The sequence below is a fragment of the Tasmannia lanceolata genome, unplaced genomic scaffold (assembly GCF_043159265.1).
Source record: "Tasmannia lanceolata isolate RefF3 unplaced genomic scaffold, GAP_Taslan_0.1 ptg000018l, whole genome shotgun sequence".
NCBI classification, from domain to species: domain Eukaryota; kingdom Viridiplantae; phylum Streptophyta; class Magnoliopsida; order Canellales; family Winteraceae; genus Tasmannia; species Tasmannia lanceolata.
The window spans coordinates 3,545,854-3,616,588 of record NW_027518695.1 but is presented as its reverse complement, the minus strand read 5'-3'; the positions used below and the strand labels follow the sequence as shown (position 1 = coordinate 3,616,588).

Here is a 70,735-nt window from a genome sequence, read left to right as displayed (position 1 = left end):
ATACAAAAGAAAAGATCAAGGATCTCAAAGCAAACATTAAGCCAAAAGGAAATGAGTCCTAAAACAATTGACATTCTCTGAATCCTTTCTCTTGCAAGAATATCTGTCTCTGAATTTGAATCCCTATGAATATGGCTATTGGAGCATTGAAGATGATCACAAAGATCTAAAATCTACTTGATTGATTTAGTTATGCTCCATTGATAGTCTTGACCCTCACTGACCCAACGGGTTATGTTGACATCTCATGACCGTCATCAGAGCACGCATACATTGCAAAGAGAGGTTCTTGAAATTCTAAATAGGCGCAACTACATTTTGATGATATTTTTATTCATATATAAATTATACATTGATTTTATTCATTATTACATTGGTAGATAATTTTGATGATGCTAAAGAGAGGTTCTTGAAATTCTTAATAGTCGCAACTACATCCCGATGATATTTTTATTCATATATAAATTATACATAGACTTTATTCATTATTACATTACTACATAATTTTAACGATGCTAACCATTTCGACATTGCGGTTATTATTGGGTCTAGGATTTTATCATTTATCAACGAGGGTCGGATTGGCAGGACATGTACACTTAGATCATATGTATTGCATCGCATTATGGCATTCTCTCGTATTTCATTAAGGGCAACACGAGGGTTTTCTCTTGGGCTCTTGGAAGGCTTTTTTGTGATGAAGCAAAAAAAAAAAAAAGTCGGAGAGATTGTTGGGGTTCCATGCAAAAGCAAATAGTCCCAGATCGGATAAATGAAATGGATGAAGATGGGCTACAAGGGAATGGGCAACCTCCCCGTAAAGGCTAGATTTTAGGGATGAGTTCTACCCGGTTAAATTCCCTGCAAATGGAATCAGAGCTCAGGGCGTGGTAACCCCGGTTTGCCTCCAAGGGCGGAAATGTCCCTCGGGGAAGATCTCGGAAACCCTGTGTAGTTATCTCGTGGTTTCCACGTTGCTGCCACGTGGAGGGGCGAGATTGTCCACGTTGCTTCTGCGTGGAGAGGGAGATTGTTGGGGTTCCATGCAAAAGCAAATAGTCCCACATCAGATAAATGAAATGGATGGGGATGGGTTAGAAGGGAATGGGCACCCTCCCTCTAAAGGCTAGCTTTTAGGGGTGCGTTCTACCTGGTTAAATTCCCTGCATTAAAAAGTTTCACAGTTCGCATCACATTGCTTAATAAAAAAGAATGCAAATACAATCTAAAACATTGTGTGTTGTTGTGCCCATGCCTTGTATTCTGCTGGCGATTGATCATCAGGTTTGACTGTATACTTTGTAGAAGTTGCGCGGGTTCAGCTCCTTGCTAAGATGGTTGGAAGTTGTAGATGGGCAGCACAGTCTCTTCGCACGGCTTCCGTTATCTCTTTGTGGCCTTTTGTGCCTTTGTTTCGACTGGTGCTATTTTTCTGTGGGCTAAAGGCTCTCCTTTATATTCCAAAAAAGGGCTCTCCTTTATGAGCTGCTGTGTCTTGTGAGGATTGTTGTTCCTTTCTTTGGCCTGCTGATTTTGTTTGTGGACTTCTATGTTGTCATGTACGGACTATTCTCATCTTGTGTGTCGTGTACGCACTATTCTCATCTTCTTCTTTTTTTTCTCATTTTTTGTTACATTTATTTTTGGGAAATGATAAATGTGCCCCTTTTCATCACTTGGGACACCCAGCTACAGTATCTGTGACTGCAAAGGTGCTGATGTACTTCACATTTGAAGGAATGAAGTGACCTGATTGCCAAGTACATCAGCACCTTTGCAGTCACAGATACACTGTAGCTGGGTGTCCCAAGTGATGAAAAGGGGCGCATTTATCATTTCCCTTATATTTCGGTGTGATAGAAGCATAGAAACCATGATTTTAGTGAACTGGTGCATAGAAAGACTGGAAAGTATGGAAATGTGTTTTATTTGATTCTTAGATTTCATCCGTGCAATTGGTCTGATAACACTATATGGCCATACCATTAGTTCATTGTCTAGCCTAAGATCCATGCACCCTGTAACATATGGACTGCTGGAGGTTATTTATTTATTTATTTTTTTGGTAGTCCTACTTCTAGAAGAAAATTAAGTTGCTTGTTGTAACCAAGTATCCCACAAATATCAATTTGTATGGTCAATTCAAGATGATATATTATGCCTTTGTCAGAAGTACTTAACCCTGTTTAGCAGGGGAAATTACTAGTAAGGCTCATGATTACTTGGGTCTAATTGTGGGCAATGGAACAGGCGTCTCTCCAGGTGAAGGCACGGGTGCAACCATGTCAGATGACGACGATGACCAAGCAGATAGTGACACGAATTTATACGACGGAAGTTTGGATGGGCCAGACAGCATGGGCTTTGGTCCTCTTATTCCAACTGAGAGTGAACGATCCTTGATGGAACGTGTGAGGCAAGAGCTGAAGCACGAGCTCAAACAGGTAGCAGGGAATATTTCATATTTTTGCACAAAACTGACATTGTTGTGATAAGTTACTGGTGTTTCTGATACCTCTGCAAATGGCAAAAAATTTCCCTGAAAATGCACTTCTAGGATACGTATCAAAACCACCAATAAGCGTTATCCAGGAAATGTGATAACTGTGAAAGTATTTTGAACATGACCAATCAGTTCTCCCATCTTGTAGGGCTACAAGGAAAAGATTGTGGACATAAGGGAGGAGATTCTGCGCAAGCGAAGGGCAGGTAAGCTTCCAGGGGACACCACATCTCTGTTAAAGGCATGGTGGCAGTCGCATTCGAAGTGGCCATACCCAACAGTAAGTGTTGCTATCTACTCTTCCTTTTGCTGTGATTCAACTTATAATATGTTGCATGTCTAACTTTTGCTTCTGTGCCTTTGTGTGTCTTTTAATTATAACTTGTGTCCCAATCAGCATTTTTCTTTTGCTATTTTTCGTCTGTGTTTTGTTTTGTTCTTTCTATGCTTTTGACATTATTTTTTTTTTGCATTCCGTGCATCACACTGTCTCCTGACCTTTTCCAGGAGGATGACAAGGCAAGGTTAGTGCAGGAGACAGGACTGCAATTGAAGCAGATTAATAACTGGTTCATCAATCAGCGTAAAAGGAACTGGCATAGTAACCCTTCATCTGCTACTGTTCTGAAGAGCAAGCGCAAGAGGTACGGTAACTTGAGCGAGTATTTTTTGTTTTGTTTTTGTTTTGGGTGAAGTTTGAGGCTTTTAAAGTGCTTCTTGCCAATTTAAATTTGAAAAAAAAGTTACGCAGGTGATAACAGTGCGGAACACTTCATGTAGATCATGAGTTTTGGATTGAAGCCCAAACCCACAAACGAAGCCTTGTTGTTATTCAGTGGGTTATTCGATACAAACTAATGCGAACAAACTCTCACAACGAGCTTCGTGGCAATTTAGTGGGGTCCTCATCTAGGCCTTTCTGTTGCCTTCACAGAAAGTTAATGTAGTGTGGGGTGAAGGGGGGCAACAGTTCTTTTAAACCATGATGCAGCTAGACAGGTACACGGACACCAATACATACTGTGGAAGTAGCATCAAGAGTTTCAAAGTATATCAATATAATGCTGAAAATAAACTCTACTTTTTCTTTCTTTCTCTGGTTGGCAGATTAATGCCTTATTTCGCCCTTTAAATATCTGTGAATAAGAACTCTTACAGATTGTGGGTGTACAGTGTAATAATTTCTTGCATCTTGATACTGATAACAGTGTGTTGTTCAGCACTGTATGTTAAGAGCTAGCTAGAAGTACAGAGATACAAATAGATGGGTCTTTATAATCTGGCTGTCAAAGCTCTTTGGGGTGCTCCACTACACTACTATTGGCTTCCCCAGTTTTGCATTGTTGTGAAGCATGGAGTGTGCTTTCATATGTGCCTATTGGTTTCATCTTCACCCTTTTCGACCGTCTGAACCTATGTTACATGGATTTTTCTTAATCGGTGAAGTACCCTGGTTGGATTCCAATACTTTAGGATTTGCCACGACACTTCTAGATCTGTTAATTTTTTTTTTTCAAAGTAGTGAAACATACTTGCAATTATCACATGTTTTGAATTTTATCCAGCTTAATAGTACATTTTTTGTATGAAAATAAAATATTTTCGGGATTTGCTAGGTACCATCGCAGAAGGCATTTTGTGGACCGGCTACCACATGTGAACATGGTTTAAAATTTCGACCGAAATCTGAAATTTTGGACCGAAATTTTGGATACCGGTGGGGGACTGAAACCGAAAATTTCCGAAATTCAATTTTTCGCCATTTACCAAATTTCGGTCCGAAATTTCGGTTTTTTGTGGGGTCTGAAACGGTTACCGAAACCGAAATTTTAAACCTTGCATGTGAGAGCAGCCCATAGGCTTAGATTCTGTCTAATTCATTTAGTTCATTTGAGGTGTCTGCTCTCTCATGCACCAGCCAGCCCTCAAAATGCCTCTAGCTAGGGACCAGCGCAAATCCCAATATTTTATTTACCTAGCCTACCAAAATTCACAATATATGACAATATTATTGTGAAAAAAATTAAAATTAGCTGAACCTACGAATCATGTTTTTTTTGAGGTAGCCTAATCTGGCACCCAATATCTTGGATTCTGGCACTCGAATCCGTACCAATGCAGCATAGATGTGAACTCAAACTGTCTCATTCTACCTTATACAAGTGCATAATTAGATGCAGCAGATGATCTGCTCGTGTAAACGTCAATTTTATGTGATTGGATTTTGCGTAGGCTAACATTAAGGATTGAATCCATGACTTCCATTTGAGCCCAGAACAGTTACAGAAGGTTTTCCATGTGTGTTAGATTAGCTAACTGGTTCTACTATAAGCCCTTGCACTAAACCCTATACCCTAGACCTCGAGCATCAACTTGGCTCTCTCATTCTCTGTTTTGGATTGCAAGTAGAGGAGTTTAACATCCCCTCTCCCTTATTCAGTTCATTTTTGAACCAAATGCTGGAATTGGGTGGAATCAAAAGAGGATGCAGATTACAAATCCCTGATTCCGTCAATCCATAGTGGGTGCAGCTGAACTGGGCTGACCCACTGTCATTTGTGACTGCAATCACATGGACAAAACCTGCTTGTTTGATAGTCACACTCACACCACTGTGGTTGATTTTGAATATAAAAGTATTTTTGAAAGTGGTTTTTGAAAATCAAAAGGCTTTATTTAGGGAAAATGGGCATTTGGAAAGAGAGAATAAAAAGGCTTATGGGAAAGTTAGAAGTTTAGTCTCACATTGGAAACTGATAAAAGTGGAGAGGAATTCGTAAGTATCCCTATGCTTCTTGAGCTGCATTTCTCTTCTAGTGTTCGACTAGATCGACTGTACTATCAGGGTGAATCCCAACAATCAAAATCTGGGTCCAAGGGGACATTCAAAATGGGACATGAGTGTAAGATTACGCGTCAATCGAGGTTCGAGACCCATCTAACCTATTTAAGCAACGATTCATTAAGATCCAATGGCTTCTATAAGCCTTCTTTGCAGGACATTTTACAAGCGACACCTCTGGCAATTAGTATCTGTCCTTATCTTGTCATTCGTGAACATGCATCAATCACCAACGTTAGCTTACATTGCCAACAATTTTCGGTAGGGTGCACCAATTGGTAGATTTTAATTATATTGTTTATAAGGGAACATTTAGGGTTTATAAGGGAAATTTTAGGGGAGTGATAAATCGACTCCCCCGATTTAAGATATTTGGGAGTCGATTTATCACTGCCCAAAATTTAGGGAAGTGATATTTACGCCCCTTTTCATCACCATGGACACCTGGTGCCAGTATACCAATGACTAAAGGGGGCCTAATGTACTTGATGTCAGAAGAATCTAGTGGCCTTGATTGCCACGTACGCTGGCGCTGGGTCCCTGGTGATGAAAAGGAGCGTAAATATCATCACTTCCCAAAATTTAATGTAATAAAAGGTATGGTAATTTTCATGTTAAAATATGTGAGATCTCTCCATTGGATTGGGTCAATATCTCACTATTGGATCGTCTGGGTGAAAGATTAGGCAAGTAGGTTAGATGGATTAGGTTAGTACCATTTCATAATTATCTTGATTTCATTCTATATTTATCATGTTAGTGCTATGTATAATCCATGACCGATTTCCTGTATGGTATTCAAGGTAATGGAGACTAGCGGAAATATTCTTCTTTTTATGAATGAATCTTTAATCAAATCATGACCTTTGATCTTATTGATCATCTTGAGTCATCTCGAGGGGACTCACGTATCGGTCATCATGAAGTGACCCACATAGTCCTATTCGCAGGATTAAGGATCATAAAAAATGGGAGATGATTTTTACGCTCCCACTTGTAGGATAATACACCCCCTGTTAACATGATTTGACGTCAAAAAGCGTTAAAAGTCTGCCCACAATTCATGTTAGCAGGGGAGTGTATTATCCTACGGGGGCGAAAAAATCATCTCCCTAAAATATTACTGGTTTAGTTTTTCTCGGCATAACTTTTAAATGATGCTTAATGGATGAAGGACTAGGATCATCCCACTAAGGATGGGTCAATGGCAATGGCATGGACTTATGGTTGCAGGGTCCAATTGAGCCCACAGATCTAATCATGTTCACATAATGGGCTCAAAAAGTGGCTGTCACGAAAGAGCATAACATCGTTGCACGACTTTTGGAATTTGTGCTGTGCATATTGGACCATATAGTGGTCCCACCTCCGCAAATTACCATGGGCTCACATCGGATTCATCCAAACTATTACACTTGGTAGACTTCGTCTTGGCCCCATCAAAAGAGAGAGAGACTACCATATAGTGATCCCACCTCACAATTGATATCAGCACCCTTGCTACCCATGCCCTTTCCCTTGTAACCAGACAGCCTCTCTACGTACAGCTCACTTCACTAGCATTCATTCTAGCGATGCGTTGGATCGGGTGGAGGCCAATCCTAAGTCCTAACCCTAGCCGAGCCTCTGGTTGAGACGGTCAACCCTAATCTAACAGCATCTAAATCTCTCAACCCTAATTCAACCCATCTAATCTGAAACCGGGTCGGGTTGAGTCGGATTCACCTCTGGCCAAACAGAAAAATGCAATAACCGAAAGGAAATCAGATAAAATTAGAGGACGGAGGCCGGGTTGGGGTAACACAACCAAAAATTAATCCGGTTGGCTTTTCCCAACCATAGCCAACCCAACCTAAGCCGACCCAAAACCGACTCAAGTTGCACCCATAATTCATTAATTATCTTACTTCTTTTGGCTGGCATCATTGAGAAAAGGAACCGAAGAAAGAGAGACGTGTGAAACCGATAAAAAAAGAAAAAAGACAAAAAGAGAGACGTGTGTGAAAACTCAAAAGAAGAAAGAAAGGAAAGTGAGAAGGAAAGAGGGAGAGAGGAGACCAAAAAGTCAAATATGAGGGAATACGTGATTGGATTTTGTAAAGAATGGTCAACACAATAAGATGGTAATTTAAAAAGATACCAAAAAATAATAAAATACTGAAACCATTTCAAGGAAAAAACCTGGATAGCAGATTCCAGGTCTACATTGATCCGAGCCATCGGTCTGTTGTCCCCACCGTTTATACATACAAACTCAGATAATCAGAACAATCGCAACCATTCAATCTATACTCTTAAAGCATTTTCACGTTTAATGATCAAAAGTAGACATTCGAATCGAAGTACAAAATGGAAAATATGACATAAAAGAATAATCAATGAATAGAAATAATTTTACAGAGATCCTTATCAAGACCGGTTCAATACAAAAGGGGCCGAGTCAGAGAAATCGTTGTATAACTCGTTTCCTTCCTGATTGGCCCCGCCATCAAAGTTGAGAGCATAGCTGTAGGAATCGTAATGGAAATCGGATTTCCGGTTCTTCTTTTGGTTCTTAAACTTTCTTATGAAATTCTTCCACTTGGGCCCTGCTACAATTTCCGAAACTTGCTTCACACTCCTAATCTTTTTCATCCACCATGTTTCTCTCGACTCCTCATGAATAAGGAATCGATGGTCTCCATTGTCGGAGTTACGTTGGAAGCAGAAGAGGCGGAAACAGAAGCAACCAGTGGCCGTGGGGTTTTCTTCGTAATCTTCTTGAAATTGTTCCTCTGAAGGGTTGTTTTTGTTTATGAAGGTGGGTTTCTCTTGAACTGTGGCCATCAGAGAGACAAGAAGATGAAGAAGAAGAAGAATAATAATAATAGGGACTTAAACAAAGAAGAGATGATTGATGGGTTTTTAAAGGGGAGAAGGAAAGTGAGGAGAGAGAGAGAGAGAGAGAGAGAGAGAGAGAGGACACGGCTTGCCGGCTGCCTTGCTACTAGTACACGCTTTTATAATTTTAAGAACGGATATTAGAAAGGGTTGAATGGGTGTTTTGAGATTCATATTTCTGTGGAGAGAGAGAGAGAGAGAGGCGTGTTTCCTTCTCTTTCTTGCAGTCTTCGTGACCCCGCGTTTGGCTTTTCAATGCTTGTAGGAAAAGAAAAGGCTCCTTATAACTCTTTCATGAAAATCTTACTTATTGGGCCCCACTTCTCAGAAGACAATATGATCCGTTGATGAGACGATGATCAGATGAGCTTAGACCCTTGATCCTAAGTGTGTCAACGGATCCACTTCTCAGAAAGTTGCCAAATAATCAGCATGTAAAATAGGGATTTTGCTAGGGTCCATAAGGCATTTGGTGGAGTAGCTGTTGCATGAGAGAGCAGCCGCATTAGGCTCCTATTTTGTGAGCCTAATGCGGCTGCTCTCTCATGCAACAGCCACTCCGCGAAATGACTTCTGCCATGGTCCTAGCAAATCCCTATAAAATAAAGAAAAAAATCCCTATAAAATAAAGAAAAAGAGCTTAGACCCTCAATCCTATTGTTAGGGATTTGCTAAGGACTCTAGAATTGCATTTCAGGGCTGGCTGTTGCATGAGAGAGCAGTTGTCTCGGAAGAATTAAATGAATAAGACAACATCTGCTGAAAAGTGATTCCGCGTGTCTGTTCTCTTATTCAACAACCATCAGAGAAATGGCTTCCTAAGAAAGTTCCTAGCAAAACCCTTATTTTTAGGGAAAGTTACTAAAAAAAATGCAAACTTTTGCTGAAATTATGAATTAAGCGTACGCTTTTTGAAATCATGAAAGAGGGGCTGTCAGGTACTTTTATAGTGGTTTTAGGACAAGAATACCCTTATTGCTTTTCCCTCCACCTTTTAGGCTCTATTCCCAATGCTTTTCACCTACCCATTTTCACATTTTACCTTCTTCTTCCCAAGCCTTCCAAATGGTAAAAACTCCATTTTCATTTTCATAGCCATTAGAAGAAGAAAAAACTCCATTGCCATTGCTATTTGAAAAAAACTCCATTGGTTCTCTTTAGTTTGCTTTGGGTGATAAACATATGCTCTGATAGGTTCATTGTTCTCAATTTGCTTAGGTTTTATATGTTGTTTGCATGTTTTTTCTGTTTACAATGATATTGTTTATTTTCATCCTCTTTACATTGGTCTCTATGTTTGCTTACATGTTTGTTTTGACTTCTCTCTCTCAATGATTCTAAATGGCTCAATGGTTCTAAATGTTAAGAAAGATCAGATACTCTATTTAAACACTCAGAATAGGTATGTATACATTTGGAACCATTATGTAGACCTCAGAACCACAATTTACTGATTTCGATTGATTAAATAGTGGAACCAAGAGTGTAAGTTATGGTTCAAAGAGTATAAATAGTGGTTGATAAACTGTAATAGTATTTCATTGGTTGTAAAAGTGATCACGAGTGTATTAATAGTGGTTTAAGTATTCATAATCAGTATGTATACAATTGAAAAAATTATGTAGACCTCGGAACCACAATTTAGTGGTTTTGGTTGATTAAATAGTGGTTCTAAGAGTGTAAATTATGGTTCTAAGAGTGTAAATAGTGGTTTATACATTGTAATAGTATTTGATTGGTTGTAAAAGTGATCATGAGTGTATTAATAGTGGTTTATGTACTCATAATCAGTATGTATACAATTGGAATCATTATATAGACATCGGAACCACAATTTAGTGGTTTCAATTGATTAAATAGTGGTTCCAAGAGTGTAAATTATAGTTCCAAGAGTGTAAATAGTGGTTCATGCATTGTAATAGTATTTCATTGGTTGTAAAAGTGATCATGAGCGTATTAATAGGGGTTGAACATCATAAACGGCGAGATCTTCAAAAATAATTTTTCTTCCTCGGAGTATGCCTTCGGCTTCTATACGACAGAGGGAGGATGTCGCTGTGACGGAGCCGAAATACCAACTATAAATAAAATCCTTTGAACTACAAATACAACAGTTGAAACCACATATTAGAAAGTTGGAACCAGTATTACTGAATAGAGGATCCAGGGACCCACAAATTAAACAGTTGGAACCACTATCTTGGAAATGAAACCACTATTTCTGACTTAGGAACCACTCTTTTCATACTGGACCACTCTTTTGATATTGAAACTACTCTTTTCATAATGAAAAAGCCACTCTTTTCATACTAGAACCAATCTTTTGATATTTGAACCACTCTTTTCATAATGGAACCACTCTTTTGATATTGGAACCACTCTTTTCAACATGGAACCACTCTTTTCATACTGGAGCCATTTCATTCGGGAGTCCGAATGACCTTTTAGACTTCCGATAGGAATCCAGTAGTTAGTGATGGAAGTGGTACCCAATTAGGAGTCCGACTCGGACTTTCGATTATTTGTGTCGGACTCCTGATTGGGTACCATTTGCATCACAAACTATTGGGTTCCTATCGGAAGTCTAAAAGGTCATTCGGATTCCCGAATTAAGTGGTTCCAGTCTGAAAAGAGTGACTCTAATATGAAAAGAGTGGTTCCATGATGAAAAGAGTGGTTTCACGATAAAAGAGTGGTTCCAATATCAAAAGAGTGGTTCCATTATGAAAAGAGTGGTTCTAGTATAAAAAGAGTGGCTTCAATATCAAAAGAGTGGTTTCAATATTAAAAGAGTGGTTCCTAAGTCAGAAATAGCAGTTCCGTTTCCAATATAGTGGTTCCAAGATTTAAAAAGGTGCTGCCAAAATGGTTCCAAGATTTAAAAAGGTGCTGTCAAAATCAAAATTGTGGTTCTAAAAGAAGAATTATAGTGGTTCCATGGTCTAAAATACTGATACCACCACAAAAATATATTATAATCGTCCAACACATGTACACCACCGGCCAAATATGAAAAGAGTGGTTCCATTATTATCCAAAGCAAAATGAAGGACAATGGACATACCAGAGCATAGGTTTAAGGAAATTTTACCAGCACTACCGTATTTTGATGAGGGCACTCCTCACTTTATTAAAAGTACGGTATGGACCACACCATAGGATGATCCAAACCGTCCATTAGATGGACCACAGTTTAAATAGGTTGTGCCCCAAAAATCATTTTCATAGGTTGATCTTAACCCTCCGATCTAAATGTTAGAGGGTTAATCCTAACCCTCAATAGATCGGTGGGTTAGGATCAACCTATGGAAATGGTTTTTGGGGCACAACCTATTTAGGTTGTGGCCCATCTAATGGACGGTTTGGATCATCCCATGGTGCGGGCCATACTATACTTTTAATAAAGTGAGGAGTGCCCTCATCAAAATACAGTAGTGCTGATAATATTTCCCTAGGTTTATTGTCCAAAGCAAAATAAAGAGAACCAAGGGAGTTTTTTTCCTAATGGCAATGGCAATGGGTATGGACTTTTACCATTTGGAAGGCTCAGGGAAAAAGAAGATAAGCAGTGAAAAGGGTAGGTGAAATGGCATTGTGATCCATGCCTCAAGGTAGAGGGAAAAACAAGAGGGGTATTCTTATCCTAAAACCACTTTAAAAGTACCTGACAATCCATCTTTCATGATTTTAAAAAGTGTACTCTTGATTCATAATTTCAGCAAAACTTTGCATTTTTTTTTAATAATTTTCCCTATTTTTTATGATCGTCAACATTTATTACCATAATGATTTTTTGTTTTGTTTTGGCTCTTTCCTTCAAGTGAGAAGTCGAAGGTTCAATCCTAGCTTGCCTGCCAAATTTTAATTTTTTTTAATTTTTAGGATAAACACCCATTAATGATTTATGTTAGGCTTGGACCATATTTTGATAATAAGGAGAACTAACTTGTCCCACATTGTTTAACCAGCTAGCAAAGGCTATTACGATTCCCATAAAGCTCTCAAAAGCCAATTAAGAAGTGTAAAACATGGTGAGTTCAAAGGTTTTAAGCTTCACTTCTAACAAAGTTTTTGCGAGCATCCCACACCCGATCACGTGCAAAAACTGTTTCTTTCCGTTTTTTAGTATTTACATTTGTTATGTACACCCCTAAATTTATCGGAAGTTATCGCATTACATATCCCACTAACTACTCTTATCCGCGTGGAAACAGACTCTCCAGAACCAGAATAGAAAAGAAAACCGGAACATGACTTAAAAATCATCCGAGGATAAGCATCGTATTTCCCATCTAGAAGGGTTACTTTAGTAATTTCCCATTACAAAAAATGAAGATTCGCTAGGACTTCATGGCTGATGCACATTGTCATGTATGAGCATATACAACAGCCATCAGAAATCGGACAATCCTAACCATATGATTAGATAGACCTGGCAAACGGGTGGGTTGGGCTGGGTCAACCCTCGGGTGATGCGGGTGCAGGTCACACGGGTCGGATCAGGAAATGACCCGCATTTTTGCGGGTAAGAATTTAGGTGACCTGCGCGGCCCGTGGGTGGGCCGGGTCAACCCGCGGGTCACCCGCAAATTCAAACAGTTGTTTATTTTGAGAAATGTTGTCACTGGATTTTGATGAGGGCGGTATGGTCGGCACCGTGGGATGATCCAAACCGTCCATTAGATGGCCCACATGCTAAATAGGTGTTGCCTCAAAAATCATTTCAATAGGTTGATCCTAACCCTCTGATCTATAGAGGGTTAGGATCAAGTGATCAACCCTCTAACATTCAAATCGGAGGGTTGGGATCAACCTATGGTGCTAGCCATAACCCATTCAGGCATCAAACCCTTAAAAAATAGATTAGCATGACAAAATCATCATCTTTGCATTAGAAAAAAAAAGCCATCTAACTAGATTAGCATAACAAAATTACCACCCTTAAAAAAAAGCCAAGTAACCCGCGGGTGTCCGCGGGTTGACCCGACCCGACCGGTGTTTTTGCGGGTTGGGTCACCCGCTGGTTAGTTTTGACGGGTCACTAAAACTCAGACCCATGCCCGCAAATTTGCGGACCCGACGGGCACAGGTCGCGTTTGCCAGGTCTATGATTAGATGACCCCACTTATTGGATGATCCCAGATCCCAATAAAATCAAAGCCGTTGATTTTTATAGTTCCCTATTTATTGATGTGTTGTTTTTTAAGCACTGACTCAATCCATGTTGGTCTCCTCATATAGTCTACAAAATCAACGGTCTGGATTACACCGATACAGATCCCCAAGAGGGACTAAAGAATTGATGGGACTTGTATGTAAATATTCAGATTCCTTCAATTTATCAAATCACAAATGCGAGAATATGGGACGAAAAAGATGAAGAGAAATCGCCGACATATTGATATTCCCCCTCAGGAAAGACAAAATGGGAAATAAAAATACTAAAATAACCAACAATAGAAAATGACAAAACTACCCCTGACATTCTTCTATGCTTTCCGAAACCGTTCCGCCCGCTTCCTGTGTGTAAAAACTAAATAGCCGCCAAATCCGCGTACTTATCCGTCTTTTCCACCCTAAAACTGTATAAAACCCTTCCATTTGTCCTCTCTCTCCTCGACAAATCTTACAAAGTAGCAAAAGGAAAAGACAAAAGCTGATTAAAACAAAAAACAAAACAAAACCTCCGATTCTAGTCTTCTTTTCCTTTTTTCTCTAAGGCTCTGTTCACTTCTTTTCCCCGCATGTTCCTTTCCTTTCCAGGTGACGTGGCAGAAGGAAACGGAATCCAGGGAAACTGTCGAGGCTCTGTTCACTTGCGTTCCCTGGAAAGCAAATCCCTGGAAAACAGCTTATTTTTTCCTTGACAAGACCTTGATAAAACAGAATTCTGGTGTCCACTTGCTTTCCAGTGAAAATAGAATTACACATGTGGAATATTTGCAAAAAAACAAAAAATGACATGGAAAAGTCCATTTTCCCACCCTTTAGGGATTTCATTTCTGACTAAAAACACACCGATTCCATTTCCCTGAAAAACTGGTGCAAAAAGAAGGGCAAGCAGTTTTCCTGGAAACCTTTTTCAGCACAAATGAACAGTTTAGGAAAACTTTTTCCTACACAGATTCCTTGGATTTCTTTTCTTAATGCCACATCAGATTCCCGGGAAACATTTTATTTTTCTTTCCCGAGAAAGCAAGTGAACAGAGGGTCAAGGAAAATGTTTCGTTTTCCTTGGAAAGCCTATTTCCGATATATTTAATCGGAAACCAAATCTCAAGTAACAGGGAAAAAGTAAATTTCCACGACATTTTCAGCTTTTAAATAAGAAATTCCACATCTGATAATATTTTTCAACGGAAAAGAAGTGAACACAAAAATTCTGTCTTGTCAGGGAAAAAAATGTGGTTTTGGGAAAACAGCACCAGAGAAAAGAAGTGAACAGAGCCTGGAAAACAATCGTCACCGTGATTTCTTTCTAAAGCAAAAACCCCGATCCTCGTTTTGTCTTTACTGCTGCTTCCGGAAAGAATCCGTAGTAAAGCCGAAATTGATTCGGAGCTCCACGTCTTGGATCCGACACAAGGGCACGAAATTCCCGATCTGAGGGACAAGTATCGTAACATGATTTCTCGGATGGGGGAAGAGTAAAAGGCATTACGGTGATTTCAAATATGATCCTCTGAGTTATGCTCTGAATTTTGACGAGGGATCGGATGAGTCACAGGTGGATGATTTCCGGTACCGGAATTTCTCATCAAGGTTGACCGCCTCGCCGGAGTCCTGGTGAGATTGCATGTAGTTAGTCAGGGTTTCGATCTTTTGTCTTTCTCTCTCTCTTTCTTGTGTACATTATTTGTGATGAAAGTACTATAAATTTGAGATTCAAGATCCAGATAGCATTCAGTTTCTATGTTACGATTTTTCATCTTCTAGTTACAGTTTTGCTAACATGCTCATGTAGCTCTTTAGAATTTCAACGATTCATTCAATAATGTCATTTGCCATGTTCGAACGTGCACATTACCATTACGCGGGATATGCTAACATGAGCAGATGCCATGCTTAGGGATCAATGGGCACTGTGGCGCGTTTGCTCTAGAATTTTCTGACATGCGCATCAACTTCTGTGGCGCATGTTAGCTCTTCTAGATTTCAACAGGAAAAAGATGAGGCATTGTTATCGTCACTCGCGTCCTTAATAGAAGACTGACTTTAGGCTCTCGTTTCTGTCTCGGTTGGAAAAAGCCTGCTTATAATGGTTTTTTTTTTTTGTGTGCATTTGATTGTAAAAATGGAGTTTATGGTACTGTTTGGTTGCACCGCTCCCCCATGGATTATGGGTGGAAAGTGGTATGATTTCTCACTGGGACGAAAATGGCCCCAATCCCAACCAATTTTATGACATTTCCTGCATAAACATCATGGCACTGTCCAATCCCAAGCCATTGGGGTCACTATCTCCAGCAACAATCTCTACATTTACATACCGTCCTGGCTTGGGAACCTCATTTCCCGTGATTTCTCCCGGCGACTTAATTGCCGCGACAATAGGTTCAATGTGCTATGATCTTTAAGTGGTCTGATGGCTTAGCTTAACTCGTTCCCCTTGTGGCTTTTGATGTATTGGTTAGGTAACTAACATTTAGTATCAGAGCCTAACATCATTTCTTGTGTTGAGCAAAGGAATGAGAGACCTATTGAAAGGGCTACTTAGAGCAACCTGAGTAAAAACCGTCATAACGTAAAAGTCCACGGAATATTTTTTTTCATAGAAAATACATAGGGATTGGCTAGCGTCCATCGCAAAAGGCATTTCACAAATGCTCTGTCATATATATGTTAGAGCAGCAACATAGGCTCACTTTTCAGCAGATTTTGTCATATTTCACGATGTGGCTGCTCTGACAAGAGATAGAGCATCTGCGAAATGCCTTTTGCAATGGACGCTAGCAATTCCCGTTAATATATTATTCGTTTGGAATTAGTTTTTTTTTTTTTTTTACAGGTGGGAGATGACAATGTTAAATTGTCATGTGATTACATCAATTCAAGGGGTCATGGTATCTCACGGCTCTTTCATAAATATATTCCAGCAAGGGGGTACTGGCATTTCATAAGTCTTTCATAGATATATTCAAACAAAGACCCACATACAAAAGTTCTCAATTAGTAGTCTCTCACATATTTATCGAAGCTTTTAAGGAAACAAATGTTAGGATGGTTGTGTAAACAGATCACTTCCAAGCCCATAGGGCATTGATTAATTATTTAAAAGAACTAATAATTTCACCTTTTTTTTTTTGGTAAGTAAGTTGGGGTTAGGCGGACCCCTACCAGCTAAAATTAATGAGAAAGAGAATTACAACAGGCCAACAGGCGGGGAACATGCTCCCAGCAAACATAAAGAACAAAAGAGACAAGAAAAAACATAAGAGATACAGAGCTATGTCCTTGTGTAGGGGACTCCAGCTGAATCAGTTGCAATAATATCTTTGAGAGAGATTGGAATGGACGACGGAGGGATGTCATCACCCTTGCAAGGGCAGTCCTCTTTTGAAAGGAAATCAGCAGCTGAGTTTGCTTCTCTCCAAACATGAGTGACTTTCCAGTCAACAAAGGCAGCCTGACGAAGGCAGATTCTGTCCAACAAGGTGAGGGTCTTCCATGGGTAGGGGGCTTGAGAGTTGATAACATTGACTGCATTGAGGGAGTCAGATTCAACCCAGATTCTGTTGAGGGCTTTTTCCTAAGCCAAAGATAACCCATAGTCAATAGCTTTCAGTTCCAAGATTGCGATGTCGTCACTAGAAGCAGGAATAGAGAAGAGAGCGAGGACAGAGTTGGGGTCCCTAATGAAACCTCCCAAGGAGGCACCATTAATAGAAAGGGATGCATCAGTGTTAATTTTGGCAACACCGACAGGGGGCTTGATCCAGGAGCAGGTTTAGATAAGATCAGGTTTCAGATGAATAGGGATATTGAAATGGAGAGCAACTTGGAGACTTCTGGGGGAATGATTATCATGGAGGTGGAGGAATCTAATTCTAGATTGAATCTTGTCAATAATCAGATGAAGAATATCTCTTTTGTGGGTTGGGGTGCCTCCGTGGAGTCTTGAATTTCTTTCCTGCCATACACAGTATATGACTGCCCCAAAAGAGACTTTCATGGCAATGGTAGATTGGTTTGAGCTCCTGAATTGATTTCTAACCCATTCTTCTTCATCACACAGAGTTTTGCAAATTTTCCTTTTGTATTTAAATCTCCAGAGCAGAAAGTTCCAAATCCATTTGGAGAAGGCGCGATGAAAGAAAATGTGGTTTACTGATTCAAGCCCTGAGTTACATAGAAGGCAAGCTTGATCAGTTGTAATACCCATGGAACACAGACGGTCTCTTGTTGGGAGTTTGTTGCTGATGGCTTGCCATGCTGTGAGAACATGCCGGGGTATGTTTCCTGAAAACCAAATGGTTGTGCACCAGGGGACTTTCTGCACTTTGATTCTGAGAGCACTAGGGTTTACTGATTCCTGAACACCAGCATGCCGGAGAGCATGCCAGTTGTAATTTCACCCTTTTTTTGGTGGATACACGCCCTCTATTTTAAATTTGGGGTTTTCACCTACTAAACCCTAACTTGCAAAGTATATCCCAATTACTCAGTCGAAAATAATTAAAAAATGGATAAAAAGTTCGAACTTTTCGAAAAAAATGTTGTCACCAGTTTGAAAAAAATGCCCTTTAGCATTTATGAAATCATGATTGGTTGACTTAAAATTTTCTACCCTTAGGTTCAGTTTCTTTGGACGTGGAATGGGGGTAAAATAAATTTTACGCCTATTCTTAAGTGGAAAAATGAGGGCAAAATTTGTTTTACGCCCATTTTATGTCAAGATAAGGGGAGCCTTTGTTTCTTATATTAAGTACGATTGAAATTTTCATAAGATCATCAATGATCATTTAGTTAATTAAAGGATATGTTTTGTCAATTTATTGTTGGGAAATGATAAATGCGGCCCTTTCCATTACTTGGCACACCCAGCTGCACTGAAAGTGGCTGATGTACATCACATCGGAAGGAATACAGGGACTTGATTGGCATCATACACTAGAGCTGGGTGTCCCAAGTAATGAAAAGGGGCACATTTATCATTTCCCTTTATTGTTTTATGTCATGTTAAGAATTTTTGGGCCAAATACTGGACAAGGAGGTGGAAATGCTGGAGTAGTAGGTTGAAATATCAATTTCCTATTGAATATATTTTCCAAATTAAGAATTCATAGCTAAAAAAACTTTTAAAAAATAAGATGTATTATCCATAAAAACAAAAGAGGGCTTTGTTTTCATGCGTTATTCCCCAGCTAAGAGCGTTGGAAGATTGTAACTTGTAAGGAAGGTGGTGAGAAACTCCCTTCGTGTATTATTGAAGTATTGCCACGCCCAAAAAGCTGCAAAATAAATAAATAAATAAATAAATAGAAGCATGAGAGAGAATTTTGAAAACGATTTGTGAAAAAATCAGTTTTTTCTTCATTCAATGGCAGGGCCCTCTTTGGTCGGCCATGATTAACTTTATCTTGTACGATGTTTCAAATGTTACTGTATTTTGAGATCATGCATTTTGGGTTGTGATTTGTTTGCTAGAAAAACGGTTGTTGGGTGTTCTTCTCGTGTGATATCCAAATGGGTTTCCAGAGAAAGCAAAAGATTGGTTTTCCACTGTCAACAAGAGAAACATAGGATCAGCTTGGATCATCCTGAAACCCCTTATACCAATAGTGCCTTATCTAGAAATAAATTCTCAGTCATTGGCTCTGATATCCCCGAGACATCTACAAAGCAGACCAAGCCTCCGGACCTTTCTCTCTCTTTATCGTCCCCATCGTCTGAAGGTCCTTGGAATTTAGTTCAGAGCAAGAAGAATAAAAAGGGAAAGTCAGCTGCTTCCCTCCTTAAGCCGCCATCTATCTCCCCGATCCCCTCTACTGGAATAAGGTCCCCATTTCGTGGGCTCATTCCGGGAGGCTGAGAATTGGGGTCTGCTTTTGGTGCTGGTGTTTTTGGTTCTGCTGTTAGCTCTGGTGCTGTTTGTTTTTGTGGTAGCTGTTCGAATTCTGGCAGTGTTGTGGCTGTTGTTTTCATTTTGCTGAAGCGGTTAGGTTTTTGTCTTTGCCGTTTTGTTGGGTGGCCTTTGGCTCCCTTTTGATAGTTTGTTTGCCCTTCTTCTGATGTGCGAGGGGCTTGCTTTTCTGTTTTCTTGTAGTATCTTTATTGATCTTTTTAATATATCTGGTCGGGGTCCGCCTAACCCTAGCTTACCTATTTCAAAAAAAAACAAGAGAAACATAGGCAGAGACAGAGAAAAAGAAGGGATATAGATACATTGGAGTTTTTCTTTTCTTTTTGGGTCTTTTATGTTTTGTAGATATCCATAGCTGGAATGCTCCCTGGGGTGGAATGTGCTCGAAGGAGACGATTCTACCAAGGCGGCTCCACGGATTCGCATAACAGCGCCGCTAAAAAAGGAACAAGGCACTCCTCTTTCTGTCTATATACCAGTAAACATGAGAGCAATCTCAATAGCAAGTCTATGGTATTCACTTAAAACCATAAACCCATATATATTTTTATTGTATTTGAAATTATTTGTCCTTGTTTTTCTTAAATCTTCTAATTATAGCTTTTTTCAAGTACTGATTTATGTTCTATATACTGATAAAACCCAGCAAAGGAGTGCAACAAGCCAAAGCTTCCACACTGAGAAACTTGGAGATATTGCCAGAGAAGCCAAGGAGCGATTGGATGGGAGGTTGAGGACCCTAAGAAAGTCAGAAATCAAGAGGTAAATGTAGAGTTTCTCTTCAGGCGCATGTTAGCAAACCCCATAGGGTCCCCACTAAAATGTACCAGATGATGGGTATAGCATAATAACATGTACCATTGGCTGTTTTGCATTAATTTTCCCTTTCTGATTCTAATTACAGGCATAACAGCATGGATAACATGAAATCTGAGGATTTTCATGGTCAGAACTTTGGATCTGTTCTTCTGGGCGGTCTGCGAAAAGAGGTTTGTGCTTCGAGGAAGTTTAGTTGGGCCAAATTAGGGTGGAAGGCATTGGAGTCCGATGAGTGCTCGGTTTGCTTAGAAAGGTTCAAGGTGGGTGACCTTTTGGTGCACCTACGTTGTGCCCATCGGTTCCATTCGAGGTGCCTCCTCCCTTGGATCAAAGCCAATGCCCATTGCCCCTATTGTAGGACTCAAATCTTATCTTAATGCATAGACATAATCAGATTACGTAAGGAAAATTGCCATCTTCTAGTAATACTATGTTGTTTTGCATATTTATTGTACATATATCAGAAGGTATTGTTCAGATGTTAAATTGAATCATCTACTAGTAAATGTATAAAATTTTGTGTCATTCTAGCATAATTTGAGCATTGTTTCTTTGAACTTTGACTGTTTTTAGCATCAGAGAAATTATTTCAGACCCTACATGGATGACTGCGTTTGTGTACCAAACATGGGATCATTTTTTCTTATCCGAACTAATTAGCTTATCTTTGTGTAATTTTTTTTATAAGAATGAAAACTTTTAGTTCTAAAAGCGAAGTAGACGAAAACTTTAGTGTTCATTTTAAAAGGAGGTGCTTAAGGATGATTTCTTCTCTAATCCCCTCAAGATTAAGACAAATACAGAGATATTTTTCTATATGTTCACTGGTAGAAAATACACCTTTGTGTGCATGAGAGAGAGAGAGAGAGAGAGAGAGAGAGAGAGAGAGAGAGAGAGATTTATGTACTATTTTAAGCTGTCCTGATTTTAATACAATGTTTGATGGGGCAACAAAACAAAGCATTGGATTAGGAGGGAATGGATAGAATCAAAGAAGCACTAATAAAATGAGAGGTGCACAAGTAACTGTCATTGTCCTTAAGAAGCTAGTCAAGAGTGGGCAATGTAATCATCATTGTATCAACATAAATGTGAAGACATTTTTCTCACCCAAAAGGACATACTATTAATTTTATTTGAAATGTTTTAAGAAGCTTAACGTGGCGATAAATGATATTAGAGCTGCAATTCTACCATAAACAAATTGGGTTGAAATTTGATTTCAAAAGTAAACTTATTTTAATTAGGGATGATAAATGTGCCCATTTTCATCAAATGGGACACCCAACTGCAGTGTACATGGCAATCAAATCCGTTGAATCCTTCTGACTAAAGTACATCAGCCCCTTTGCGGTCATTGATACACTGATGCTGGGTGTCCCAAAATTCAAAAAATAAGATGAAAAAATTCAAAAAATGAGACAAAAAAAAAAGGGAAATGATAAATGCGCTCCTTCTCATCGTTTGGGACACCCAGCTGCATTGTATGTGACAATCAAGTCACTTCATTCTTTCAAATGTGAAGTACATCAGCACCTTTGCAGTCATAGATACACAGTAGCCGGGTGTCCCAAGTAATGAAAGGGGGCACATTTATTAATAGGCAATCTGTTCATGGGCTAATAAGAATTTCAGGGGTACATTATGTATATTGTATTTTTTTCGGCTGTGTTTAACTGCTTATTTGCATTTATAACGTGATTTGTAGAGAACCGTCTGGTTCAAATGATTGAACCATCGATCGGGGCAGTTCCTTTGGTTTTCTCAATAGAGACGACTTGATCTGACTGGTCTAGAGTATGGATGGGTCCCCGCTTGGGTCAAATTTTTCGATTGTTTTATAAATGATTTAATTAACCCATTAACTCCAATTAATAGCATGCATAAGACATTTTGTTAAAATATGTGGTTTCACCTCCATCCCGGACTAAGTGTGTCGCCTAGAAATCAGCCATTCGGGATGATATTAATCTCACTAAAAACATGTCTTTTAATCCCGGCCCATCACATTAGAGCGAAAGGCTTATATCGGGTGATGCCCTCAATGGACGGAGGTGAAACAGAGTGATATATTAGGCCCCTTTTCTTCCCTTGGACAACCTCTCTAGTGTATTCATGAGTTATGACAACTCTTTTCACGCTACTAGGGTGCCATGGGGAAGAAAAGGGGGTGATCAATATATCATTTCCAAAAAAATGGATAGAAAAGAAGTTCTTTTGGCATTATTTTGCAAAAAGAAAGCACCCAAAATAGGGTGTGCCTAAAAAAATTAGCTTCATAGGATCATCCTAACCCTTCGAACAGTGGAGGCAAAAAGTGAACCGATTTGTGAAAGTATCCTATGTGAGGTAGACTTCTCCGAATCACACATATAACATTTGTTCGCTAGATGAAAGTAACGATCTTTTGCCGTCTACCAAAATGCTTGAGCTCTTGGTGGAACAATGGATTTCCTGTTACGAACCCGAATCAGTTCGTAACGTGATTGATCTTCTTAGAGGGAAGATCGACCTCTTGATCCACTTCGAGGGAAGGATCAATCCTCCTTTATGCAAAAAACACAATTTCTAAGATGATTTTTTCATTCATTCATTTCTATTACAGTAGCATGCGTTTATACAAAGCACTCAAAGATAAACATAGAAAGATCTTGAGAGATCTTATGATAGATATAAAAATACTTAAATAAATATTATACTAATTTAAATTAGTGTTCTAATCTATCAAGCTACTAAATATATCATATCTTGCTAGATCTGGTCTTATTCTCTAGAATAACGAAGTAATTTATTCCATTCTAAATAGGACCCATCTAGGCACGTATCATTTTCCAAAGTTTCTGCCTAGTGAAGAAAGAGGCCGTGAGCTTTCCCAAGTATCAACAGAAAATTGTTCATATCCACCGGGCCCAACAGCTAAATTCTCTTGGTTGAATTTATTTTCTCTATCGTATTGGGGTTTATATGAGGGTTTTTCTATTTTCTTCCGGGTTTTCAAGATCAAAAGAGCAGAAGTTATGTTTTTCTTCTAGATTTTAAGAGTAACTTTTGTCAGGATTTTGCAATTCGAGGAGAAGGGATTCTCACTGTTACTCCAGATAGCTTTCTCGATTCCTTTGCTATTATTAATTGTTATATTTTGATTTGATTTAGCATTGAAAGTGGATCTTCTTCTTCATCATCTGAGAAGAAGTCTCACTGTTGTTAGGATCATCATGTGGAGGTGATTTTCAGGGCATGATCTAGTTATGTTGTGGCCGAGAAAATGAACGGTTCTGACCTTCGGATAAGGTGGGCCCCACTATATATATAGATATATATAAACACATGCACTTCCTACCGGAGCAGACACCGACACCGACACCGTACAAAAGCTTAACAGGATCATCTTTAACTAAGAAATTATAACCCTGGTTTTATTTTCTCACTAACTCATCTTGTGTTAGTATTTAAAGAGCTGTTAAATGTCATTACATTTCCCAAAAAGCTCTCACAAGCTGATTAAAATAGAAAAGACAAAGTGGGTTTTGTGCAATTATTAAAGCAATGTTCTGCCTGTACCGTTTCCCTATATTTAATGTACATTAGCCTCTACTATTTATATGCGTACATATCAAAACAACAATGCAAACAAAAAAAAGGGGACCTAAATAGAGGATAAAGGGAATAATAAATGTATATTATTTTTGTCGCCGAATGTGAATTATTGGCTAGCGGGTCCCACTGTCCATCTTCAATGCATAGCGGGTCCCACCATTGTTTGATCTGAACCGTCCATCTGATAACACTTTGTTTTGGATCCTCTATGAGCTGAGCTGAATATCATGCCAATCATTAAATTCCCAAATGGATGGTTGAGATCAAACCAAAGATGGGACAAACTTTAATTTTAGAAAGCGCGACACATTGCGTTACAGTGAGGTTGCGCCATGAAGAGGTGGCGCAACGAAGAAACAAACATCCTCTCCAACAAAAGATTTTTATATGCCCTTTTTTACTTGGGACAGCCACCTGTAGTGTAAAATAGTAGTCATAAATACACTACACGGGTCTGTCCCAGGTTTGAAAGAAGGAGCGAATATATCACTTCCCTTTTAATATTATTATCTCTATACTATACAACGCGAACGCATCTACCGTATGTTTCAAAGTAGTGCTCTCAAATGGACGGTCTATCCGCATAATCTCCATTTTCCTCTTCTCTTCTTCTTCTTCTTCTTCTTCTTTTCTCTCTCTCTCTCTCTCTTTCTCTCTCTCTGTGTTGTGTTTTGTATGAGGGCCACATAAGGCTAATTTAGTAAAAGAAAAGGTAGAGATGGGTTCGGGCAGTAGTCGGTTGGGGTCGCGCCCTTGTCGGTCCCGAGTCAACCGCGGCAAACGCCGTCTCGCTCCCTTCATCTGCGGGGGCTCCCGATCTCACGCTCCCCATCAGGTAAAATTTCCAAAACAACCAATCAAGTCATAAGGAAAACCCCAAATTCTCCTTTCATCTTCATTTTCTTTAGGGTTTCTTTGGATGAAATTGAAATGATCCGAGCTGTTGTTTGGAATTTCGATTTAATGGAATGATAGTTTTTGGTATGGAAAAATTGGATCGCCCTTGACTTCACATGAAACACTTGTTTAGATTTTTATAGAATTGTCTGTACACAGCTTTGCATTTCCTAATTGCTGCTTTTTTATTACCTTTTTGTATATAAGTTTGTTCCTAGTTCATTGAGATAAACAAGATGGGTTTCTAATCTTTACCAAGGATGGGAAATGTATGAAACTAACACCGATAATGATTTTATCCATCCAATCAATTGATAAACTTCTTGTGGATGGTCTAAACAAAAATTAACAATGGTCTACAAGATTCCATTTATCAGATGATTAGTAAGAGTATTGTTCAATTCGTGTTTTTTAACATGGGTGCATGTCCTATCCGATATAGGGCCCATCATATGGGCAATAGGGGGCCATGGAACACTATATCGATGCATTTGGTGGTGATGTGTGGCGAATCAATATCAGTTTTTTGTGTCAAACTTGAAAGGAGCTAATTAACTCTTTATGTTGCATTTGAGCTTGTATGGAGGTTTTTTTCTTTTTTTTTGGGAATGGCAAGCTTGTATGGATGTGTTTTCAACCATTCTTTTATTTTATATTTTGGTTATGTTTTGGTTTCATTCTGCTGACCTTGTAATGTTTGCAACTTCACATTTCCCACCTAAGACTTAAGTTTGAGCGAATGACCCGAGCAGACCAGAGACCCTCTTTGGATTTTCTTTGCTTAGAGTTAGTGTTTTTTTTTTTTTTTTTTTTTTTGGGATCTTAGAGGCAGTTCTTTGCATCTCTCCATATCTTTCCTTCTTGGATGTTTTACTTATTTCATTATTGAGGCTTTGGACCATAATTTTGCAATCATAAAATTCTCAATTGATTTGGCTTAAGAAACATCTTTTTGAGGGTGGCAATACCAGCCCTTTAAATAAAATGTAACTTATGTGCAAGCTAAATTTTTCAAAGTGTGATTGATACATGGTGTCATTCTTTGTTTGCAGATGGAAGATGATCTGGCTGAAGTATTGACTAGTTCTGTCGCACAGCAGGATTCTATTGCTGATGATACCCTCAAGAGCTCAGCAAAGAAATCCTCTTTAATCTTCTCCTCAGCAAATGATCACCGCTCCATTGATGGAAATGGAAAATCGTGTGAGAGCAGAAATGGTACCCATGAAGATATGCGTATGGAATATGGTTCGAGAAGTCTTGAAACTAGTGACGTTGGGAAATGCTTGTCGGAAAGGAAGGAATTAGTTCCTTGTCAGGAAAATGCTGGTTATAGTATTGCTGAGTCTTATCGGCAGAGAACTAGTGATATAGCTAGTACTTCTAAAGATCTGCAACCTGTTGAATCTGCGCCTAAAAATGTCGAGACTTGGCTGGGGCCGTTGAGGTCGAATGATACTATAAACGAGGGCAGTTCTTCACAACAGGAACCTGGAGACTCACATGCAAATGGGGTTTCAGCTGTAGAAAATCATGAAGGCGAAGTTTCGGCCATCCCTAGTTCCGACTCAAATTCTATTTCTGCTGTTTCTGATTCGTCAGTGGCTTTGCAGTCACTCAGAGATGAATCCATAGGAGACGCAACGCCTTCCATTCCAGCATCCCTCCTGTATCAGGGAAACGGAAGTGTACTTAATGTTGATATGGTGAGTATCTCTTCCAATATCTTAGGTAGTAGCAGTGGGGAAATGAGTGGTCGTGAGGCAAGAAGGAATAGTAGAAGGTTGTTTTGGGATGCGTTTTCAAGACGCAGTTCTAGGAGGCATAGTGACTCCCCAGTAATAGTTTTCTCAACTGAGGGTAGTGATGATCTGGGATCTCACGACAGATGGCTCCTTGATTTCAGTGGCGATCTTTTTGACAATGGGATTGGAGATGATTTAGGATACTTTAGCAGTAGAAGTCATGGCCGACATGGACGGCGTTGGCATTCTAGATCCGAGGTGATCTTTCCCTCCCACTTTATTTCTTTAATGCATTAGCAGTAGTTATTTAATTTTATCTTGGCATACGTGCATGTATATTGGTACATATTAGACTGCACTTGGGGTTAAGTTGCTTTGGTTCCATAACTTAGTGAACGTGTTCCTAATCCGGTCCTGTCAGTTCTTTGTGCCATAGTGCATTGGAATGCTATTTTTGAAGTTCCATACTCCCTAGTTGAAACTGAAAATGAGTGCAGAATCCCTCGAGAATGCTATGAACACTGCACTGGTTCAGCGTTGCTGTGCTTCTGGACGCTGAATGGGGAGCACGGGAATGATGGACTGGTATGGTGTTCTCACGGTTATCATGGTGTTTCATCTCTAATAAAAAAATAGAAAATTTCTTTTGGCTTGTGCAAAACTAAAGTAGCCACTGCTAACTCTCTCTCTACATACATTCATACATGCATACATAGAGAGAGACTCGAGCAACACCTCAGCACTGTCACCATCCCACTTTCTCACCATTTAATATCACCGCACAAAAGCTGGGAGCATACTCCACCCTCCTAGCCATCCCCCTCACCATAACTGACGAGGATTCGCATGGCCTACGAGTGGGCAGAGCACCCCCTACTGTATAGTATGGCCTATGAGTGGGCACAACACCCCCTACCGTATAGTATGGCCTATGAGTGGGCACAGCACCCCATACTGTATAGCTTGAAGAGAGAGTGGGCAGAGCACCCCCTACTGTATAGTTTGGACAGAGAGGGAAGTTGTTCTGGAGGAGAGGTGGAAAAGAAAAGAAGGTCGGATGATGGGGCCGCACATCGTGCCTTCATATTCGTAAATGACAGTTGGTTCGTTGATTTTTTTTTTCTTTTTGAATGGTTTGGCCCAGTGAATTTATCATCACCCTTGTCTTTTTTCTTTTTCTTTTTCTAATAAGATTCCAGTTATGCTGACGGTCAACCTAAATGTTGGTACATGCATACAATTTATATTCTTCCTCTTTGCAGAAAGTGTCTTTCTGCATATATATATATATATATATATATATATATATATTTATTTATTTTAAATACATTTAATAGGTATACTTGGTAGTTGGAACTTATTGGAAAGTAATTGAAATAACTTCTATATAAACTTTGTATAATTTTGTTGGTTAATGTGTAAGCCTAACTTAAACTATTTTAGTGTATTCTTGGAGCTTATAAAGAATTACTTATTGATATCCCTTTTTGTAAACATTTTTCAAAAAAAAAAAGATATCCCTTTTTGTAAACGTAGTAGCACTGTTAAATCAATTGAGGACATGACTTTGTACATATATTATTTACCTTTTATCTTGTTTATATACATTAACTGAAGTCAATATTACATCTCTTTGTACAAAACATACCATATATATATATATGAGAAAACGGTTCCTACACATGTGTAGATAAGTTATCTAAACACTAGCTTAAAATACAGTGGGGGCCACATTATTTGGGTGATCCAAACCATTCATTTTTAAGGCCCTCACATAGATAGGGTGTCCACAAAAAATCAGATCCATAGGATCATCCTAACCATTCAAACTGTGGAGGCAAAAAATGGACTAATTTGTGAAGGTTTAAAGACATCCATTTTACCTCCCAAATCGTAGGGTTGGGATGATCCTATGGATGAGATTTTTTGTAGACACCCTATCTATGCGGGGGCCTTTAAAATGGATGGCTTTGATCACCCAAACAATGTGGGCCCCCATTGTATTTTAAGCTAGTGTGTAGAGAACTCTCTACACATATGTGTAGGAACCGTTTTCTCTCTCTCTCTCTCTCTATATATATATATATATATATACTATATGATATTTTAAGAAAATTCTAGCTCAAAACTCATCCTACCTCAATATATGGGGTTCTGTGATATTGGGTACCGTAGCATTCCTAGAAATTGACACCAGTGTCGGCCACAAAGTCTATTTCTTTTTCTTTGTTTTAACGTAGTAACCTATATGTCTCTCCATATAATCTTATTCTTCTAATCTGGTCAATAAATATAGAGTCAATTTTCAGCTTGGAATTGTGCATCACCAATTTTTAATTTTTATCAAGGTGTTTCTGATGAGTGGAGGAAGAGTACATTAGTGCCTATTTATAAGAATAAAGGGAATATTCAGAGTTGCACTAATTACCGGAAAATTAAGCTAATGAGTCACACCATGAAGCTTTGGGAGAGGGTAATTGAGCATAGACTAAGAAAAGAGAGTAAGGTGTCAAAGAATCAGTTTGGCTTCATGCCCGGACGATCGACTATGGAAGCTATCTTCTTGATTAGGCGGTTAATGGAGAGATTTAGAGAAAATAAAAAGGGCCTTCATATGGTTTTCATTGATTTGGAGAAAGCGTATGATAGGTTCCCAGGAGTGTTATGTGGTGGATCCTTGAAAGGAAAAAAATGCCTACTAAATATGTTGATGTGGTTAAGAATATGTACGATGGAGCAGTAACTAATGTCAGAACTACGGATGGCACGTCTAGTGAGTTTCCAATTACAATTGGACTGCACCAAGGATGAGCTCTAAGTCCTTATCTTTTTACGCTAGTTATGGATGAGCTTACGGAGGGTATCCAGGATAAGGTGCCGTGGTGTATGTTATTTGTAGATGATATAGTATTAATCGACGAAACCAAAGCAGGAGTAATTGCTAAATTAGAGTTATGGAGAACTACTTTGGAATCTAAAGGTTTTAGACTGAGTAGGACTAAGACAGAATATATGGAATGCAACTTTAGTAATGTAAGGAGGCGGGACGAGGATGTAGTAAATATGACTGAACAGGAGGTACCCAAGAGGGATATCTTTCGCTATCTTGGTTCAATTCTACATAAGGAAGGAGAGATTGAAGAGGATGTTAACCATAGAATACGAGCAGGTTGGTTGAAGTGGAAGCTTGCCTCGGGAGTTCTGTGCGACTGTAAAATCCCTACCAAGTTGAAGGGAGAGTTTTAGAAGACAGCTGTGAGGCCAACCATGCTGTACGGCTCAGAATGTTGGGCCACCAAGAAGCAGCATGTGCATACGATGAGTGTAGCGGAGATGCGAATGCTTAGATGGATGTGCAGCCACACAAGGTTAGATAGAATTAAAAATGAAGACATTCGTAAAAAGGTGGGGGTGGCACCAATTGAGGAGAAGATGAAAGAGCAGCGCTTAAGATGGTTTGGACATATCCAAGGTAGGCCTTGGATGCTCCGGTGAGAAGAGGCGACTCGTGCCAAATTGATGGAGTAAAAAGAGGTAGGGGCAAACCGAAAACAACTTGGTAGAAACAGTGAGGAAAGACTTGATAGCTAGTAACATAACAAAGAACATGACCTTGGATAGGATAGAATGGAAGAAAATGATCAAAGGAGAAGAACCCAACTAGAACCAGGATTAGAGCCAGGTAGATTCCTTTTACCTTCTTCATGAATTTTTTCTAAAGGATTCATTTAGCCGACCCCAACTAGTTTGGGACAAAGGCTTTGTTGAGTTGAGTTGAGTTGTTTCTGCATTTAAATTGATACATTTCGGACTCTATTTGGGACATACATGGTCACATAATCTGTTTCTTTGTTCTCAATGGATTAAACCTATATCTCACTATATAATCATTTTTTTTCTTTTTTTTTTTTGGTAGGAATCAATTTTCAGCTAGGAATTGTGGCATTTTGGATACTTCCTTTAAATGAGTTCGTACTGTTGAGCAATGTTTGATCCTTTATAATTCTTTGAAATGTTAATTGAGATGTAGAAACATCATATTTCTGATTTTCACTCTATAGGTGCAGATTTCATGTTTTCTTAACTATTATTATTGTGGCAAATCTGCATGTAAACATATGTCTACAGCCCATTTCAATCTGCACGTAAACATTTATCTACAGCCCATCTCTGCCCAAGTGGAGACCATGGAGCTTCATTTTTTTTTTCTTTATTCTTTTCCATTCTTGGGAGTGGTCGTGATTTCTCGACATGGAATACATCTTTTAGCACATTTGGTGGGCTTACATTTCTACTCAACAAAATGGGTTTGCATTATTGAGTGATATTCAATTTTCTTCCACGATTCTGTTAATTCTTTGCCTAAAAAGAAACACACGCATCTCTGCAGTTCTGGGAAAGGCTTCGTGGTGGCCTTGATGAGAGTAGTGGGCGAACTACTTTTTGTGCATCTGGGCTGCACCCAGCAGGTACATGCTCATGCGAGACATTCTTAATGGCGGAAGAATCGGGTACTCGTGCAAGCATTTCACGAATAGTCATGTTAGCTGAGGCCTTATTTGAGGTAAATTGCCTAACATCATGGCTTGTGATTTTTGTTTTATTTGTTTAAGTAGCTATATGTCCTCTGAGAATTCTTCCATCCTCCATGAAGTTGGTGACTTGGTTATGCATTAAATGAACGTCAAGGTCCCTTTTGTGCCGACCCCAACTAGTTTGGAACAAAGGCTTTGTTGAGTTGTTGACTTGAAGGTCCCTTTTGTCTTATGTAAATGGCAGTGGCATATTTATCTAAACTTTACAATTGGAAACACTCATTTTGTCCTTGTTCAATCTTATGACCCTGGTTGTGGATTTATCTTGACGGAGTTGCATGCCTTAGTGATAGATGAGTTTGATAGCATGGATGTGGAAGTTTGGGCATATGGTTTGGCCCTTTCGTTTGCCTTTGAGATGGTAGAGGTTAGGGATAAACTTGTATATTTGAGGGAGTCTAATTTTAGGAATTTGTAGTTGTAGAAGTTAGGGTTTGTGCTTTCTTGGACTGCAAATTATAACTCCCTTCTCTCTTTTTTTGTTCTAGAACAGAAATTAGGTTTTTTTTTTTTTCTTCTTTGGAATGGTCTCAAAAATTAGGTTTTTATCGGTTGAAATTGATATATACCAATGTGTATGATTAAACTAAGGTTTTAATGCGTTTTGGCCTATATGTATCCAACACATTTTCTACTTTTGGTGGATTCCTAGTATAATAACTTGTATCAGATGTTCAGCTCGCTTTAGACATTTTGTTTTTTGTAAGGCTGGTGTTTCTACATAGTTGGTATGTAATTTATACAAACTGGGTAATGATGATCTGTAATGCCCAGTTGTATTAGATATGATTCAGGATTAGGTTTGCTCTTCTTTAAAGACTGTGTCATCAGATTTTCAAGTAGTCATTCATTATATGTATGGAGGAAATTCATTCTTAATGTATCCAATTTCAATTTGGCAGATTACGTAAAGTTCCTAATTTTTCCGGTTTCTCTTCATATTTGGTATGCTTTATTTTGCTGAAAATATCGACCATGCAGGTCCTGGATGAACTTCATCGCCAACCTGTGTCTCTTTCACTTTCAATGATGTCAAGACCAGCCCCAGAGTCTGTTGTTAATTCTTTCCCTCTCAAGAATCACAAGAAGACTACCTCAGCTGAAAATGGGGATGATGTGGAGCAGTAAGTTAGCTTTTTATCTCAAGATAAATATACTAGACATATATCAAATGATTTGCTTTTCAAACACACACACACACACATGGTGTTAGAATTTGTATTTGGCTTGACTAGTTTTTTCACAAACATATCGCTGGAGATTGTATTGCGTATGGAACATAGTTTGACCGTTAAATATGTGATTTGTGGTTCAAGTTATATATAACAATGGAGATTATGTGGAATACTTTAGTTTCTTGATCATTTCAAAAAAAAAAAAAAAAAAAATAGCGCACGCACACACATATCACATGATGCTGGAATTTGTATTTGGCTTGATTAGTTTTTTCACAAACATATCGCTGGGGCATGTTTTGTGTATGTAACTTAGTTTGACCATTAAATTTGTGATGTGTGGTCAAGTGATATATATCAATGGAGATTATGCGCAATAGTTTAGTTTCTCGATCATTTCAAAACAAAAAAAAGGTTTAGTTTCTTGCTATGCTTTATCTCGTGAATTCTCATTAAGAAATACATTATTTGATGTGACTAAAAATTTATATTTTAGTTTGAGTCATTGCTGTGCATAGACATGGAATGCTACTTTAAAGTTCAACCATGAACTATAATGAGATCCTTGGTTCAAGTGATGCATAAAATTGGAAAACTTTGTGCTCATAAATTCACTGAAATGTTGTCCATCACTATGTCAATTAGAAGTTGCCTAGATTGAGTCAATTGCATCGACTCCTCATCAAGGGTAAGAGCTTGTGTAGTCAATTAGCACAATAGTGCATGAAGATGGTTTTCACCCTGTCGAATTGTCAAAAGTGGAAATATTAGGACTTACGAGATTGAATTTTTAGCGGTCACAGCAGATGCACACAGAACCACTAAGAAACTACAGATTTTCACCATCTCAGACAGGAAAAGAGCAAAACTTTCTGTTTGATTCTCATAATTTAGTTTAGTCATTCTTGTCTCAACTTCTCATTTGTTCCTTACTGTATACGCACAGCACATGCATGCGAATCAGTATGAAACATTGTTTTTTCCCTTTGTACAGAAAAAAGAGCAAAACTTTCTATTTGGTTCTCATCAATTTAGTTTAACCATTACTAGTTTAATTTCTCAGTTTTTTCTTACTGTTATTCACAGGTGTTACATTTGCCTGATTGAGTATGAGGAAGGGGATGAAATAAGAGTTCTGCCGTGCCACCATGAATACCATATGTCATGTGTTGACAAATGGCTTAAAGAAATACATGGGTATCATAATCATTATCTTCTTCCATTTCTTCTTTCTCGTTATCTGGAGTCATATGATGACACTATATCTATATGCTTTTCTCTTATCTGCTGTTGTTTGCAGGGTATGTCCACTTTGCCGTGGGGATGTTTGTGCTGGCGGTGTTTAGAGCTCCAAGTCATAAAACTAAAATTGTATATTATTGTAAGTATTGTAGACTTCCTCTGCAGATGTTAACAATCACTTTTTTTCTTTTTCTGAAATATATATACATATATCTATTACTGGGCATTATAAATTTAATCTCCCCATCCTCTTATACGTCATGTTTACCTTGACCAGTTACTTATTCCATGTTATTATGTGTAAATTCCAGTCTTGTTTTTTAGTATTGGCAAAAATTTATCTACTTATAACATTAGCACATTACCTTGGATAGACTGTGTATGGAAAGTGTCGAATTTGGATTCATCCTTATGGCGGCCAATGTTGGACTAAAACATGAAGCCATGATTGAAATTTGGCAATCTGACAAGCTTTGGCTACTCAAAATGTTGTTTATCTAATCTCTGGTTGTTAGATTAGCACAACAAAATGCATTATCAGATATTGGGGTCGGCCATGATCATTTCTTTCGCTCCGATGAGACCGGGTTTTTTTCTACATAATTAACTCATACGTATAGAGCTGTTATACAATGTCTATTTTTTCTTGCAGAAAGACGAGGTAGCCGATTTATCTAAGCCATTGTCTGCTGGCCCGTACAATGGATGAGCCCATAGCCCCCAAAATATCCATCTTTAGATGATCATAATATTCTTATATCTGGTGATTTTCCCACTAAATTTCCAGTGTTACTTTAAGCTCATTTTTATGGATTTTGTTTTTCTGAAAATTGGGGTGTTAGGATCATCCTATGGATATGATTGGGGCACGGCCTACTAAGTTGGGGCCCAACAAATTTAAATGGTTTGGATCATCGAACCATGTAGGTCCTGCTGTATTTTAAAAAAAATACTTTCACTTGTTTGGACACCATATAAAAAATATTATTATATTGAACCCTTTTCCTTTTCCCCTTGAAATGCAGATGGTATTGCTCTAACTATTTGACTTAATGTTTAGCTATGCCGAAAGTTTTTTTTTTAGTGTAAATGCTTTTTCCCTTGACTACTTTTCCAGGAAAAATTATCCTGTGTAACACAGCCATAGCACTGGCCGTGTTCTATAAGTCTTTTGGTGAAAAAATTTTACATGAAAAAAACTCTAGCTAGGTCACCAAATCTTTGGAAACTTTGGTACTTATCGGAAAATGGGTTGAGTCTCTTGACTCACAATTCGAATTAAACAATAAATTTTTTGAAAAGAATTCCCATCACGAAAATGTCATAATGCTTGACCATCCGAGGACCACTGTCTCCCAAACACTTTCCAACTAGGCAATGCCTTGGAATGAATCCTTTTCTTTTCACTTTCTTTCCTTTTTTTACTTTTCCCGTATCGGATGATAACTGATGAAAGAGAGGTCTTGTAAACTAGAAAAGAAGTTCCCAAGCATAAGTTTGCAATAGAAAAGGTCAGGATTCTCTCAGCAAGAAAATGTTTCGGATCCAAAATAATATAGGTAATGATATCCAATCACTTGCCAGACACCTGCAAGCCTTTTTCAGTAAGGCTCCATTTCTTTTAAAATGTTTCGGGCTTAAAAATGACAAACAAAAGGGGGTGAATACATCATCTCCCAATGGCTTATACTGTATGAATAAAAATAGAAAAACATAATATGGAAATGGTTGCTTAAAATAGTAATGCTACTGCTTCAGGATGCCATTGGATGCACACCCAAGTTGCAATGTGGGTTTCTTTCAGATTGCATCTCACATAAACTTCAATATCAAATTGGACTTTCGCTACAATTCCAAAGGAACCCTTAAATATCAATGCAGGATGTAAGTTCTGAAACACAAAAGACATTATTAAAGTACCATAAAATCATGAAGGTCTGGTTCTAGTTTACATACAATAAATGCATAATTGATGCATATAATTCAGGTAAAAAGTTCTTAAATATGTTTTTTCTAGATGTTTAGGCACACATCCCATGAATTCACAAATACATAAGAAGCATGAAGAAGCTGTAATGCACAGTGGGCTGACATGTTTCTATCAAAACTATGATAGACCTTGCAAATCAGCAATATAAGATGGACCCTCTTCTATTCAAATCTTCAAAGCAAACTTATCAAATCAACCCGCTAGAATGCATGATCTACCAACAAGTTCAGTACATCCATGACAAATCTTGCCTATATGATACAGACCTCGCAGCCCCTTGAACACCTTTCTCCGAAATCTGAGGGCAATCTTCTACAATCAACAATTCCAATTTCTGTGAACCCACAAGCGGCTTCAACCCGGTATCTGTCACACCCAAACACTTGGAGAACTTAAGAGTACTCAAGCAAGGGAAGTGTCTGACAAGCTGCACTCCCTCATCGCTGATCTCTTGGCATTTTACAAGTTCTAGTGTATCCAGAAAATGAGCTGAACACAAAGCCTCCATCCCAAGGTCATTAAACGAGTAAACATGGTCGAGTGCCAATAGGCGAATTGGACATCTTTGGACCAAAGTAAGGATACCACTTAAGGTAAAAGAGGAGAATGAAGGGAACTCCCCATCAGAAAAAGATATCTTCAAAGATTCGAGCATAGTGCAGTTTTGAGGTATCGCCTTCAAACATTCATCAGTCAATCTCAATGGATTGTTCATTAACAAAGGAAGTGAAAAATCAGAAGGAACCCGGAGTGAAATTGATCTAAGATTACTTGATTTCTGAGCCAAACTCATTATATCACTGTCTCTAACCCCAACACACATGTCTAAATGAAGTTTCTCCAATGCCTTACATTTCCCTAGCACACAAGAAAGACCTCTACCGGGATTGATGAGGCAATTCACTAAGCTTAGCTCCTTCATCGACTCACAAGGAACACACTGCTTGTGCCATCTATCCACAGCCAAGCGATCATGCACCTTCATGTATCTATAATTAGCATCTACTTCGAATTGCAAGCGTTTTAGCTTTCTCCAACCAGATCCAAGCTTAACAAGATCACCCTCCCCAATAGCCCTACAGTTCTTGATTGAGAGGTCCTCTAGTGTCTCTAGCTTACCAAGATACTCCAACCATTCGACGCTGCTCACATTCAAGCATCGAATGAGATGGAGGGTGGATAGGTTCTTACACCCAACAGCCAGAGACAATATCCCACAACCAGAGATCCCTGGTGTGAAATTCAACTTCAAAGCCCTAAGCTTTGAACTTGAACAAGATGCCAAATGGCCTAGACCCGCATCGGTAATGAAGGTACAGAAGCTTAGGGTTAGGGAAGCCAAAGAAGGGCAATGGTTAGAAAGTATGAGAAGACCTTGGTCATCCAATTGTTTCCCTAATTTGGACGTCCAACCAGAGTAAACGATTTCCACTTCCGTCAAGTTAGGGAACCGGGTGCAAAGGGAAGTTAAAGCTACATTTGCAGGATCTAATCCACACCCAACGCGCAAATACTCTCTCTGTTCTTTCTCCAATTCGTGGAGCCGTTTACATGCTAATGATGCCGAATTTCTGTCAACAGTTTTCCTGATCCTCCCTAAAATCTCCCAAACTAACTGGTCTGGTAAATGCTCCATCAAAATGTATTTATCCTGTTTCCCCAATAACTAGATGAAAAGATATCAAACTCAGAATTAGCAAAATCCAAGATGGTTTTCATCTCATGGGCAGGATAAAATGTTCCTACCCAGAAATTATTTCTACAAATTGATCCCAACAAAAAAAATTATTGTTTCTTTTTCAACGAGTCCACATAAATCCCATTGAAAAGATAAATGAAAAAAATTGAAGAGAATTACATTTTCTCTGAAAAACAAAATGAAATTGAACAAGTACCTCTCAATCCAATCTTATATACAAGATAAAACTGTAGATTAATACAATTCAACCTCATAAATATAAAGTTGATGACTCGAACAACAAAAGGCAATTTTATTTTATTTTTCAGAAATTAAGATCCCATAATTCATTCTCAGAAGTGGAATTTCAAAAGAGACGGGCTTCCCCCATAAATCCAATCCCACAACCAAAACTCAAAATCCATTTTTTTTTCTTTAAAAGACAGAAATAAGGATTTTCATGTACTAATCAGAGAGAGAGAGAGAGAGAGAGAGAAATCAATTTCATATCATAAAAAGAAAGAATCCCTAAGATCTGAATCAGATTTCGTGGCATAATTCAAAAAAATATAATAATGAGAAATAACAAAATTAAAGCAAATAAAGAGACCCAACTAAAAAATACCTGCTCTTGAGAAACGGTGTAAAGAAAGAGAGAAGGATCTGAATTATTGGAAGGCAGCCTTCGTATCCAATTTGTGCCTAATGCCGACCCAATTGTCTAATTACTTAATTGCCCCCCCCCCCTATGTTTAGCAAATGAGCAACTGAATGTTACAAAAATACCCCTCCTGAATAAATAAATGAGCAAAAATATTTTCGTACATTGGTGTCATTCGTTTCGATATCTCGGATATGGATCCAATGGACATGACCAGTTGTGCCCAAATTCTGTCTATATTAACGTTTTGAGACTCCTGAGTGCAAACCCACATTAATAACCAATTTTTTAGGATAAGGAATGACAAACAAAAGGGGATTCTCAAGGAAGTCCGGAACAGATGCTAATGAGGCGGAAGTCCGTGCCATTTATCAAGTAATTAAGTTGCTCCTCAATCTAGACTTAAATAAGGTTGTAATTGAAGGGGATTCTCCGTTAAGAGGTTCACGTGTGCCTCCCTAGAGATTTGCCGTCTTATTTGATGAGATTCTCGATAGACTTGGTTCGGCCTCGGTCTCTTTTTATCATGTTAAACAGTCGGCCAATGGGAAAGCAGATAGACTGGCAAGACAAGGAGTTTCGAGGGAGAGTTTAGAGCTTTTCGATTTTCCACCCCCATAACTTTAGCTTACTCTTCTTCTATCTTTTTTTCTTTTTCGTCATAATCTCTTTGTTGTATATTTGGGTCCTTCTTGTTCCCGTTTTAGTTAATGAAAAATCTTTTCGCCATTTAAAAACAAGAAGAAGAATGACAGACAAAAAGGGTGGGAATATCAACATTTTGGCTGTTTGGAAAAATCCTGAACATGACCAAAATATCCCAACGTACATACCTAGAAATGAGCTGGTGAGAAGTTGGTTGGTGGAATATGAAAATATCTGCCAGCCTTTAATCACTGAATATAAAATTATTTTAAGTTAATCATGTAATAAAGATTACACTCCATCCATCCCCCTCCAAAATAGACAAAAATGCCCTTAACAAAATGCTTTTTTGACATGCAGGATCCATTCCACTGTCGCCATGGTCCATGCTCCAAAATTTACTAGAGATAGACGATGCATTTCAGCAGTCGATGATTGTTAATCATTGATCGAATGGCTACGATCTCTCTACAAAGTGACAAAATATCCCTAGGACAGACCCTATATAAGCCAGGCAAAGATACTTCACGTGCCACTGTGACAGCCTTTGTTGTGAAGACATTTTGTCCCAAATTTAACCCTTGCATTCGGGTATCTCCCCTCTTCGTTTCGAAAGTGTCTTCCAGATATTGTCATTCATTCCGACCCTTTTATCTCTCATTTCTTGTATAGGTAGGCTGGGATCGAACCTCTGACTTCAGTGTCGAAGAACATAGTCCTTACCGTGGTTTCAAATTTCAGTTTCAGAATGCGAACCGAATTTTTGGGAAAATATTAGGGCCGTTGGGATACACGGATTTTAGAATCCGGGATTTCTTCAAAATTGTTGCTAAGAGACAAGAGAAGAAGCAGACCAGCTATCGTATTTGACTCGCTTTTAACTTCTCGCCCTTCTTTCCGTCAGCAAGAGAGTAGCAGATCCTCCCATATTTCAGAATCTAGGGCAGCAAAAACTGGCAAATGTATGATGCAAAAACAAGATTTTTTCTTTTAAGACTTGTTCAAACAGTAAGAATTCCCCAACCAATTCGATTTATGGAGTAGCCCATCCAACATGCAGCAGGTATAACACCTGTATTGCATGCCGCAGAAATTACACAGCCAAAGGAAATAGCACACGACATAAGAGAGCTGCAAATAGAGGGGAAATAGAAAAGGAAACCAACCAGCCCATCCAACTCCCATCAAAACAAGAAAATAAGCACATATCAGATCACAATTTATCGCCAATTAGCCCACAGACGAACTGGGGATTCCAACAAGAAAATGGCATATTGTATCTTTTAGTTTTTCTTCTTTATTGTCCCACGCTTACCATTGTTTTTTGAAGACTCTACTGGTACAGGCAAAACCGTGCCTTCCTTGATTTCATTTGAGTTGGGCAGCTCTTCCAGTGTTTTCTTTCCTTCAATGTACACCATTAGATCTCTAAGCTGTCATAAAGACCAAGCAAGATCAATCTGAGATGTGAACCATATTGGGTCCAGACATGGTCATAAAACTAAGAAACAGGTAAAGAAGAAAATAGATACTGGCCAAACCAATGAAAGCAGAGACTGATACCCTATCCTTACAAGTAAGAAGCTATGATTACCTGTTCCTCCAAGTCTCGGATTTTCTCATCTCCCAATCTCACAGCTCTTTGCTCCCTGAAGATCAGTTTAGGCATTAATGCAACTAAAGAATGATATTGTGTTGTATAACTGAAAGGTCCTGATTTCCTAACTCAATTACAGTAGAAACTAATCCAAGTTTTGCATACAATGGTCTTCGTTTTGAGGGTTACATGCAGGGATGGGGACACACATGTTGCCGACCAAGCTCTGTCCTTGAATTTATTTAATATTTACTGCTAATATTTCATGCTCGTCTACCATTTCAAAAAAAAAATTTCATGCTCTTCCAAATACTATTGCATCAAATTAAACAAATTGGAAATTTGTAAACATGTAGGTTCATGATGAATTCTGCTCCATCATGAACAGCTCCAGTGAATGATAGGTATGCAGCAACGTATAGAACCCTAACAAACCCCCAATCCACCATCTCTCTCTCTCTCTCTCTCTCTCTCTCTCTCTCTCTCTCTCTCTCTTGGTAGGTAAGCTGAGATCGGACTTGAGACCTAAAGGTTGACATACAAAGCCTAAACCAATGAGCTACAGGCCCAACCCCTGTCCATACCCATTTCTATAGTCAGTGGTTCTATTATATCACGACAGCTGAATTAAGTCATTAAGATCAGTATCCTTGATATAACTGCCTTTGTACAATTGGTTTTCAGTTCTCACATAAAAGCCTAAATAGGATATCAATCACAACCATCATAGCATTCAATAAAGTTGATTCCCTACACATGCAGTACCTGTGAAGATATTCTAGAATCTAGATAACAATTCATTGAAGAAGGTTTTTATACCTTTCTTCTATTTCCAGAATCTTTGCTCTCCATATCTCCTGGTTTTTCATCAGATTCTCATTGATCTGCAAGCAGAAACAAGACAATGCTTATTATATAAATGCTGGAAATTTTGATAGAACTAATTACAAACTAATAATACGACACAAATATTTTACCACATTCAGTTACCAACTCAAATAATTAAAAAAAATAAAATTGTGAATCATTAGTGAATTTTTCATGAGAACTTTTATATTCGAAGTTTCTTTTTTGTTTTTTGGTTCGACATGTGAAAAGATAGACTCTGGAATTTTAGATTCATCCGAAGGAAATATAACTCTAACAAAGAAGACAATAACAAAGTATTTCCATGAGATTCCTCTTTCTTATTCTTAACCAAGCCCCCGAGAGGGCTTAGTCGATCCATGATTTATGTTTCATCTTTCTTTTCCTTTTCATTTGTTTCGAGAAAGAGATCGATCACAAATTATTGAAGTCGTCGTAAATAACTCAAACAATTCGCTAACTCATTCAATAACTTGCAAGAAATTTGACTTTTCACAAAAACACCAATGTAGTTAGAATTCAACCCACGACCCTTAAAATATAAGCAAATGCACTTAACGACTATATTATGCAACCCAACTGTGTAGTATTCAAGAAAAAAAAAAGGTCGGCCCAGTGCACGAGGCTCCTGCCATTGCAGGGTCTGGGAAGGGCTAGATGTACGCAGCCGTACCCCTGCTTTGCAGAGAGGCTGTTTCCATGACTCGAACCCGTGACCACCAGGTCACAATGGAGCAACCTTACCGTTGCGCCAAGGCTCGCCCTCATATGTGTAGTATTAAAGAAATGGTTAAATTATTAGCTTTAAATTTATGGAGTGAAATGTCATCTTTCAAACAAAAAAAAAAAGGTGCAGTATTAAAGAAATTTGTTTTTTTCACAAAAACAACGTCGTTAGAATTAAACTCACGACCCTTAAAATACAAGAAAATGTACTTAACCACTATATTATGCAACCCAAATGTGTAGTACTAATGTATTATAGAAAGGGAATTGATATTTGCACTCCTTTTTTTTACTAATGGCAATCTTCTCTTCTTGTTACATTTTTTGTAATTAGTTAAAGGCTGTTACAATTCCCAGAAACCTGTCAACAGCCACTCAAAAAGGTGTTTAATAAAATGATGAGTACCATTATCAGAACTAGGTAGTGCAAATATCATTTCCTTTATAGAAAATATACATGCTTCACAAATAGATAAACACACTCAACTTTTCTAAACTTTGCCTGAAGTTCTCAAGTTTTTAATTTGCCAAGCTGAAGTATTCCCAAATCCAAACTCGGAAACAAACTCTCAATATGAAAAATCCACCTGAGCAGAACAGGAAGGCACTTACATCCTCAAGAAACTTCTTCTCTTCAAGACATTTGTCGATCTTAGATTGTATCTTCTGCAATTTATAACCCACAGAATTCTCAACGGCTTCAGAAATTTCTTTCTCAGTTTCCTCCTTGACCTCTAGCAGTAGGGACTCGTAATACTATGGTTTAAAGAAATGCAATTATTAGTATAACAAGCACAAGAAAAACATAATGAGCTTCAGTATTATCTGCAGTATAATTTATTCATATGGATTATGATTATAGCAGAAACAAGTCAAAAGTTCTAAAATAGAATAGGAATAAGGTCTTCTCGACATTTGGACAGACATAGTCAAGGAACATACATTTCTTTGGTTTTCAAGCTGGGATGCCAGGAGATCATTGTACTCATCAACAATCTGCCAAAGGAGTTTGTGAGATCAAAGGAAACATGAAAAGAAAACAAGACACCTAACACGAAAAAAGATTTTATGTTACGCCAAGTACTGAAAGTCTAACACTGAAAGAAACATAAATAAAAATGCATTCAACAAAAAGTTTTAATTACAGCTTCTACTTTACTGTTGAAAAGAGCCTCACTGATTCCAGAATCCGCACCACATTCACAACTTCCACATCCATTATCAGCATGAACACAATGAAGATTTAGCTCAACCAACTTCCCATCAGTTTTGGACTGAATTAGCCGGTGAACATAATTGTCTCCAACATAATCCCACACTCGCTGAGTTTCCAGTTCAAGAGAATAGCAGTGCTGTGTTTCTTTCCAATGTCTGACAGCATGACCTTCCTTATACCTGTACAAAATTTTTAAAAAAAAAAAAAAAAATTTCCTCATGTTCTCCAGGCCATAAGATATACCAGTTTCATTCCTATTCAGCAGAGAACAAAGTCCACCTTACCTTCCACACCCGACAAAACCACAGATAACACAAATCCAGAGATTCTCAGAAGTTTCACAAACAGAACAAGTTGATTTTTTTGGCTGTTGCTGGCAATAACGGCAGACCTGAAGTGTACAGAAGTCACAAATTTAAACGGTTGCCTGGTAGTGTTCCATCCAAATTGTGCCAAGGCAAAGTTTTAACATCAAATGCAGTGATCTTTACAGCCGCTAGTTTGGATGCGAATAAAAAGTTTTCTAGTACATATAAATCATAATTTTTTTGCAAGGGGGAACAAAAAATATTAGATAATTTCCCGTTACATACACATAATAAATCCATTTATGCATCAATTTCTCATGCAATTTGCAATATATTATACTTTTGGATGCACACACAAATCATAATTTGATGCAAGGGGGAACAAAAAATATTAGATAGATTGTCGCTACAGACACATAATTAATCCAGTAATAGATCAACTTCTCACACAATATATTATATTTTTGGATGCACACACAAATCATAATTTGTTGCAGGGGGGGGGGACAAAAAATATTAGATAGACTCTCGCTACAGACACATAATTAATCCATTAATGCATCAATTTTTTATGCAATATATTATACTTTTTGTGGCCATTAACAATATCACTGGCTATGCTTTTCTCGCAAGTCCCACTGTGGTGATTACTGCAACAAAAGAGAATCAAAGGTAGGCAGACACTGCATTTAGTAAATAAATAGTTGAAAGGTTGAAGATTTTCACCAAACACAATGACAAAGAAGCTAATAATTTCATGCACTACAAAGGTGGATTGCAAATTGTTCACAACAATGGACATCAAATGAGTTCTCCGATGAACATGGTACTTTAATAATTTTGTCCCTCTCTCTCTCTCTCTCTCTCTCTCTCTCTCTCTCTCTCTCTCTCTCTCTCTCTCTCTCTCTCTCTCTCTCTCTCTCACACACACACACACACACACACAAATGATCAAACTAGATTAATAAATAAGGATTGAATATATTACTCATAAATCAGGTGCTTATATGAACAAAGAACGGACCCCACACACCCAATCCCCATGGCACATGCAGACGATGCTGAGTAAAATGTTTTAAAGTTCCCCTGTGAAATGCACTACTCGTTGAAGTCATTGTTTGTTGTATAGTAACAAAAAAATGAACAAAATAATATTCGTAACCAAAATGAGGGCATTGTCCCCAATATGGACAAATGGACATTGGCGAAATAAGATGTGGAAACACTAAAATGCTCTTAGCCATATATACGAGACTATACAATTGTCAGCCGACCCATCAACCTTCTATTAATTCCCCAGTCGTTGATTCTGGTCTGTTTTGGGAAGAAAAATCTATACATTAATGAAAACTGGAATATGATCCCATCAGAACATATGGGGCTCTATTGAGGTAGATTCGATCATTCTATCTGTGATGGGACATAATGCCTAGTTTGCATCTGGATGAACTAGTAACACGGGCAAAATAAATCAGCAGAAAAGCCTCCAAGCAATACGAAAAGTACTACACTAGATAGTGCTTTTATCCAACAGTTTTTCTACTCCCAATGGATTCCTAAGAGTTACTCACATCAGTAAAATCATCACCAGCTTGTATTAATTTCATATAAGGTTACAACATATATGAAATAAATATTCTTAAATTAATAAAGCATTTCACATGAAGGCATGCGAATATAACTTAAATTTACCAACTAGGTTGGTGGGTGCACGCGCACACACGTGCGCGACACACGTACACAGACATTGATGCTCCGCAACCTAAAATGCACATATGCCAGTTCCTATCGGCTCTGAATATTTTACTCAAACTTATTAATATCATTATAATGGTAACTATTATATAGTTTCTTTAACAAGGACAACAATGTTATTAAGAAAATAGAAAATCGCATAGGAAGATCATTGGGAAAGTAGGCACGACACAAACATACATTTGAGGTCTAATTACTCCTGATTTAGATAGCATATTGGCGAGATCGTTAGAACTCCTAGGAATGTGAGAAAACACGATCTCTCTCCCCATCACCACATCATATATCTCGTTGATAAATTGCAAGCCTCCACGAACCAACAGTATTCCTGTGAGCCCAATAAATCAAGAAATCATGCTGGAAGAGCCCCCTTCCACCTCAAGACACCCCTCCATCTGCTCGCAAAATAAATGTAAGCCAAAGTGAAGTACCCAAACGTCGGCATTGAAAGAAGTAGAATCGCCAATTAGACCTAAAAACAAGAAAATAATGTGCCCATTGCCGTCCCTAAAAAACTCCACCAATGTCAGCCAAACCAAGGTTGCCAAGTGAACGACCATTGACATTCAGTTAGGTGGAGTTGGGAAGCAGCGGGGTGGGGTGCGACGTATGACCAAGATCTTCCTCTCAGGCATTCTTCCCATCATTATATCTTACCATCGTCTCATAATCTGATCCGGCATCCTCAAAATCCTTTCTTATTCGTAGCATAGCTAGCCACACTAAACTTGATTCTCTAAGTTATAGACGCCGCAGATGAATCTCCTATGAACGATATGGGGGTTCCCTTCATCCCATATCTCCCAGAAAACAGCAAAATGAAGAGCAATTGTGGGTATTATCTCTCATAGGGTTTAACTAACTAGTATATACCTATGATTTAGCCGACAATTTGAATTTATTGCTGACATGTGTGTCCTGCCGTGTCCGACATGATATGCGTGTCCACCATGTCGACACTCCTTGGATACTTTTAAATGTACTACTATAAGCGTTAGACTTAATTTGGGTGTGTGGACATGTTTTTGTGCCGTTTCAAGTGTGACATTCTTTTTTTATTATTGCATATTGTTTACCTCTTTTATTATTAAGTCTTTTTTCTTATAAACCCTTTTTAGCTCTTCTTTAACTAATATTTGCTATTGCATCGTATGTACTTTCTATTTTAGCCGTGTCCCTGTTTCTAAATTTTGGGGGTTTGCCGTGTCCGACACTCCGTGTCCGTGTCAATACGCGACACTCGTGTCCATGTCCACAAATCATAGGTATATACTTGAACCTGCTCTCGGAAAGAAAAGTAAAGTAGGAGGAGGAGGAGGAGGAGGAGAAAAGTAAGTGTGGGAGCCAGATTTTTTTCTTACTTCCTTTCCTTGTATCTTTTTTTTTCCATTTTTAATAAAGCTACCTTTCAAAAGAGAGGAACAAGTGAAATAACTAGTATATGAAGATTAATTAATCAAATCATAAGGGCTTTAGTGAATACAAGCGGCAATCATAGAACCATGTCCCTTGAAGTGGCCATCACGGTTGAGATGTTAGCCCAACAGCTCATAGGCACATATGAGGTGCTTTGGGTTTGGGGAGGCAACTTGAGGTTTACACCTCAAGTATCAAAGTTTGATTCTAATGTGAGGCATATTTCTACAATCAATGCATAAGTTGGTTGTATTCATCATGCACTTCTCAGGCTTGAAACTCTTGAAGATCCTTTCCATTATTCAATTATGGATGGGTAGAAATAAAATGATCACAATTTCAGGTATTCACATAATCTCCTTAGGTAAACTACTACCAATAACTGTAAAAAACAGAAGTACTTACCGGGCAAGAAGAATCTGTCCATTTTGAAATACAAGAACAATGGAAGGAATGGTTGCAAATTGTTGTGAGAATTCCACTGGTGTCTTGGTCCAGCCTCTCTAAAAGATAAAAATTAAGCAAAACTTTAAGAATCTGAATGCAAAGGCTCAGAATTGAAAATCCATGTTTCCAATCTACGTATATGCATTTCCCACTCTTTGTAGATACTAGACAGACTAATAGAGCCATGCAGATAAACGAGAGCATAAATAAAACACGCAAAGCTAAAGAAGAAAATGAAAGAAATGAGATGAAGCTATGGCGCACTGTTGAATTAATACAAGTTCTCATTTCACTTAATCTTTAATAAAACTGTCCAGGTTTTCAATCTACATGGCATTTCCAAACTTTGTAAATATCATGTGATAATATTAATAAAACCCTCCATTTTCATTCCTATATTGTATTAATGGGATGCCATAAACTTCAAAATGCTATGCTCAAAGAACTTACCAAGGCAAACTGGACATGTAGGCTGATCTGTTGAGCTTGCAAAAGAAGTCTGTGCATGTTCAATTGATCCTGTGTACTGTACATCTACTGTGAAAAGGACACGGCAAACCTCTACCTGTACCCAAACCACAAATTAAACAATTTATAAAAAAAAAATTATAAATCTCCCAAGCAACCATATAAAAAGTTCAGGAACTGCTTACTGAACATTTTTTCCTGATAAATTATTGTGTAGCAGAATGCACACCAATGGAAATAGTAAACTAGACTACAAACAGACAAACCTCCAGAGATGAGAAACGCTTCCCATTGAAATGGGTATAGAAATTATCTGTTGAATTCTGACTATCAAACCTTATCAGAATACTATACCGGTCATCCACTCCATCATTTCTGAATTCACAAGCAAACACCAAAATTCCATCAGATAAAAAGTGTAATCAATTTGAATCTCATAAAAAAAAATCACAGTAACAAACAACAAAAATAAAATTAAAAATTGACCTGACAATTCGCATCTCCAAAATATGCTGAATAAATGAACCACAAAACTGGCAGAAATCTGCGTATGTCATGTGATTAGGGACCGCGAGCACACACACAAGCGGTTTTCTTCCCACCTAAAGAGAATTCAATAAAGAGATGAGGAAAAAAACAAAATCAAACTTCCAGAGATAATGCATTTCTATCTTTATCGATTTAGCATTTCTTAAAAAATACAGAAGAGCCATTCAAAAAAAAAAATACAGAAGAAAGAATTTTAAGAGCTGGAGTTAAAGAACAAAAAAGCGCCAAATTTTTTTTTTTTTTTAAAGAACCTAAACCCTAGCTTTCTTTCTTCTTAGTATTTAAACTAACCGAATCAATCTTCGCATTTCGTTTCTATCTTTATCAATCTGAAAAAAATAAAGAAGAAAGATTTTGAAAGGGCTGGAGTTAAAGAACAAGAAATCAAATCGAACAAAAAAGGGCAAAAAAAAAAAAAAAAAACCTAAATCTAGCTTTCTTTATTCTTAGTATTTAATCAAACTGAATTACTATAAATAGAAAACAGAAACTAAGGCAACCTCAGATCTGAAATTACAGAAGTACTGAGGAGAAAGAGAGAAAGGACTCTACCGGGAGGTAGGGTATGGGAGGAGAAGAGGAGGCGGAGGATTCGAGAATGTCGTCGCGATAGAGGTGCATGATTCCCCTGGTTTCTTCAATTATAGGGTTTCCAGAAGAGAAAGGTACGGACTGAGTGAGGCCAGAGCTCGAAGGCTCGGTTAGGTCGCCGGAATTCATGGCTGGAGAAAGGTGAAAAGCTTCTTCCGGCACGGCTGAGGTGGCGGTGGTGGAGGACATGGCGGAGGAACACACAGCCGTAGGTACTAGGTAGGACGAGTTTTCCAAACTGTAAGAAAGAGAATGAGATGCAGAGAAAACAGGTATAAATAGGACGAATGGCGGGCCAAACAAGCTCGCCTCGCACGTGCTGCATGACTCTGACAAGTGGGACCCACCATGGATCTATCTCTCTGAGAATATATCCATCGATCTATCTAGTTTATACTTTATAGTGTAAGCCCGTACGTCCAGTATTTTCCAAAATGTATTGTACGGATTGCACCATAGGATGATCCAAACCGTCCATTTGATGGGCCACGACCGAAATATGTTGTGCACCTAAAATCATTTCCATAGGATGATAAAAACCCTTCAATCGATAGAGTTTTCCATAATATGCAGGCCATCTATAGATCAGAGGGCTAAGATCATCCAATTGAAATTATTTTTTGGGAACAATCTATTTACGTTGAGGCCCATCATATGGACGGTTTGGATCATCTTATGGTGCGAAGCTGTATAGTACTTTTTTGGTAAATACTGGACTATTGGGGCTTTACTAATAAAACGCCGATCTATCTTCATCATCATGTGAATTTATATGATGAAAGGCCTTATGAGCGCGCACTCAGCATCCCATCTTTGATATTTAATCCAACAGCAGCTCACTTGTTGAGGATCTGCTGTTGGATCAAATGTCAAGGGTGGTACCTTTATCGCACTACCTTTACGTGTTCATACGGCCTTTCATTATATATTTTCTCTCCGTCATTCATTTTTTCATGAAAATTTTTCATTGGAAAACCTTTCCTTTGAGTGGCGGCCACCCTTTTACACTTGATCTGGTTGGCCCACAATCTCTACTCAACCCATGCATAAGGTGTGCCCACTATTCACACCTCATGCGAGGACAGGGCCCAACATCATAGAACCATGTCTAGCATGGGTGGGGCCCACCATTTTACTCCTCATGTTATTGGTAGGATGGGGTCTACCATGTTAACCTCTACCTTTGATGTGATGGGGCCACCATGTGAATCAAACGATAAGTGTGGTAGTGCCTGCCATTTTATGAGGTGGGGTCCACCATCTCTACCCAACCTTATGCATTAGGGTGGGTTCCACCATTTTATACCTCATTCTCTGATGGTGTGGACCCACAATTTTACCCCTGCAGAGCCCGGGAATAGCACACTCTACTCTCAAAGTCGAATTTGGTTCACGAGGGACAGTGCAACCACAACAGTCTAGGTGCGGCAAACTGAAGTCCTGGACTAACATCCTGTATATTAGATGGGATTTTATAGCGTCTATCACAGAAGGCACTTCGCGGATGGTCTGTTACATCTGACAGCAGCCACAGAGGCTCACTTTTTCAGCAGATTTTGTCTTCATTCATGTGGTGGCTGCTGTCAGATGCAACAGACCATCTTCGAAATGCCTTCTGCAATGGACGCTAGCAAATCTCATATTGGATTAAGGCCTGTAAAAATCAACAGATAAGGGGTTGGGAACGTCCAATCAAGGTAGGACTTGGATCAACGGTTTAGATGACTAACATTGAGCTTCTTATGAAATGACTATTTGTACAGTAATAAAAGGCTAAAAAGAAAGTCACTTCTATGCCCACCCACTAGGCCTTTTATTTTGCTAAAAGGCTAAATTGAGCTATTGAGAACACCTCTTGATCAGATGATTTTAGTCGCTTAATCCATTAATACAATCACTTACACGAGGCAATGGATGCAATCACGTACAAGACACCAGTGGGACCCAGTAAAAGGCATTTTGCAGATGGGCTGTTGCATGTGAGAGCAGCCACACAGGCTCACTTTTCAGCAGATTTTGTCTTCATTGCTCTCACATGCAACAGCCCATCCGCGAAATGCCTTCTGCGATGGACGCAAGCAAATCTGAAGCATTAAATAAGAAAAACAATGCCATAACTCTGAAGTTTACAAATGAGTTCCTGCAACATCCAGTGGGTCACACTCTATCATCGTGTTTGATCTTAAGCATAAAATACAGGGAAGAAAAAAAAAATTTGAAGACCTTACTAAAGTACCTGCAAAGAAGCAATCAACTTGACCACTATGCAGTAATTGTAAATCAACTACTCACAAATCTTTGAACTTACAAGAGCAAGCATCATAATAAAAGTCAACTTTTTGGATGCTATTCAAGCATTCATCACACATGGACGCAACTAATGGCAAAGCAAAGAGGAATACATAAAAAAGTAGTATATAACTAAACCAGGAGGGTTCTCATCCATTATTTCTTTGGGAAATGAGTATATATAACTATACCATGAGGGTTCTCATCCATTGTTTTTTCTTCTGGGAAATGAGTAAATAACTGAACCAGGAGGGTTCTCATCCATGTTTTTTTCTTCTTTGGGTTGAGTATATAACTAAACCAGAAGGGTTCTCATCCGTTGTTTTTTTCTCGAGTCGGGGGAAAATGGACCATGTGACCATTCGAAACACGGCCGCCACTTTGAGAAAAAAAATATGCAATGCACATACCACGGCATGAACAAGTCTAGATTGTCTGGATCCACCATTAATGCTTTCAATGATAAACTTAGGTCGCATGTCATCACTCCCTCTACAGTAAGAAAGGCTTCAAGTTATTCTCAATTTAGTGAAGCAAACGAATAACTGCTAAAAGTTATGCAACAAGAATTGTCTACCTGGTTAATTCTTTCCACTGAACTTTAACTTCGATATTAAGTCCGTAATAAATAGAAGTTTTCAGTGTTAATACCTTATGGCGCTTTGAATTTGGCGGGCTAGAAGGACCACCATGACGATGTGAGCTCCCAATACCAAAAGAATTCTCCCTCTCAGTCTGCATACACATGTTATTGCTTAGTTCGCAGACTAGAGCACTGGCTTTATATCTATCATTTGGACAATATGTATGAATCCTTTGGAAGGCACAAATATCACAAGAATCCAACCAATCCTCGCTTTTCTTGTAGGAAAAAAAATCACGAGCAAGAAGCCAAAAACAAGTGTAAAGATTGAAAATGGTAGCTTTTCAAGTACAAGTGATGCTTCTTACTTGAGCTGTTGAAGAGTCTGATGAAGTTCTGGGCCCAGCAGTATCGATCCTCACTGGTGAAGCATCAGATGGCCCCATGCCAGTGCTTTGTGATATGAAGGGCATAATCTGCCTTACCAAATTAGAGAAGAAAATGCCTTGATCAATATCCTCTGCTCTTGACGACTCATGTGCTTCAGCCTCTCTTGTTGTGTCAATAGTCTCTGCAACGGAACCAGTGGCTCCGCCCTGGAAGTTGACATCACTGACATGGAACTGCTCTCCTTGGAATATGGTACTAAGCAACCGATCAAATCTGCTTTCATTGTGTATCGCAGAGTCTCGGAGATTTTGAGAAGCATCACTTGATTGAGTGTTATTACTATTATTACTATTACCAGGTATCTCCTGTTGGCTTGTACTGGAAGTCAGCGACGGCCCTAGAGAGAGAAACATGTAAGCAGTTATCAGCCTAATGTGGTTCAGCATATTTTTCCCAGACAACTGAATTTTCTGAAAAGAAAATTGAAGATGAATGCTTGATGCATTCAAAAATTATTTCATTTGGTATTGATAGTTTTCTGAGAATTATAGTGAACTATGAAAGTTGGTAATGACAGGGAGCAACGAAGCCGCCCTATACTTGGACCACATACAGTCAGATTATCTGGAATGGTATGCTCTAGAAGCCATAGCTCTGTGCATAGTGGGTGCTTCCGACACTTCATCGCAAGTTATGGAGGTAGGATGATGACCCACAACCGACATTTCATCGCAAGTTATGGAGGTAGGATTAGAGATAAAAAGAGACATGGAGTAATAGGAGTAGGTTGATGACAACGGGGGGAGAGCCCGGGCCACAACCGGGAGAGGGGAATGGGAGGGATGGCATGGGCTCAAAGTTTTGAAAGTGAGCAGAACCTTTCTATTTTAAAAAGACCAAAACAAGAAGAAGATTGGTAAGGAAATAATGGAAATTAAAATTGACCTAGTCTGTTAGGGCAGGACCGACTTTACTTTAGCCTCATATACTACGGGGGAAATTCTAAGAAATTGGAGGACAGTCATTTGGGAAAAAAGTCGCAAAGGTTAAGGTGGCTCCTAAGTAGCGACATTGATCATTGAAGGGGACTCATGGCAATGTTATGGTGTGGGCTAGAAATAGGGTGTCTGGGCCGTGGAACCTTGCAAACATAATGTAAAAAATTTGAGATCTTTGTCAAAGATAACATTTGGAATTCTCTCACAGGAGACGTTTAGCAAATGACACGGCTGATCGGCTTACAAAGGAGGGTGCAGAGCGAGAGTCGATGGGGACTGTCAATCCCTAGATAGGAGTGGGCCCTTGAAAGGGGTATTTATGTATATAAAGTGGGCGCATTGAAGTGAGCTTGTATCTAGTGGGACGCCGTGTTCCCACTTATTGTACTCGGTTTGGCTCTTTCATTGAAATTCAGTTACCTTTGAAATTTTTTTTTAAAAAAAAGAGGGAGAATAGCATATGGAAGCGAAGAAGGAAGAAAAATAGAGGAATCCCCACTAAACAGAAACCAGGTTCTAAAGGGAGACTGGTTATGTAAGGAGTGTGGGTACCATAAATTTCGATGAAGGAATGCTACTGGTGTTTGAAAAAACCAATTCAGAGCAAAGGTTCAAGCAATGAAGACAGAGAGCCAAGTATGAGTATTAAAGATGGCCAACCGGAGGAAGCCACGATGACGGTCCCTGAGGAGGGGAATTGCCATGCGGTAATCATTTCAGGAAAAGAGGTGGAAGATCGAGAACGCATCCTAAAGAATTCTTATTGGGACAGTGAATGAGGCATCGCAGGAGGATGAATTTCAGAAATGGGCCAGCTGGTTCTGTGATATCCCAAATCTTCTGAAACCAAGATAATTAAATTGGAACGAGGTATTATTCCGATTTCATTCCAAGAGCAATGATAATAAGTAGGAAAGGGTATCATCTTCGTCTTGAACCATGGAACTCAGCGTATACGACAGGAGCGGGAACTATATGGGTACGGTCCTATGGCATCCTCTTCATGCTTGGGAAATAAGCCATTTTACTCATTGATGTGACCCCATCAGCCTTTAAATCTACCGTCAATGTGCCAAAACAGCTTTTTATTTCTTTTCACATGACAGGGTATCAACCTAAATCCTCAACAATTTATTTTACTGGAAGATATATTCCCTGCATCACTAAATAGGTTCTTTATAGAACACCCAGCACTGACATAACAAAATAAGTTAGATTTTATGCATGTTCAGGCTCCAAGATTTTACGTAGGAACTACAAGGATTTAACTAAACCAGAAAGTCAAGCAACAATTATGTCGCCTATGAAACCAAGAAGCCGCACTACTAACCTTGTTGCTGCTGAGTTGATGCATTTGCTGAAGGATTCATCATTTCAGAAGGTACAGCAGATACAGAATTCGCGGCAAAAAAATTGTCTGTCTGCAAATTGCCATCTCCTATAGCAGCTCCAATATTCAATCCTAAATTACTTTGATGTTCACTAGATGCTTGAGAACCTCTTGGATCATTGGAAGGCCCAGTACTTGGGTTTGGAAATCGTGCAACAAGTGGGTAGAAAAGTCCAACAGAACTACCAGGAAAAGCCGGACGAGGACGACTGGCTGTAGCAGGTACCGCTGCCACAACAGTCCTTACAGGCACTACCCGTACCCCAGAATCTCCCGCAATTGATGGACTTCTTGTTGGACCCATTTGCACATGAGGCTGATCAGAACCAGCCGGTTCCCCTAGGTTGTTGGCATCGGAAGTGAACATTGAGGACCCTGAAGGTAAAGAAGATGATTAAAAATTATAGGAGGATGCACATTAAACACCAAGGGTATAGAATGGCTCAGGTAAAAATATATGCCACCTGTACGTATCCGTATGTCGATGTTCCTTGGGAGAAACCCAGAACCAAGTGTGCCACCAGCTGAGCTGTGGCTAGGATGTACAGATCCCATGGGAGTTGCACCAAAACTTGTTCCCGGTTGAAAAGGAACAGGCTGAAGATACAAAGTTTAACAGAGGAAAAGAAAATGATGACATGAAATGAGATAATTTTCATAAAACTGTTAAAAGAGTATTTACCTGAACCATGATGGGATTAGGGCCAGATCTGGATATGAAAACTGCCGGTCCAGCATTAACCACAGCTTCGGACTGTGAAAAGAAATATGCTCACATTATCTGTTGTAGCACACGTATTTTATAGACACAAATGTATAAAATAAAATAATAAATAATAAATAAAAGAAACCTACTGGTGTGCGACCCATCCTCAATGTCATGGTTGTGCGACCAAGCTCAAGTAACAGAGCACCTAGATTTTGCAAAAGAACTCCAGATCTCATAGTTCTGGATTGAATGCTCATTCGCGCAAGAGGATCAGTCACACCCGCCTCCTCCGCTAGTTGTGTTGCAAGTTGCTGCCAAAAAACATAGAATTGTGTTCTGAAAAAACAATTCAGCAGAAATATGCTTATGTCATAACTCATAACCAACAGAACATAGGAATCCTAGGCATCTAGTATCATGTTTTCTGACAGATTTCTTATGCAACGCAAGCCATGCTCCAGTTAGCTTTAGGATGGTTCTCTGAATTAACTGGACAAGCTATGCAAAAGCTTTCTCATTCAGAATCATTAAGATCCATAAACATAAAATTATCCACTCTGACATCACTGGGGGAATTTTAGGGGTGCAACTTGGGTCGGGTTGAGGCCCCAACCCAACCCGAATGAGCATAACATCAACCCAAGACCGACCCAATTCACCCCCCAAGGGTCAAACCAAACCCAAACCCGAACCCGACCCAAGTCACAACCCGAGGAGAAAAGCAAGATGGAGAAGCTATGTTGCATTAGTACAGATACAAGTGTCGGAATCCGACACGGGTATCGAGAATCGGATTCGGCAAACCTCAAAAAGAACGATTCATGGATTCTCCAAAATATTTTAATCAATTTTCAAATTTTATTTTCTTACATAATAATATGGTTATAACAAGAAATATATTAAAAAATTTAATAGGTTAAGTAGATATAATATTTTATTTCTATTAACGAAACTTGCTAGTAGGATGGGTGAAACTCAAGACATGAGGTAATTGTAAAGTTGTTGTAGTGCTATGCAGATAAAAGAGATCTAGAAGTGTCTCAGGGAATCCTGAAGTATTGGAATCTCCCATCTAGAAGAATCCATGTAACATGACGGAGAAGAAATCAAGAGAAATCTAGTAAAAAATAGAAAAATCAGGGGCTTGTAGCTCAATTGCCCTTTGAAACAGGCAACGCCGTTCCCTTCCTTAAGAAAATGGTATTGCCATATGAAATCTAGGTTATTAATTCTACGGAAAATGGTAGAAGAGAGGAAGAAAAACTGAAAAAAAATGAAACAAATCCCGAAAAAGGGAAAAAATACATAGGTGACCGTCATCGATTCTTCTTTCTCTCTTCTTCTTCCTCCGGATTGTTCAAAAGCCAAAAAATTCGAGAGGTTTAGAGAGGGCAAAGCCATGAAGGAGGGAAATACTAGCGGCTTTGGGTTTTGCATTTTCGTTTTCAAAACCATTAGGGGAATAGAACACTAGCGATTTTGAATGATATGGCCTTTTGTGTTTTTCACTTTTCAAAACCCTAATAAATAGGGGACGGCTAGACGCATGGCAGTAAGCCTTTCCCAAAGCTAACCCTTATTAAGTAGAGGAAAGATGATAGCCAAAAAAGGAAGACAGACAGACTCATGCCTTAACTGGAATTAGGGATTCGAGTTGTTGGGTTGTCGGGTTGCCGATGACTCAACCCTATCCCAACCTGATTTCACTCTCGGGTTAGCCTTTTCCAACCCTAACCCGACCCGAACTTTGCCTATCTGAACCCAACCCAAATAAAAATCAGGTTGAACCCGATGGGTTCAACCCGACCCAAGTTGCACCCCTAGCAAATTTGGGGGCTTTTAAGATCATTTTCATGTAAAAGAGAAGTCCTTTCCAGCAATATCTTTCTTGTTTTTTTGTTTAATCTTCTTCAAGATCTATTTGACTATCCTTTTCTAGTTAAGCTCAATGGCATTTTATTTATACATGTCTTTTGTCTTATCTCATAGTATCAACACCCGTATCTGTATCTCTCTTAGAATTTGGAAAATGTCGATTTATATCTCTGTTCCCGTGTACATATCCGTATACTGATTTAGAATCTTAGATATAATACTCTAGTCCCTATAGTTGATTTTTTTTTTTTTTTGAATTGTTAGTCCCTGTTGTTGATTATATACTTTTTCTACTAAATGTGCCTTTACCTTGTATATGTCTATGGCGCCATCAACTTTTTGTTTTAATTTGTAAACCCATTTAAATCCAACAACATTCTTAGCAGGGTATCTAAAAACAAGCTCCCATGTATCATTTCTATACAAAACCCTCATCTCCTCTGCCATAGCCTCTAACCATCTGTCAATGGCAATAGCCACTGGAAAAGAAGTGGGTTTGCTAGTCCTTGTCACCTGAGCTGCTAATGCATACTTATGTTTGTGTTAGCGAGTATAGTATTTTCCATATGGCTATAAGATCCACACTCTGAACGAAAGCAGAACATGCAGAGCAAGAGGAAGATCATGGTATCTCCCCCTTAATCTCACATCCGAAGGTCATAGAAATGGCCTTCAAAAAACACAACATCACATGAGATTAATATCTTCCTAGACAGAAGAGAAATAGCATTGCTACACACAACGCTCATCACTATACCTCAAAAAATATATGTGATTGCCTTAGGTGATAAATTATTCCGCCGTGTCACTGGTAAGTGGAGATAGCATTTGCCCTCAAACAAGCAAAGGAGAATCATTTGAATGTTGACAAGTGAGTGTACATAGGAAATCGATATCCCATTGTAGATGATGGAAGCTGGTAAAAGTCATGGCTCGCTTTATGGAAAACCTCCGCCCATAAATGCTTAAGAGTTTCAGAGTGAGACATCATGTACAACCCCCACTTCTATGATGTGACAGTGCTTACGTTCGGTTACATCATTATGAGATGGTGTAGATAGGCAAGAGAATTGATGCAAAATACAATATGACAGAAGTTTCCGAAGGTTTGGGAACTATATTCACACCCACCATCACTTCTTAACTGTCTGATTCGAGTGTCGTGATGATCAATAACTTGACTCAAAACGTGAAAACAAAGATAAGTGAAAACAAAGATAAGACATCTGATTTGTGTTTCATGAAGAAACTTCCTAATTGGATCGGAAGCTCACTTTCCCAGAAACCCGCTTCCGACTCTAAGTCCTTTTCCCTTTCCAAATTAACAAATTTAGGGCCCAAATGCTTCCTATGCATTTCCTTTTAATTAAGAGTATGCATCCTATTTAAGTATTTAGGTGACTAAAAAGAGTGCAATTAAAACTTGAAAACCATCTTATGTTACAAATGAAAATTATGTGCATCTTTTTCCAAAAACTTAACAGTTAACATCAAATATAAATAAATAAACATGTGAAATTGTAAATTCCTAAAACTTGTAATAATTAGTCGTCAAGTCTTCTTGTCAACTCGTAATCCTTAACTACATTAATCATTCTCTTCACTAACCTACTACAATCCTACTCTATGCACTTCTTGCTCGCTTCCAATGAGGCTTATTAAATATTTTATTTTAACGTTTCCCACGCATTTTCTCTGTACTTTCTTTTGAGCCTTTCACTTCCTGCATTCTCTCTTTTCTAAACCTCTCGCTTACTACTTTCACTTCCCGCACCACTTCTCGCACTCGCTTCCCACTCTGGCAACTATGCAATGTACAAAAGAACATATTCTTGCTCGAGATAAAATCTGCTATTCCATATGCATATACTGGGAAAATAAAAGCCTTTAAAAAACTGAAAATTGGCGTGAATTACTAGAGCACATACAGATAGACATTCTCCAGCCTGTCCAAGGAGCATTTGCCTTGTAGATAGCATGACTTCTGCCAAGGATGCCGGTGTCGGAAGACCTTGCCCAGCACCTGTATGTGAACCAGCACCAGTATTTCTTCTTTGCATAGCATCACTTATGCCTGCCAACAGCCATATGTTTCAACCGGCTTAGATCAGAAAAGCGAACATATGCTTAAGAATCTCACGATTAAAAAAAACACTGACCGTTCGCACTGAATTCATGAATCAAATGGCTTAAATACTGGGACAAAGTTGATAAAGAATCGGGAATGGGCTACAAAACACAAGACAAAATAATTGGCACAATAGACACTTTGTAGATAATAAATAGAGCAATATAAGAAATGAGAACACAGCAAAGTCAAGTAGGCTGTCCTGCATCTTACAGTTGGTTGCATAGGACCAGTAGATACTGCAGGTGGAAGACGGAAAGCACCATCCAGTGGGTCAAGTTGAGCCCTTGCTGCAGTCTGGTCAGCTTGAACTTGGACCGAGCCAAGTCTCTCCGAGCCATAGTCCTGCCACGAAACAAAGTAACCACACATAAACGAGATATACATATCACTTGGAAAATAGCAAAGATGGAAGTTTCTGATGGAAGAACTTATCTGACCACAAATTTGAAATGAATGTAAAACAGACAAGCTACAAAAAGGTATTACCCTAAGATCAATGCCTTCAGCCCCAGTTCCAGTATTACCAATTCCAATAGAACTGAGAACAGACGAGATAATCTGCACGTATAGAACATAAAACAGAAAATAAAAAGGAAAATAACAAAGAAGAATCATTAACTTGGAGAGAAACACCATCAAAACAAAAAAGAAAAATTGTTCACTACTACTTTCACTCATTCCTTACCCGACCAAGATCTTGCATGGCTCCATCCCCTTGCTCAGATACATTGAAAGTTCCAAGCATTACACTGTGAGCTACTTGATTACCTCGATTATGAGTAGCATTTGAAGCGGGGTCGGTTGCTGCAGATGGTAGGAGCAGTTAATATTTACTGGGTCAAACTGAAACCTATCTTTCAGTAATACATAAATTATAAGGGATTTGCTAGGGTCCATCGCAAAAGGCATTTCACGGAACGTCTGTTGCATGAGAGAGCAGCCACATAGGCTCACTTTCCAACAAATTTTGTCATTATTCATGAGGTGCATGAGAGCAGCCACATAGGCTCACTTTCCAATAAATTTTGTCATTATTCATGAGGTGGCTGCTCTCTCTCATGCAACGGAAGTTCCGTGAAATGCCTTCTGCGATGGACCCTAGCAAATCCCAAATTATAAAGTTCAAAAGTGAAGCACAAAATTACAAATAAAAAAGAAGAATCAACATCTATCCAAGCCATAATATCCTTGATGAAACAATAACCATCAAAGCAGAGAAACAACCATATATAGGAGTGTTTGAAGATGTTAATCTCTCATGCACCATAGAAATAGATAAAGGGCTTTTCCAGTCCCCAGCTATGATAGGACTGTCAGACTCTATGGCTTGGATAAATGAACCGTGCAATTTTTTACGTTCGACAAATAATCCATAACAAAAAAGAAGGGTAGGGGCTATGCTGCATTAGTACGGGTACGAGTGTGGGATTCGGCAAACCTCAAGAAGAAAGATTCGTGGATTCACCAAAATATTTTAATTTATTCTGAAATTTTAATTATAATTAATAATATATTAAAAAAATTAGTAAGTTGAGTAAATATTTTTTTTTTCATATAAAAAATATAAAAACCTGACTATTATGATGGATAAAGCTTAAAACGTGAAGTAATTGTAAAGTTGTGATGGCAATATTCGGAAAAAGAAAACGATTAAAAGAGACCTAGAAGTGTCACCGTGAATCCTAAAGTATTGGAATCCGAGACGTGTCCGACACGGATTCTTCGCCCTTTCGGAAGAATCCATGTAACATAGGATAGGGGAAATGAAGTCTTTTACCTGAAACAGAAAATTCTCAATTCTATGAACCTGCCTCCAATCCGTCAATTTGAGTTTCAAATCATGTTTTAATGGTCGACTCTAGTTAGTTATGGGATTTGGTCATATGATCTTTAATCGCATGGAAAAACAAGAGAAAATAATGAAGCATAGGGTTCATTTGTGTTTTTACTTTCTACCCCCGCCCCCAAAAAAATAATAATAATAATCACATGACCCCAACTGATATGGAAGACATATCAGTGTCACATAAACTACTAATACATTTCAGTTTGTAAGCTCCTATTAAAGGGTACAAAACACATTAGACCCTTGAGTTTCCAATACTTATCAAACAATACAATACATATTGCCCAATATTTTAAACCATGGTTTGAATGGGTTTAGATCCTTTCTCCTTGTTCGAATCTTAGCTATCATAAAATGTAAAAGCTTTATACCTTTGATGAACACAAAGGAGATGAAGATGATGCGAAATAGAACTTTTCATGAGGGAGGACTTTTCTATTCATTAATTATATTGGCCGACCACAATATAGACATGCATATATACAGACACACACACACACACACACACACACACAGAATTTTAATCTCTAGTTGTCCACTTACAAAAAAACTATTCCCTGTTAGCTAATGGCAAAAACTCCCCAATGATAGTAAGTCATATTTCTTGAAGGAAAACTTTTAATTATATTGGTCAACCACAATATAGACATGCATACATACAAGTACAAGCACGCGCGCACACACAGAGGGAGAGGGAGAGAGAAAATTTTATATCTCTACAAAAAAAAAAACCTATTCCATGTTAGCTAATGGCAAAATCTCCCCAATGCTAGTAAGTCATATTTCTTGAAGGAAAACTTAAAAGTTTAACTAAATAAGATCAATGTGTCTTTAATACTTCAAATACCTAATAAAATTGGTTTCTAAGTTTTATAAACATGAAATCATAAAGAATCAGGTGAAATGTAGGTAATACTAGAATTTTCTCCGTTAACATCAAATTGCAAACAGAAGCAGCTTGAAATGTAAGCTGAGTCAGGAACTTAAGTTACATTTGGATGAGGTTTAGGTTAACTTTGCAATGGTGTGTACATCTCCTCTTGAGAAGAAGATCAACACCTCGACCTCTCCTCCTATCCAATACCACTAGAACTAGAATGACTTGAGTTTTCATTTCTCAAAATTCCCAGAGTGACATATTCAATCCATTTACCTATGAGAAGAATGAAATGATGAGGTAATGCATGCACAAACTGATAATAACATAACTTATTACAAACAAACAGTAAAGCATGTTGGGAAATATTCATCAATAGCTCTAGAAAGAAATAGCTCACAAAAAGAATTTGTTCTGTAACGTAACAAGTAAACAGACTTCATTTAAATTTTAAACAATATCGAAAAAAATGCATTGAATGAATAATTGGACCGGAAAAATAGTTGAGTAAGTTTTCTTAAATCATAGCAAACCTGGATTATCTGGTGCACTCTCAGATCCCATTAAGCCAGTTGTAGATGATGACGAGGGAAGTGGTTGCCTAACAACCAGATGCAATGTGTGACCATCCTCCACATCTAAATATAATTAAGTTTGAAACCAATTGTCTGAAAAAATTGGACAAAAATTCAAACGGAAATACAAATGAATCAAGGTAATGAAGAAAAAGTTACATAACAGCCAACGAAATGCCTCAAGCAAGCTCCGAAGCTGAAAACTGATATCCAAAAAGCTGCTAAAATGAAAGAATGCAATCGCGTGAATGAGAGCTCCTGAAGATATAAATAGTAATAAAATCACCATGTCACTAGTAAAAGTAGTGCAGAAGGTACAACCAATTGACAAATTTAGCCATATTTATCAAACTCGGGAAATGGACTCTCTTGCAAAATTGAATATTTGAATGCACTTAAATTGCAGCAAATTACACAAAATAATGCTTAGATATCACACAAGCATATCCTTATAATACAGATCATTTTCAGACATGAAGTCCAATAAATAGTACACGGCACCAAAAAAAACAATGTCAACCGCTTCCGAATTAAAGTAGACATTGATGGAAGGTGATACTGCACTCACAGAGAGATATATAATAAGGCTAAAGGGGGGACTGTTAAAGGTTAGAAGACCATCATTGCTTGGTTCTGTGACGAAAGATGGAGAAAGAAGAAAAAATGATGAAGTAAATTTTTGTGTAAGTTGAATCCCAAACACCACAAATTGATGTCTTTGTATAATATCAGTTGTGCGGAATTACAAGATGCCATTAAGACCATCCATGATGGGCCCTATCTAATTAACTTAACAATAGGTACTCTGGGTAAAAGAAATAGTGAAATACACTCCTACTGCATGTCGCGCGCGCACACACACACACACACAAAAACTCCACCATTATTCCAACTAAATTTAGAAGATCTCATGTCAAAAAAATCAAATACTATGAATAAAATAATGAACATCAGGTAGAATCAAATACCTCATATCATAATCCACCTCACAAAATATGGTGAGAGAAAGATCAAACATGAGTACATACTGTAATACTATGAAAAAGTCATTTAATTATGGCACAACTCACAAGACATAACGGGATGGAAAAAATGAATGTGTAAGCAACACTTTTTTGGAGAAAATAGAATCAAAGTTTACCATAACCCACCAAAAACCAAATCAATAGAAAGGATACGGTAGGCTGAAAGAAGCTGATCATCCTTTAAAACCTTTCCACGACATATTAGACGTTGTTGTTCTGATAAGACACCAGTAACTGTCGCTATTTGTTCCTTCAATGCAGGAACCGGCATCTGCAGAACATTCAGAAAAATTAAAAAGAGATAGGTTTGCCATTCAGGGGAAAAAAGAAAGTGGTAAAAGGCAAATGCCAAGAAATGAATAAATTCCATCAACAATGTAAAGGATGAGTAACATATATCTCTTTGCTGCTATGCAGTTTTAAAATCCCATATCTCCCAAAAGTTATATGTTGATATTGTGCATACAAATGTTTCTACCATATACATTTTTTTAGTTTATCATGTTATAAAAATATGAACATTTGTGCCATTCAAAAAAATCAGCATATACAGTCGGCAAATTCCAAGATTATCATCAAAACCCCAAAGAGCAAGAGAAACACCAAGACCGAGGGAAACTCGAAAAAGAAAAAAAGCAACAAACAAAACAGAAAAAGAAAAGGCAAAAAAATATATATATACACACACACACACACACACATATATATATCAAATAACACCAACTTGGGGAAGAAGGCAATCAAACGATAAGATCTCAACTTTGTCGACTACAATAAGAGGAAGCTGATCAGCATTTTTTTTTTGAAATGGCAAGATGAATTCATTAAAAAGGAAGCTGATCAGCATTGCAATTGGAAAATTGCCAAACATGACAAATCTTTGTATCATGACCTCAAACGAATCAAGAATCTCTTCAATAGCATCTGTGAACCTCCAAGTAGAACATTCCCATCGTGCATCCATCTAACCACATTGAGAAAGCCACCCTCAATGATAAGATGACCAAGAGGATCCGGATCCACAAGCCGAATACTAAAAGAGGGCCTGCACCTCAGCCTCGTTAGAGCAAGGAGTGCCTGCACCTCAGCCTCATTAGAGTCCTCACCAATAGGCCAAGAAAGCCCATCTAATCTCTCTTGTAGAACTCCTGAGAAGAATGCTATTTGGGCCCAGGTTCCCAAGGCTAGACCCATCAAAATTCAGCTTCAAAAACCCAAGAGTAGGATCCCACCTAGGGCGAGGATGATCCTAACAAAAACTTCTCAGCTTAATTCCCTCCCAAGACCTGCAGAAAGAAGTAACAAAAGCACCCCTAAAAATAAGGAGAATCGTCGCACACTGGACAACGGCAGAGAAAATTTGACTGTGAATGTTGCGCGCTCTCAATATCTTCGTTCCCTCCAAACTAGCAAGAGCAGAGCAGCAACGAAAAGGTTCCAAAGAACTCTACCTCTAGAGTGCCAAGGAGTGATTGAGTGAAGACCAAGTTAAACGAAGGCAGTAAAAAATAACTGCATTCAGAAAACATGCACGGTGGCTAAAATAACCCTCAAGCAAGTAATAGAATGTAGTAAAAAGTAGTAAGTATAAGCATCTTCCCTTCCATAAATGTTCCATTTTTGAGTTTCAAGGGCTCTACAAATTTCTTCAGACATGAATACAATATTTCAAGAAGGCAATCAATAAACAAACATTATGAACTGGATGCTGCTTCTTGCTAAATAATAAAGGAAACAATTTTAAACATGCATAAACTAACTCTAAGCGCTACACACTTACAGAAAGTAATTACCTAGCTACCAAGCAAAAAACAGTGCATCAATATCTATTTGTATCAAGAATGAAAGGGGACATGGTACGTCATGCATAAACTAACTCTAAGCGCTACACACTTACAGAAAGTAATTACCTAGCTACCAAGCAAAAACCAGTGCATCAATATCTATTTGTATCAAGAATGAAAGGGGACATCATACATACACGTTTGTTCACTCTTAAAGTGTATGTTTGAGAATCCAGAGTTTTTATCTTTATTTCTACCATAGTCTCCGAACACTCAGCCTCATCGCCTCCAGAAAACAATACTCCATCAGCACCATTAGTTGTCATTGTCTTCAGAATGGTACATAAAACCTGAAAGGGCCTCAATAGGGAAACCAAAATTAAGTCAGTGGCAATGCATTAAAGGACTGCACAAAATCCAAAGAGACTACCCTTCTAAATCTACCAAACATTTTCGTCAAAGACCGATATAATGACCAGTTTGAAGAATTAATTCAAAGATGTTAGTGCAAGGTATAAGAGAATATTCAAATTATCAATCAACAATCATGAGAAAATAAATGAACATTGAAGTTGAACATTGTGCAAGGTAAACACAGATAAATCATCCCAGATACCTTCATATTTTTGGAAAACAAGCATGCCATTGAAAATTCTAGCAAATGTGTAGATCTATATGGTTAAATTCATTAACAAGAACATCGTGTTAAAATAAAGTTATAATCAACCTAATTTGGTCTATGCAATCAGGAAGATGTTTGATTTTGGATGGCATCATAACAACACATTGGGCAAGCAATTAGTTCTCATCTTTGAATCTTAGATAAATTGCTTTAAAGTTGGACATAGATAAAACATACAATAGTGTTTCTTCCAAAAAATGAACCTAGATGAGAGATGGTTGTGGAGGATCTGATGGTGTCGTTCGGTAGCTGCACCCAGATGCCCCGGGGGCTTTCTCACAAGTTCAAAAATCCAAGGAACACTGATCTGGTTTCCCCACTTCTAATTTACTTGTGTAAGTAGTGATTAGCTCGCACATTTGTACGCAAGTGTATCAGTCCATCCTAGTTGGTTCAATGATTATAATAAAGGGTTCAATGACATGCACCTATACCATTGGTTGTACGTTGCAAATTCAGGAAGTATCAATTACCCACCTCATTTCATAATATGTCCTCCTATCATGCGTTAGGAAGTTTCGAATCAAAAGACCAACCTATCAAAAAGCTAGATAAAGATGTAGAAAGGAGATTCATCTACTTCAGTGATAAGGGAATCGAGGTTGACATAAAAAAATCTCAGTTTACATGACATCTCGGTTTAAGATGCCAACTAGGAAATGCCAGTAAAACTCCATTAGATACTTTGGGGAAGAAATAGGACAGTAGAGAAATGATTTCGAAGCATAGAGAAAGGATTAAATTCGCAGGAATGAAAAAGTATAGCATTACCTTAGCCTACAAACGGAATGGTGAGATTCTGAAATGAAACAGCACCTGAACCTGAAGTATAAGATTCTTGCAACTATAAGTAAGAAAGTACGATTTTGAAAACAAATGATGAATCCAACAATTTTGCAATTGTAGGCTAATAAATGCACACAATTTACTTCAGATTTTACTCGCTCGAGGTTAAGGGCATAGATGCTTAACATTGGGAAGCATGACAACCACTTCATAAATTCGAACAATGTCAATTGAAATACTACGAAATTGCAGATTTTGAATCAATGAGATAATAAGGATAAAAAGGCTACCATTAAAAAAAAAAGGATAAAAATACTATAAAAGTCCATGCATGGCCTAATATGCTCAAAAAAGATGAAACACAACAGATTTCCATTCATCATTCAGTTTAATAACAACAAACATAAAAAATGCCATCACAGCTTAAGCCACTTAAATTGACAAAAATGATTGATGAACCCATTTCTTTGCCTGGACTGTCGTTTGCAAATTAACGATTAATAATTTAAAACACAATGAAGAGGAATAAAAAGGAGAACATCAAAGTGATTCTCTCATCCCAACTTGTCTCATGATTTTGCTGATAAATAATTAAAGCACAATGAAGAGTGAAATTCAATGTCTGATTCTTCTTCATTCAACACGCAGAAACATTCACGCAGGGAAAAAAAAATCAAACTACCAAGCTACAATTATGAACACGATTAAAAAGCAATCGGGGTCAGATCGCAATCAGCAGAGGCAATAAAATAAGACCCTGTTAGGATTGCAAGAAAAATATTTCTGGTGGAATGTTGAGGCAAATGATATGATTATGGCTAGTTTAGAGGGGATATTAACATAAATTGAAGGTACATCTAAGTAAATTGAGTGATGTTAGTTCAAAACTTCAAATCATCTTTTTGTGTGTAAAAAAGTAAGAAAACTTAGAAATATTTTTCCTTTCCAAACTTTACCAAAAAAAAATCACGCAATCCGAACAGTGCCTAAAGGATTTTCACATCAGAAAATTTAAATCCAAAGCAATCTTAGAGAACAATGCAACTAAATCATATCAAATAGCATAGGAAACATGGCAGCAAAGATAATCTGAACCATAAACAGAAAAAAAATGAAAACTAGGGTTTTGCAGAGATCAAGAACTAAGCCCACCACGCAAGCAGATGCTGAAACCTCTACCAAAAAGAGGAATAAATAAAAAGAAAGAGGAGAAAGGAAAGAATCGATTCTTGTAGGGGAATGAAAGAAGCGTGAGAAACCCTAAAGAGGGACTCTCTCTCTCTCTCTCTCTCGGGCTTTCTGTCTTTTTCTTCTCGTATGATGAGAGAGAGAAGAGTGGGCAGTGAGAGAGAGAGAGAGAGGCGATGACAAAAAAGTAATTTGATAATAGGGAAAAAATCTTGTTTAAATAGTGACTAACACATGCTTACGACTACTTACGACATGCACCTGGCCGTGTAGAAAGGTAATCTGGACCGTTTATTTATAGTGGGACCTATGATGGGCGGCCACGGTAGTTAAATCAAAGATATTTAAAATATCTCCTCAAACGGGCCGGTAGCATTGATCGATCGCACGCCTGAAGAAGATTCTAAGTGATATTTGCTTGAAGATGAACCAGCTCTCAATGTGCAGGGACGTTCCACACACCAGAGCCATTAAAGCTGCCACTAACTTTAGGTATAAGATAGCAGATTGGGCCGAGCCTGTCAAATACTGCTGGTGGGTTAAGCCTCAAAATGATGAAGTCAAAATCAATTCTGATGCTTCACTTGAAGCTGATTGTGCTGGTATTTGGGGCCTTCTCAGAGATGATAAAGGAATGATCTTGGCCATGTTCTCGGTAGAAACTGATGTGGATGACATCTATGTTTTGGAGCTCCGAGCGATTCTTCATGGCATCAACATGGCAAAATACAGAGATATCCCTAGGATTTGGATTGAGTCTCATTCCCTTTTCATGGTTGACATCATCTCCATGAAAACAAACACTCCATGGAAATGCTTGAATCTAGTCTCTGCTATCTTCAAATCTCTTCAACATTGCGAGGCTTGGAGACAATCGCATTCCTGGAAGGAAGGAAATAGACCTGCTGATATGCTCTCCAAGGTAAATTTTCCCTTCAAGGGACCTGATATTCCGGTAGTGCTCTCCACTCCCCAGCTCCTCCATCTCATCGAAGAGGACCGAAATGAAGTTAAGTATGCTCATATATAAGTGTGCTTCCTTCTGGTCAAAGAGGGTCCTTGGGTTATTGTTTTATTTTCTCTTATGTACGAGCCCCCTTAATCTCTGTACATTTTCATTATTCTTAATGTTATCCGGTCGGGGTCTTGCCTAACCCCAGCTTACTCATAAAAAAATAAAAAAACCATTTGATCGATCGCAACCACTGATAACTCCATATTATTAGATGTTAACTAGTTGTAGACCCTTGCGATGCATTGTGCAGCCCAAAAAAATATTGTTTATAACTTCTTCTTTCTTTTTTTTTAAAGAAGAAGAAGAAGAAAAGAAACTGCTAAAATTAAAAAAATGAAAAAGAAGGGGCAAATTCTTATCCAGATTATTAGCATATTGGATTGGTATATGTTGGTTTTACACAAATGGTCTCACCATTTATATTTTCTTTATAGCCCAGTGCAATTTTTCCTATTACCCTCTCCCGCTTTTCAACCCATGTTTTTATTGTTTACTTACGTAAAACTCTTTAAAACGTAACTAAAAAACATGGAGAGATATTATAATAGATTTAATTGGTTGCTATGGAGAGAAATAAGGAAGTTGTAGAATTCCTTTTCAAACGTAAACTAATGAAATTTCGGTGCTATACACAGAAGTTGTGTATAATATCATTTCTCTTAAAAGGGGCTATACGTAGAAGTTGCGTGTATAGGACGGGTGCCACGTGGAAGCACCTTGTTGTGCAACATTCAGCTTTACTTATATACTAGTTGCAGACCCGTGCGATGCACGGGTGCAAAGTTATTTCCTCTTGAAAAGAAACTGCCGGAAAATGCATATTATAAAATCAAGACAATTTGTGTTACAATTCAACTTATGAGGTCCCATGATCTACAGTGATGTATAAAAAAAGGAGTCCAGATATTAGCATGATCATTACAGAAAATAACCCAACATTCGAAAAAAAAATGGAAAACCTTGATTCTAACTCTAACAATTTGTTCTCTCATCTCTTGCCATCATCCGATTCTAACTCCACTATTCCACGGCAATTGAGGACGATCAGGCACTCTCTGAGGGGCTATGGAGGGATTCTCTACCACTTTGGAATCTACGAACCCTAGATCTTGGAACGATCGGCTCTGCGACCTCAATCACGGCATCATGAGACAATTCTGAACGGAAACCGGAGAAGAACTGTGGACTGAGAGAGAATCGAAAACAGTAACTGTGTGTTAGCCCTTTGTCTTAGGATTAATCACTGATTTATATTATACAATTACTATTAGAATTAGATTAGGAGACAAAATGCCTCTTTGAATACATCTAAAAGATATTTGCATATATGCATATTCCTTTATGCAAATGGTTTTGAAATTAAATATGATTATTTTTTAAATAATCTCCTAGAAATTATATAGTTGGAGGCTTCCAAAGAGGGCTTAATGTACCACATGAAAGAAGATAATAATAAAATAATCTTATTTGTAATTAGGAATTAATTTTAGTGGGCAGGAAAGAGGCACGTATATACATATATCACTGTACTAAACATATAGTAGAGTGATATATGTTTCTCTTTTAGAAGCCTTTGTTTCTCTTTCAACAACAGTCTTTTCACCTTGCTGAAAACTTTTCGAAAATGGGTTACTTGCAGATGCAAACACACCCCACCAAAAAATATACACGATCATCATTACATTATAGGCACTCAACAAAGAAAACCCAATTAAAATCAGCTTCCAAATCAACATAAAAAGGATCAAATAATAAATAAACTATTACAATTCTCAATTAGTTAAGTAACTAAAGCTTGCTATATGTAACAACTTCTAGAAAGGGTGAAGGGTCTGTTCGTTGGATTTTGAAAAGAGGGAGCGGCTTTGGGCTCTGTTCGTTTTGAATTTTGAGAACAAAGTGCCTAGGACTCAAATCGGGTTTGGACCTTCTAGTTTACTCCCATATGGTTCTCAAAATCCAAAACGAACATGGCTTGCTTGTTCTACTCCCAATGAGTTTAGAGAGCAAAGGAGTGATACGGGTTGAGAATGAGAGAGAGTGAGAGCATACCTTTGGGCCTTTGGCAACTTGCGCAAAAAGGGATAAAAAGGTACAATATATAGAGAGGGAGTTAAAAGGGAGAGGGGAATCATTGAATCCTAATCTTTAGACATAAATTAATAGATTAATTAGCATGTAAAACCGTTTATTAACTATCGTGTAAAGGGATTCTATCGTGTAAACCGGTTGCTATAGTGTAAAACGGTATATTAAGCATCGTGTAAAACAGGATGCAGTGAATCTGCAAGAAGATATTA

General features: G+C 38.3%; 7 protein-coding genes across 10 annotated transcripts in view; 3 read left to right on the top strand and 4 right to left on the bottom strand.

The window, feature by feature from the left end:
* The window catches only part of KNAT3 (homeobox protein knotted-1-like 3), a 13,214-nt gene extending 9,433 nt beyond the window's left edge, over positions 1-3,781 (top strand). Inside the window, exons 3-6 of one of the 3 annotated variants that reach the window (XM_077361432.1) lie at positions 2,251-2,444; positions 2,652-2,783; positions 3,011-3,147; positions 3,284-3,781. In XM_077361432.1, coding sequence (XP_077217547.1) covers positions 2,251-2,444; positions 2,652-2,783; positions 3,011-3,147; positions 3,284-3,290 — 470 coding nt within the window. In that variant the 3' untranslated portion in view covers positions 3,291-3,781. Of the gene's footprint in view, positions 1-2,250; positions 2,445-2,651; positions 2,784-3,010; positions 3,148-3,246 lie in introns of all 3 variants that reach the window. The other 2 variants (XM_077361431.1, XM_077361433.1) reach the window with 2 other exon arrangements.
* A 3,973-nt stretch (positions 3,782-7,754) lies between these two features.
* Positions 7,755-8,171, bottom strand: LOC143849501 (stress induced protein). Its single transcript, XM_077358546.1, has one exon. The coding sequence runs from the start codon at positions 8,169-8,171 to the stop codon at positions 7,755-7,757; it is 417 nt and encodes a 138-aa protein (XP_077214661.1).
* A 10,644-nt stretch (positions 8,172-18,815) lies between these two features.
* Positions 18,816-20,702, top strand: LOC143851055 (putative E3 ubiquitin-protein ligase RHY1A). The gene is made up of 4 exons (XM_077360376.1): positions 18,816-18,969; positions 19,579-19,821; positions 19,955-20,070; positions 20,213-20,702. The coding sequence occupies exons 2-4, from the start codon at positions 19,669-19,671 to the stop codon at positions 20,502-20,504; spliced, it is 561 nt and encodes a 186-aa protein (XP_077216491.1). The 5' UTR covers positions 18,816-18,969; positions 19,579-19,668; the 3' UTR covers positions 20,505-20,702.
* Positions 20,703-24,344: 3,642 nt separating this feature from the next.
* LOC143851181 (uncharacterized) lies at positions 24,345-34,383 on the top strand. 2 transcript variants are annotated; one of them, XM_077360527.1, is made up of 7 exons: positions 24,345-24,559; positions 25,674-26,624; positions 30,757-30,930; positions 31,943-32,085; positions 33,223-33,333; positions 33,437-33,517; positions 34,031-34,383. In XM_077360527.1, the coding sequence occupies exons 1-6, from the start codon at positions 24,443-24,445 to the stop codon at positions 33,480-33,482; spliced, it is 1,542 nt and encodes a 513-aa protein (XP_077216642.1). In that variant the 5' UTR covers positions 24,345-24,442; the 3' UTR covers positions 33,483-33,517; positions 34,031-34,383. The 2 variants fall into 2 exon arrangements, with proteins under 2 accessions (XP_077216642.1, XP_077216641.1); XM_077360526.1 differs by lacking the exon at positions 34,031-34,383 and having other exon boundaries at positions 24,346-24,559; positions 33,437-33,632.
* An 880-nt stretch (positions 34,384-35,263) lies between these two features.
* Positions 35,264-37,790, bottom strand: LOC143851656 (RNI-like superfamily protein). The gene is made up of 2 exons (XM_077361136.1): positions 37,672-37,790; positions 35,264-37,034 (listed from the first exon to the last, which is right to left on the bottom strand). The coding sequence occupies exon 2, from the start codon at positions 37,002-37,004 to the stop codon at positions 35,595-35,597; it is 1,410 nt and encodes a 469-aa protein (XP_077217251.1). The 5' UTR covers positions 37,005-37,034; positions 37,672-37,790; the 3' UTR covers positions 35,264-35,594.
* A 1,566-nt stretch (positions 37,791-39,356) lies between these two features.
* On the bottom strand, positions 39,357-48,536 carry BRIZ2 (zinc finger (C3HC4-type RING finger) family protein). The gene is made up of 12 exons (XM_077360622.1): positions 48,254-48,536; positions 47,639-47,754; positions 47,419-47,527; positions 47,135-47,249; positions 46,643-46,740; positions 43,043-43,149; positions 42,688-42,937; positions 42,485-42,538; positions 42,155-42,298; positions 40,769-40,833; positions 39,947-40,001; positions 39,357-39,785 (listed from the first exon to the last, which is right to left on the bottom strand). Exons 1-12 carry the CDS (start codon positions 48,479-48,481, stop codon positions 39,636-39,638), a joined length of 1,491 nt encoding a protein of 496 aa, XP_077216737.1. The 5' UTR covers positions 48,482-48,536; the 3' UTR covers positions 39,357-39,635.
* A 1,986-nt stretch (positions 48,537-50,522) lies between these two features.
* On the bottom strand, positions 50,523-67,560 carry LOC143852048 (ubiquitin-like domain-containing protein CIP73). The gene is made up of 17 exons (XM_077361553.1): positions 67,385-67,560; positions 66,218-66,268; positions 64,962-65,114; positions 63,134-63,251; positions 61,914-62,018; positions 59,343-59,461; positions 59,144-59,215; positions 58,868-58,999; positions 58,686-58,755; positions 58,455-58,600; positions 54,798-54,962; positions 54,625-54,696; positions 54,407-54,539; positions 53,883-54,317; positions 51,533-51,951; positions 51,233-51,316; positions 50,523-51,073 (listed from the first exon to the last, which is right to left on the bottom strand). Exons 3-17 carry the CDS (start codon positions 65,088-65,090, stop codon positions 51,065-51,067), a joined length of 2,208 nt encoding a protein of 735 aa, XP_077217668.1. The 5' UTR covers positions 65,091-65,114; positions 66,218-66,268; positions 67,385-67,560; the 3' UTR covers positions 50,523-51,064.
* Positions 67,561-70,735: the final 3,175 nt, after the last annotated feature.

Bases quoted from the DNA above. Each gene is read 5' to 3' on its own strand.
- LOC143852048 (XM_077361553.1), bottom strand. From the start codon at position 65,090: ATGACAACTAATGGTGCTGATGGAGTATTGTTTTCTGGAGGCGATGAG. The intron at 59,462-61,913 runs GTTTGCTATGAT...TACCATCTGCAG, and splicing joins GAGTGCACCAGATAATCCAG to CAACCGACCCCGCTTCAAAT. The intron at 54,697-54,797 runs GTAGGTTTCTTT...TTCTTTTCACAG, and splicing joins TGAGGATGGGTCGCACACCA to TCCGAAGCTGTGGTTAATGC.
- LOC143851055 (XM_077360376.1), top strand. From the start codon at position 19,669: ATGCTCCCTGGGGTGGAATGTGCTCGAAGGAGACGATTCTACCAAGGC. The intron at 19,822-19,954 runs GTATTCACTTAA...GATAAAACCCAG, and splicing joins ATCTCAATAGCAAGTCTATG to CAAAGGAGTGCAACAAGCCA. The intron at 20,071-20,212 runs GTAAATGTAGAG...TTCTAATTACAG, and splicing joins AGAAAGTCAGAAATCAAGAG to GCATAACAGCATGGATAACA.
- LOC143849501 (XM_077358546.1), bottom strand. From the start codon at position 8,171: ATGGCCACAGTTCAAGAGAAACCCACCTTCATAAACAAAAACAACCCT.
- LOC143851181 (XM_077360527.1), top strand. From the start codon at position 24,443: ATGGGTTCGGGCAGTAGTCGGTTGGGGTCGCGCCCTTGTCGGTCCCGA. The intron at 24,560-25,673 runs GTAAAATTTCCA...CTTTGTTTGCAG, and splicing joins GATCTCACGCTCCCCATCAG to ATGGAAGATGATCTGGCTGA. The intron at 26,625-30,756 runs GTGATCTTTCCC...GCATCTCTGCAG, and splicing joins GTTGGCATTCTAGATCCGAG to TTCTGGGAAAGGCTTCGTGG.
- LOC143851656 (XM_077361136.1), bottom strand. From the start codon at position 37,004: ATGGAGCATTTACCAGACCAGTTAGTTTGGGAGATTTTAGGGAGGATC.
- BRIZ2 (XM_077360622.1), bottom strand. From the start codon at position 48,481: ATGTCCTCCACCACCGCCACCTCAGCCGTGCCGGAAGAAGCTTTTCAC. The intron at 42,539-42,687 runs GTAATTAAAACT...CTCCTTTGGCAG, and splicing joins TCAACAGTAAAGTAGAAGCT to ATTGTTGATGAGTACAATGA. The intron at 40,002-40,768 runs GTATAAAAACCT...ACTGATCTTCAG, and splicing joins ATTCTGGAAATAGAAGAAAG to GGAGCAAAGAGCTGTGAGAT.